The 61,550-nt window shown below is 46.9% G+C and overlaps 1 protein-coding gene and 1 non-coding gene across 2 annotated transcripts; one reads left to right on the top strand and one right to left on the bottom strand.

Annotated features, from left to right (window-relative positions):
• Positions 1-953: 953 nt before the first annotated feature.
• Positions 954-37,937, bottom strand: LOC144152078 (uncharacterized). Its single transcript, XM_077683287.1, has 5 exons — positions 37,785-37,937; positions 18,912-19,063; positions 10,421-10,488; positions 6,221-6,301; positions 954-1,227 (listed from the first exon to the last, which is right to left on the bottom strand). Exons 1-5 carry the CDS (start codon positions 37,902-37,904, stop codon positions 1,091-1,093), a joined length of 558 nt encoding a protein of 185 aa, XP_077539413.1. The 5' UTR covers positions 37,905-37,937; the 3' UTR covers positions 954-1,090.
• On the top strand, positions 27,453-27,524 carry Trnat-ugu (transfer RNA threonine (anticodon UGU)). Its single transcript has one exon. It is a non-coding gene; the product is annotated as a tRNA-Thr (tRNA).
• Positions 37,938-61,550: the final 23,613 nt, after the last annotated feature.

Below are 61,550 nucleotides of genomic sequence, written 5' to 3'. Positions count from 1 at the left end.
TACTGCTACTGCTACCGCTACTGCTGCTACTACTATTATGGCTGCAACTACTATTACAGCTACTCACGGAGCATTGTCTGTGTAGTGCAGTCATGGTGCCGGCCCTTCCTGCACGCCACAAGGAAGAGGGGGCGAACGCAATGAAGAGTGGGAGTTGCGGTGCTGTTCCTGCCCTAACCACTTTCTGTGTGTGTATACCGTGATCATTCTTTCGAGGTGACCTAAGTACTTTGCTCAATTGGCCATGAGCTAGTGATTTCTGATGTCACCGTCACGTGGCAATAGAAATTCCCATTTGCAGCGAGAGCCTCACTATAATTATACAGTGAGGCCGTTGCTGTCAATAACTATCATTATACATGACGAATGTCGCGGCCAGTGGTGTTGACTGTGAGCATACAGTGAGGCTTTCGGTGGAAAGGGTAATTTCGGTTAGGAGTTTTTGGCTACATGCAACAAACAAATATTTTGCAGCGAAAACCCAGAGAGAGGGGCTCGTGACGATGCTTTTTCGCCTGGTGAAGCAGGCTCACAACTTCAATAATGCAATGGCACCTAAGAATTTCCTTTGACTTTCGAATCCGCAATGATTATTGTCCAATAGAACGCCTTTGGTTGCTACTTAAATTTTTTCTATGCGTGAAAGGTTTTGTTTGGTGGCAGGGTATGTTCAGAAATTGTATGAACGAGGTGCATTACATCATAACGAAGATATCTGCTACCGACAGAACACCGGACATCAGCTTTTCTTTGACTCTCCTTCCATGTCCCCAAGAGAATATTTCTCGCGCGAACCTAATGTATGAGCAATCGAAATACTTTATACCATTCAAAAACCACAGTAAACTAACTGAGTATGTGACTGTACCTATACAACTCAATTTCTTTTTTGTCCGAGGCATTGTATTGAAAGCCAAGCAAAACAGCGGCGAAATAACAATGAATGAGCAAAATATTATGCTGAACAATATTTATTTGACTGCCATTTTGTTCACAGCAACGCTTGTTCATATTACCAGAGAGTCATCGCACAGACTCAGATGGCTGGTAGCCTTGCTGTGCTCTAGTTACGGAAGCAATGACTGGTAGTCTAGTAGTCGCCTTCCCCATCTGGGCAAAGGTCGCGGCTGTGCGCAGGAGGCACTACTCCACAAGTGTCGACGAAATGGTCGATGCATTCCTGGGGCACGTTGTCCTTTAATTCTCTCGTAGTCCACATAAGGCAGCCTGATAGAAAAGACGGTTGAAATTACAATTAGGACGACACCTTATCCGTTTTTCTTCAGCGATGGTTGAAAACTCTGGTCTCAATGTTTCAGTTTACCTAGCCAAAAGCTAGTCGTTGCAAAGCGTTCTGCACCGTCATTAACAATTGACTTATTGATTATAGTTCATCCCCCAGATCTTCATCCTCCGTCTGAAAATGTTTTCATTGTAGAGCAGAAACATAAAAGTGCACTAGTTGCCGATTGTCTCGAAAAACATTTACAATTTACAAACAGCTTCATAAAAAAAGGTTTTAAACACGGTTGGGTTGTTCCATCTATGTCGTATTTGTTGTTTTATTTAAAATTAGATATTATTGTGCACGAAAAAATTCATCAAGCTTACTGGGTATTTCCTCCTAGGGGACTAAACCCGACCCATCAGCAAAATTTGACCCATGGTTCAGCCCATTGGTACGTCGAAGTTCCAATTCAATCATTGTCCTTCACATCATATTCTCCGTGAGCGGGCTCCTGTTTCCACCGAATTTCCTCTGCAAATAAATGTAGGCCCTGTCGTGCAAGCACATCAGCGCCTACGACGGCAGCATTGAGTCCCGCTTCAATTTTTCACTAGTGCCCTTCCCAGTCTTCGAGAGACGCTACCCACGACACTGGTTCCTAACAATGGAAGCGCACTTTGTCATTCGTGGCATCGACTCACAGAGTGAGCGCTACCTCATCGACGCTGCACTGCTTCGTGACCTACGCTATCAGCTCCTGAAACACGATAAGCGGCCCTACGACACACTGCAGGCCTACGTGATGACGCGTGTCGGCCCGAGTCCTTCCCGGCAAAATGACAATTTATCGCCCCCTTCCACGGCGCCCTCACACGCCGTACGGCAAGATGGAATAGGAACAGCGCTGACCGGCTTGCAGCCTCCCTCGCGCCTTGACGACGACTCTCCAACCCAAGAGCGAAGAGACGTTCTAGCAGCACCCGGCTTCGTTAAACGTCAACCACCGCCTTCGGCCACTCCAAGCAGACAGCGCTTTCCCACTTGATTCCAAGTGCTTCCAACGCCGCACTTATGACAGCTGCCTTGTCCCCTTGCCCGGCGTTCTACCCCAACAACCCAGAGGTATGGCTTTGCCAGATGGAGTGGTTTTTTAGCGTTACGGCGTCAGATCACAGCAGGATTGTTACAAGCTAATATACCAGCTCCTACCATCAGGCTTAGACTCCACCCTTTCGTAGCCCAAAGCCTACCCCTAGGACGAGCTCAGGCCTGTACTCCTCGTGCACTATGGTCGCTGTCTAACACCACCCGCGCCACCCGCCAAGCCTCGCAACACTGCTGATGAGGTCGCCCTGCCTCGCGCCAGCCTGCTAGCATCGCAGGGGCTGGCCCGTCCCTGCTCCACTACTACTCCGGCCACCCTATGAACCGCGGACCCCAGCCCAACAAAAACTGATGAGCGACTACGCATTACAGCCCAGCAGTCTGTTGCCCACTGTGTATTCACCGCCTCCCCTCTGCACTCAAACACCGGGCTGGCCCCTGAAGCAACCGCGTTTACCATAATTCAAACAAGCGGCTCCTATGGACTCAAACGAAATTTCTGGAATCACCACGCCATGTTCATCCGAACACCTGGAGACACCAGCCCAAGACAGAGCTTCGCCCTGCATTTCGATAATTAATGATGTAGCTGATGCGTCCTCTTCAGCTTTGAAAGTTTGAAAGTTTATTTCCAGTAAAGCACATACAAATCTTTATCAAGGGAAATCGGGAAAAAGTTGCTCAATTGCAACTTGACGGGCCCAAAAACCCTTTCAGCAGCAGGGCAGTGGGCTAACACAATACTCATACATATAGAAGAGGAGAAAAAAAAGAATAAGAAGAATAATAATAAAAAAAAGAATTAAAAAAAAGAAACATTGCAAAATTGAAAGGCATAGAGACAGCAACCGGTATCATGCACGGGGTAAAAAATAAAGATACGAGAATACCTTCAAACTGCAGGTCATCCACAAAAAAAAAAAGAAAAAAAAACGCGACAGACACAACGGCAATACAGTCACCGACATCACTGTAGTGAATGGTAGAGCAAGTAAAAATATTCAAAGCAACGTACTGGCAATACTAATTGGCAATGGCAGAACTACAAGGCACAGGAAGAAAAAGCCGAAAACGAGATAAGAAAAATGTAGAGGGCAAGATTCACAGCGCTCAGACCATTCTAGGAAATAAAGCAATCGTGTAAGCTAGATAAAGATGTGATATCAACCTGCTTGGCAGCAAGGTTGTTCAGAAGAGTAGGCAATGTGTGGCGAAGCATTTGCATACCGTAATTCGTTCGTGAGCGAGGTACTTGCCAGTATTCTGGTGACCTAGTGCTATACAATTGAACGCGTCGATTTAGGAAGGCTATGTTACATAAACGGTTTTGGCCAGATGTTTGATCCTTTCTATATGCTAAAGCTAATCGACAGTGGAATAAGTGATGAATTTTTAGAACATGTAGTTGTCGAAATAACGGTTCTGTGGGGCATGCGAATGGTGCGTTACAGATTAAACGACTTATTTTCTTCTGTAAAAGAAACAACTGATTTAAATTTGAAGCTGATGTCGTGCCCCAAACAAGACAGCAGTAGTTTAAATGACTGAAAAGTAGTTTAAAAGCTTCAATGCAGTCGCCGCGTTACACCAACGAGACGCACACTTTGCCACTCATTACCAATCACGGCGACAGCCTTTCCTCCGACGAGCTACCACCTTTCTATAAGACGTACCGGTACCAGGACACCGGCGGTAAGGACGGTGTCACCAACAACCCTCTGGGCCATGCGACAAATCCCGGTCAGATGACCCTCCGGTGCATTTCTATCCCAGCCAGCATGGCTGAGGGGACGCACAGTTCGTGAGACTTAAGTCCCGCACGTCCTAATAATCAGCTGCAAGGTCAATAGGTCGAAAACAATCCCTCTCCCGAATTGACGCCACCCCCCCACCCCCTAAAAGCAGTCATTTCCGCCGTCGAGCTCAAACGCCGCCGTCTACGTCGCAAGCGCCGACGACGGCGGCGCGCGTCTACGCTTGCACGGCAGCAAGAATTCCACGTTAGCCGCCTGCTCCGACACTGCGAACGCCCGAGGTGAAGACGCTGGATTTGTCGTGGTGTTCGCGTTCACCACCTTCTGTTTGCGCTGACTTTGATACCACGAAAATGCCGCGGTCACCATCAGCGACACCCCGTTTCTAAGTCAAGCTTTCATGCTGCACCCGACTCTACCCTCTCAACCCCAACTTCAACGTTGCAGCCGTGCTGCCTTTACACCAACGCTGCGCTTAAAATGCCCGCCCTTCCAGGCCCATTCTTTCATCTGCATTGATGTGGATAGTGGCGGTAGACTGAGATCCGGCCACCCGATTAGTAGTAAAGCTCGCCCGCTGCTACACTCGTAGCACAGACCACCGGAAGCTACATTGCGCTCTGGAAGCCTTTAAGATGGCAACTTTGATAGTAACCGGAAGATCTTACGAAAGTGACTAGAACCACTTTAATATCTAAGGTTCCCCTTGATATGGACTGTTCAATGACCTTGATCGCGGACACACCTTGTACATATACTAATGTAGCCTTCGTCATGTCCGTGCTGCCGTGTATATAGATTCTCTCGCTAGCTAGTTAATCATGTTCTTGTTTTTTCTTGACGCGCTCCGCGCTAGGGATGGAGCTCTATAGCAGCCACTTTGTCATCAAACGCAAGCGCGCACCATCATCATCATTGACCGCTGGCTCCATCGTAATTAACGCATGGCCTCGGCACGCAGGACGAGCAGGCGGCAGAGAACCCCGAGGATTCTGCGCTGCAGCTCGGCCGCAATCAACAGGCACCCCTCCCCTTGCAGGCTCCTGTTGCCACCGAATCTCCTCTGCAAATCAATGGAGGCCGTGCCGCGCAATCACAACAGCGCCTACAAATTCGTTGCTGTCCGAAAGGCTTAGGCCAAACCTAAGCCTTTCGGATTTTTTTTGACAAAGACTACACGTGAAGCCGTGATATACAAACAGGAATATTCGTTCGTGGTACATAAACATGGATGGCGAAAGCTGCGTCAGTGCACCATCTATGGCCATTTTAGCATAAGAATTCAACATATTTGAGGAAGCGATGTCTCACGATCATGGGTGATAGAAAATTGGCGTGTACTCGTGTCAATAAAGGGCATGTCGTGTAATATCGGTCGCCACTGTGATCGTGATTCAGTGATGAGATCATGATTAGAGCATGGAGATTGCGGCATCTCGTTTACATGAACGAACGTTTCTGTTTACACTTTCTCGTTTTATGCACAGGTAAGCGTGCTTCCATGTTTCTTATGGCATCGACCGAATACCTGCGTGTGCCTTCTCCTTTTTTCTTCACGCAAACTTACGTTCGTTAGCAGTAATGAGCTTATTACTTTTAGGTTGTTTTCGCAGCAACAGAGTGCTTTAAGAAACGAACACTTAAAGCGGTTAGCTAAAACATACTTTATTCTGCTGATTTTTTAAAATTTCCACCGCGGTAGAGATTAGCCCCTACTTAGAAGTTTCTTGCTGTTGCTTTGGCGACTACAGATGTGATCGATATGTTGGTATTCATGGTTGTTATGTGTGTTTATGACTTAGAATCTCTGCGTCTACAAATTTTATCAAGACTCTTGGAAACGCACTATCCAAATCTGAAACCAGCGTCCCTGCAACCAGATTCCCTGCAAGAATATAGAACGTAACGATGAGCGACTATTGCCAAGGGCAGAATTTGCGTATCGGCATTATTGAAAAAACACCTTTCGATCTTTCACCGAGCACTTAGCGAACAGGAAGAAAATTGCGGTATTTTATTTTGTTTAAACCTCCGTGCGGCATTTTGAAATTTTCGGCAAAAACGAAGAAAACTGCCCTGTTGTACAAATTACTTTATGGCTCGGAACTGTTCAGTGCTGCAAGCATTTTCTTACGGTGATTGGGGTACTCGATGTCCATGACAACGCATTGACTGTAGTCCGTGTAGTAGATACGGGCCTCCATCGGTGTGGTATCTGAATGTGCAACAGAGTAAAGTCATAGCATAAATGGATGTTCATGGTTTTGTTGCAGTTAATTTATCCAAGATTTATGCAGCTTAAGGCAGGTAAGCTTTTAACAGAAAATGAGGCTAGTATGCTCTAGAAACTTTTTTGACTGCGCGGTTTTCTAATAACAATTTCAGGCAGCAAGGGAAGTGAAACGATAAACTTTTTTTTACATAATTATGCGCCTCGAACACCTAAAACACTGGATACTGCTTCGGGTACCATCAATAAAAGACCTCCGTTCATTGCCCAAATAGGGGACGCACAATTGAGATACATTGAGGCCTCATTATAAATTTAAGGGTGTTTTGCATTAGTCAAGGAGGGTAATCGGCCCAGTTTAGGAACACTTCACAATGTTTTCCTGCCTATGATATAGTATAATTGATGAATTTCAAGTGTTTCAGAAACACATTATTTCAGCCCTGCATTACCCTCTTCTATAACCATAAACAGTTGTCAGATTTGACCAACATGGAAAAACATTGTGATAGAACAAGAAATATATTCACTGCTTCTACAGTAACAGGCTTAGCATCCCTGTGGAAAGTTTCTAGCGCGAAGCGTTCAACAAGGTGTCCCAAAACAAAATACCTTTATAAATGGCCATAATATATTTTTTCCGCAACAATATGCGCTGCCTCTGTTTCCAAAACCCGCGAACACTAAAATAAATTCATGATTAACCAGCGCAAACTAAACGGGACGAGATAGGAGTACACAACACGAGCGCTATTAACAACTCAGGTTTTTTTGAAAAGAAGGAAAACATGTAAAGAGTTGAGCCTGCGCACTAACCATAGCCGTTACGTACACCATGCGGCAAACACACTCTCCACAACAAAGATAGCTGAAGCATAAGGGCTGTTATGATAAGCAACTTCAATATTCAGCAGTGACACTGATAGTGAGCTAATGCACGTGTCAAAATTCTTATTTATCAAGAAGGCTTTAGAAAATTCCCTCGTGCGCGTGTCATTGTGTCGAACAGAACACTTGTATGGTTAAACTTGGGGTAACAACCATGCTTACAGCAATGCGCCGAAAGGTGGGACGTTGGTATGCCCTTCAAAGCCTTGCGGTACTCCCGCAGGTGCTCGTTAATGCACCACCCCGTGTGTCCAATATATATCTTATCAAACGACAAGGGTATGCAGTACACAACGTTGGTTTTGCATTCAACAAACTGTTACTGGTGTTTTACACCACACTTTTTGTGCGAACACCCTCTTTTGTTGCAATTTTCTAACTTCCTGTCGATCGCGGGGCAAAGCTTTCAAAAAAGGTTGGTTGCAGGCTCAACGTGGACGTGGTTTTTTTACAAGTAATAAGTCAGCAAAGCTTTGTCCCGCGATCGACAGGAGCTTAGACAATAGCAACAAAAGAGGGTCTTCGCACAAAAACGGCTGTCGTGTAAAACACCAGTCACAGTTTGTTGAATGCAAAACCAATGTTGTGTACTGCATAGCCTCGTCGTGTGATAAGATATATATTGGACAGACGGGGCGGTGCATTAATGAGCGCCTGCGGGAACACCCCAACACGTTGAAGGGCACACCCACGTCCCACCTATCGGCACATTGCTCTAAGCATGGTTGTTAACCCAAGTTTAACCTTAAAAGTGTTCTGTTTGCACACAATGACATGCGCACGAGGGAAATATCGGGAGCCTTCTTGATAAAAAATTACACCATCTTCCCGTAGGGGAACCGTGAGTACCATGCGAAGCAGCCATGTGGTCGACTCAAGTTCCCATTAGTTCAGCTCTGCGAGGCCTCGTTTCATCAGTAGCAACTTCTTGGCGGCATTGTCGTTTCTTTTCGGCTTCGCGAACCCGAATTTCGGGATCGGCCTGTCACCCTTGCCGGCCGCGGCGCTGACACTGCGTTGACGCTGACTCATCGCGGCGTTGCGGGAGGAGAATGATGGGAGCGGAATGAGTCATTCATACCGTGGAGCTACAGTGGCGCCCCCAGCAGAGTATGCGGCGGCTACCGCAGGTGTTGCCATTCGTTGCGCAATCCCGCAGAGAAGAGGAGCTTCGGAGAGGAGAGGAGGAATGCCGGAGATGAGAGGAGTGTCAGAGAGGAGAGGAGGAATGCCTCGCATACTACTCAGGGTTTCCCTACGGGAAGATGACGACAATGGTTGAACGCGAAGCTATCTCGTGATGAATTCTTTCGTTGGCCAATCCCTAGGGGCATCCTACCACAATCACCATCATCGGTGCCTGGACAGGCATGCGCAGTGGGGGTGTGGTACTCAGGGTTCCCCTACGGGAAGATGACGACGGTGGTTGAACGCGAAGCTATCTCGTGATGGATTCTGTGGTTGGCCAATCCGTAGCGGCATCCTGCCACAATCATCATCAGCGGTGCCTGGCCAGGCATGCGCAGTAGGGTGTGGACGCCGCATGGCGGAGGGAGGGAATAGCCCCGACCATAAGATGCTCCGCACCAACAAAGAATTCTGACACGTGCATTAGTAGTAGTAGTAGTAGTAGTAAGTATTGCTGAATGAGGCGGACTGAGCCTTGCATAGCTGCCGCCAATTGCTCCGCCTAGTCGTCCCGAATGCAATATCAGAGACTCTCAAAGTCATCACACTTCACTTAATCGTAAAGTGACACACAATGTCACCAAAGCTCACTTAGTCCTGTGGACTGCAAGAATCCGAGTAGGAGATGAGATACCTCTCCCCACACAATCCAGTGGTTCCTAAGAAAAATAATGTCCTCCGATGTAGCATGGGGCACTCCTAACTTCCAGAGATCCCGATAAACGTTCGTCCGCTCAGGGTTGGTTTTGGAGTAGTTCATAATGAAGTGATCAATGTCACCAGTCACGCTGCACGAGGGGCACAAAGGGGATGAAAGAATGTTGGTTTTATGTAGCTCTGAGGTGTACGCTCTGAGTCTGTTCTTAGTCGGTGGATCAGGCAGGCTTTGGCTCTCTTCAGGCCTTTCGTCACGACTGGTTGATGTACTGGTCGCCACAGCTGCCTCAAGTGCAAACGAACAGTCTGCTTCTGTATGCGTTGGAGATCGCACCGCGTTCGCACCGTCCTTGTAGATGGTAAGACGTCCTTGGCTAAGCTGTGAGCATGTTCGTTTACCGCTACACCGACTTGCGACGGGATCCACTGGAATTGCACAGTGAAGCCTTCATGCTTGAGCAGCTTTAGTAGAACTAAGGATCGCTGACGGGTCTTTTTTCAACGGGTATATTCCGCTGCAACATGTGAAAGGCTGACTTTGAATCGCCGAATATTGCGACTTTTTGCTTTTCAAACGATGACAGTTGGCGCAACGCAGCTTCTATGGCAACCAACTCACTCCCTGTAGATGAAACCAAAAGAGTCACCCTGGTAGCCCATGAAATAATCAAACTGGATATGAAAAAAGCCGCCCCGCACATACCACTCTTAGCTCACCCTCAGTGTCACTGCTGGATATTGAAGTTGCTTATCTCAACAGTACTTGAGCTTCAGCTACCTTTGTTGTGGAGAGTGTGTTTGCCGCGTGGTCTATGTCACAGCTGTGGGTAGTGCGCAGGCTCAACTCTTTCTACATTTTCCTTGTTTTCAATAAAAAGTCACTTGTTAGTAGCGGTCGTGTTGTGTACGCCTCTCTCGTCTCGTTTAGTTTGCGCTGGGTAATCATGAATGTATACCAACTAGCCCAGTTTTCGACCTTTGTCCGAAGTAACTGTTTGCGTTCATGATGTTGACATAAAGCAAACGATAAGAACTGGCATCAGAAATGCATTGAATTCGACTTGGGTAATTGCGGCTACAAATCTATATATCAGGAAATTTACTTTGGTCGGTGTTCTTCACCAAGAAGAGCAGCAGAAAAATATCAAAAAATTGTTCGCCCCACCCAAACTAAGCATGAACTTTCTTGCGGTTGTCGCCAAAGGTCGCCCATTTTAAACTGCAGCCCAAGCACGAAACTGCAAATACAGCACGTGCGCTATGACCAACGGTTCTAGAAAATCCTAGAAAACAACAAATAGCTCACGAAGTGCTTCATTTTCTTACCAACACGCTCGAGTACTAACTATCCCAGCTTCAACCTTGACTTACCTTCGTCTACTGTAAAGCTGAGCACATCAGGTTCATCTCCAACTGATAAATGCAATGGGAGCAATTGTCTGAAAAAAAATATTCAAATGAGAATTGGTACATCTGTGTGCACTTCCCGAATCATTTATTCTTGTTGGTGAACTCAGGGCCGATAATGCGCTTTCAGGCTCCTCCCGGACGGATGCCCAAGGTCGCCTTATTAAGAAGTTTTTAACATCATCGGGAGCTTGTCTATTTAAAACTAAACAGCCTAATTATCATAGTATAGCACACAACACTTACTCACATGTCGATATAGCGATTGGATCTGCAGTTCTCCTTCTTTGTCTTCAGTGGAACGTGGCCACAAACCCGTATGGTAGGGACCACTTTCCTATCATATTAACATATGTTGCTAAAGGCCCACATAGCTTTGTTTCCCATCAATTGAATGAAGCAGAACAAAGTGGAACCCATTTACAGATGCTTCTAAACTTCACCACACATCGATAACACATTTAAGTGCAGCTGAAGCAGCTCAACTCCTCACGCGGATTTCCGTCCGCGGCGGCCACTTTTCTAATGGAGGAGAAAGCAAAAACGCCCGTGTGTACCAGATTTCGGTGCACGTTAAAGATTCCCAGGTGGTCAGAATTAATCCGGCGCCCTCCACTACGGCGGGCCTCATCCCCTGCGTTGCGTCGGTGCGTTAAACCGTAATCAGTCAATCGAATGCGTAGCTGTGCTTTCGCCATTAGTATTCTGGGGAGCGGTGACAAGATACCGGCCACGCCCAGATTTATTCGTTTAGCACAGCCAGCGCCACCCTGCCAGCGCTCGCCGCATCGCGTATGCATGGACCGTGGCCTCCGCGATCGGCTACCGGCGGCGCACCGCCGGCAGCAAATCGCGGAGGCCACGGCATGGTAAGTGCAAAGTCCCTCGACAGGTTTCCCGTAGCCAGCCAGGGGGGAGGACTCGGCTTAACGTGCCAGTAGTAATTTGACGGTCGTTTCGCAATGAACGCTTATTACAGTCCTTGGTACACATTTTCATTACATTACGATAGACGTTTTTGTTAGTATAACTTTACTTTGCTATGAGTTTATTCTGGCGCGCAGCGACAACAAGCAGCGAAAGCCAGTACAGCCAGTAGCCTGCGGCGGTTCAGGCGGCTCGCTAGCCGTGCGGGCAGGCACAGGCAGCTTGTGAGCGCATTTTACACGTGCAGAAGGTGATTGATGCTTTTCTGCTGTATCCAAAATAAATGGAAATACGCATGAAGTATGCAAACTTGGCTAAGGAATGGTCGTAATCCACAATGTTGATCGAAAAAAGATTAAAGCAGTTCCACTTAACGTGAAAGCGGTCGGAAGTGCCGATCAGGGATTCGTCAGTGTTTCCCTTGTGTTATTCTTGTACCTTGTGTGTATGTTGCTTTTGGCAATTTTCGTACGTTTAGTTGGCTTGACTGGGACTAGATTTGATTGGATTGTCTACACTGGCTGAGGTTGACCAGTTTCGAGTAGCTCCTGGAGAGACGTGCTGCCTAAGCGCGAGGATCGGATTGGATTGCATTAGATTGGATTGAATTGGATTTGCATTAGATTGGATTGAATTGGATTTGTATTGGATTGGATTGGATTGGATTGGATTGGTTTTGGATTGGATTAGATTGGATTGGATTTGTATTGGATTTTGGTTCAATGATAAGCAGCAGTAAGCATGATAATCAGCTAATCCTCGACAACCAGGAAAGCTAAGAATAACCAGCTGAACCTTAGCTCACGCTACGTATATCCTGGCATAGCCACTTTACTTTCGAAGCCTCTGAGTTACGCCGCGCCGAAGGGACCGTGACAGGCTACACCGTAACGCCATGGCGATATGCTTAGTTCCAGCGAGCGAGCTCGCATGAGGCGGCGAGTTCCTGAAGTGCTCTGCAATTAAAAGAGGTCCAGCCGTCGCTTCAGCCGTTATCACGGGAAGTCTCGCTGACTACGAGACGAACACTATGTCCCTAGCAAAAACTTAAAGCCGTTCCACTCAATATGAAAGGTGTTGGAAGTGCACAGCAGTTATTCGCCATAATGAGCTGTACGCTGTTATCCGCTTACTGCTACCACCCCATACAATACACATTTCATGCCTTCGCAGTGCTAGCGCGCCCCCAGCCTGAAACTGCGCCAGCGAAGTGCTGGATCGCATTGGATTGGATGGAATTGGATTGGCATCTCTTGGATTGGATTGGATTCAATTTGGATTAGATTTGGATTGGATTTGCATTGGGTTTGAATTTGATTTGGATTGGATTTGGATTGAATTTGGATTGGATGATAAGCAGCAGTAAGCATGATAGTCAGCTAATCCTAGACAACCAGGAAAGCTAAGAATGCCCAGCTGTACCTTAGCTCACGCTACGTATATCCTGGCATAGTCGCTTGGCTTTCAAAGCCTCTGGGTTACGCCGTGGCGAAGGGACCGTGACAGGCTACACCTTAACGCCGTGGCGATATGCTTGGTTCCAGCGAGCGAGCTGGGCGACAAGGCGAGTGCCTAAAGTGCTCTGCAGTTAAAACGTATGGACAGTTCTTGAACGCACTTATAAAAAAACACGCGTCCTCAACGCAAATGCAATTAAGGCTTAAGTTCTGCACACACGCGGAATGGCGGCCCCAGCCGCTTGGTGAACCTGTACAACAGCGTTGGGGCAACGTATCTTCAACCTGCCTACCATCAGCTTCCCTAATTTTGCTCTATGACCTTAGAGTGGTAGTCCTGACGACCATACATTTGTAAAAGGTCTTCAATCTTGTGAGCCTTCATTGGCTGAATTTACAAAATTCAAGTTAACCCAAGCTCAGAAATACACGAACGTCACATAGTACTTTTTCTGTCAGAGCATTTCTTGTAAGTCGTAGCTATTTTCGAGGTAATAGTTCGGGACAGACAAAAAACATACTTCTCTTTCATGCTCTTTCACTGTTGCAGTATTAAAGGGACCCTGCAACACTCTTTGAGCAGTGCAAGTAAACCTGCGCGGCGTTTAGATTACACTGCCACGAATACCTGAGCCAAATATTACACGTGCACGTGAAGCGGTGAGCGCGCAAATCGATGTGAAAGACGAGGAAAAACCAACCGCTCTCTCTTCAGTTGTCCTCATTATGCATGGCCTAAGGGACGTCACATAGGCCATGGCTGCCCGATCGGCTGTCACTGGTCAACTTCGCGGCTAGATTCTCCCATTTCCGTCGTCGTCATCGCTGTGTACGAACCTCTTCTATGCCTGAATTCGTAGGCACAGTTTTGCCGTTTCTTTTGTGTTTTGAGTGCGCGCGGAGTTTGAGTGATGAGCTCGACACTTCCCTTTAAGCGGGACCACTCGACTACAAACGTTTATTGCTTCAAAAACGCCCTACCAGACCGAGCGCGCACTTGCGAGCAGGCACCCATGCTTGCTTTTTTGTGGCACCATACCGGAAATAGGCCCCTCCGCGTTGCGGAGAAAAGGAGAAAACTACCCGGCATGTGATATATCGAAGGCCGCCGAAGAAAACGCCGCGAGCCGCCCCCCTCTCCGGGAGAGAGCGCGCAGCTTTCGTCGCGCTGTCCGCGGTCGAGTTGAGAGGGAACGATTATGCGCGATTTCTCATCGCGCGTAGTTTCGTTAATTGTGAACGGATTTTCCTAATTCTTGCGGGAGGAGATTTCTGGGACAATAGACTTTATCCCAAAATACATTACTAGTAGTCGATGGCAAGTGTTGCAGGGTCCCTTTAAAGCTCTATCGCGGTAAGCAACCTCGCCTGACTCCTCTTGTAGTCGCGCTTGGCGTGCTTGTCGTAGAAACTTTGTTATGTCGTTTTCGTCCTTCGAATGCAAACACTCATTTCCGTCTCGGGGCACAAGATATGCATGAGAGGCGTCCTGTGTGTTCAGTTCCTTGCCCCGTCAAGAAATTCTGGTGAGAGTACTACGCATCCCGTCGACTTTCTCCGGGTTGTCTGCTTTAACGTCAAACCTTTTTTGCAGTAAAATAAAACTGATTTTTACATGGTAAAAAGCGCACTAGACGGAGACAGTAAAAAAAACAGTGACACGGGACGAGCGCTAAGCGCTCGTTCCGTGTCACTATTTTTATCTGTCTCCGTCTAGTGCGCTTTTTACCATGTCGAAGTCGTATAACCAACTGGCCCAAATTTCTGCGTTGATTTGTTTAATTTAGGTACATTGCATTGTTAAGTAATATCTTACCGCACCGTACTCCGAGTATGGCAATGTTGTTCTTTTTGCATTATTCTATGGGTAGCACAAGATTTTGTTTCTCCTGCTCTACTGTGCTACCTATTCTTAATGGGGACCTACGAGAGCATGAACGCCGCACTCCGGGAAGCGCAGGCCCCGCGAAATGGCGAGAATCGGATAGACCCTGCACATGTGCAATGCCCGCCTGAGGCGGTAGAAGCCGCCCTGTCGTCGACTACGGTGCTCCGTCGTACCGCTGAGCTTGCGATAGCTGAAGAATTTCGCCATCGAAGGATGCCCAGGGGCACCTGGGAGCGCCGTAGCAGACGACTGGGTGGCTTATTCCGCCTCATGCAGGCAGTGCGCATGTGCCGGCCGCATGCGATTCTCTCCTCTTCTCGGCGCCGGCGGTTCCCGGAGCGCGGCGGCCACGCGTTCGCCTGTTCCCCTTCACCCTGGACCGCACTCCACCTACATTTGTCACTTCTGTTTGTCCCTTGTACCCTTTTTTTTTAGGGTCAAAACGCATTAAAGGTTTGGGCTGTCGGCGTCTCCGGTTGTCTCATGTAATCACGGTACCAAAATACCGGGACACTCGTTTTCCGATGCCTAACGCTAGAACGTTTTATCTCCACGGGCTTTTCGAAAACGTGTAGTTAAAGAACACACGTTTGCCCACGCCTTGTGCTGCGGCGCGTGACACGAAGACAACTTACGGCCATTCTGTTTCTCATATAAGTGCTTAAATCCGGCTCAACGCAAGAGAGGGCGCCACCACCTCAGCAAGCGCGCGACTCTTCCTGACGCCAGCGGTTCTCCGTAGCCCAATCAGCGCGCGTAGAGTGGGAAGAGACAGGCTTACAATCTTTGAATACACTTATACTCTGCATCCTTTGCCCCTCTCCCGGTTGCACGTGAGTCGGGATGGCCCGTATTTTTCGTCTGCGGCCTCCTCGTCATCTGAGCCCGTATGGGATGAGAACTAGGCGCTCCAGATGCCTTTCATATCTTGCGATAGCTAAACTCCGCAGTGCAAATAATGTATGTATGTATGTATGTTTGTGGTTTATTGGCGCAAGGGTTTCTAAGACCAAAGAGCGCCAGAACTATGTTATGTGGTCTTTCAATAGTCATGTTTGTGCTTAAAATATGTATGAAATGAGTATGATACATCTTAAAATACTGTATATATGGGTGTAGAGGGCCCGTCCACTAAAGCATGAAGATGTTCATAATGGTGGCTGAAATGGATTATGGGTGCAACGTGATGCACCTCGAGCCAAAGAGCATGCGACGAGAGTGGGCCTCCCGTGCGGACAAAGGGAGCATGAGGGCCTCACTCACTGCTCGTAGGCTCTGAGGTCACGCACTGTACGAGATGAGTTTTAAAAACTTGATGTCTGCAAGATAACTTAAAAGACTTTTGTTTGTAAACATAGGTTCATCTCCTAAAAACAGTGAAGGATGTAGTGGAATGTTGTAGGTATATATTTTCGGGAAATGCCGTTTTCTGGCTTCATTGCAGAATGTGCACTCAATTAATACATGGAGGACGGTGAGCCGTTCCCCACACTTGTTACAAGCAGGTGGGAGTGTTCCATTCAAAAGATATGCGTGTGTAGCGTAAGTGTGGCCTATTCGCAGTCTGCAAATGGATACTTCAATGAATCTGTTTTGTTTTTCTGTTGTGTATCTTCCTAGGTATGGTTTTACTGAGTGGAGCTTGTTGTCTGTGTGTGTGTCCCACATGTGCTGCCAGCATTTACGGATTCCCCTCCGGATTACTGGTTTCAGATCGAGGTGAGGGACCTGCGCTACATCAACACCACTACGTAGGGCCGCCAAAGTGGCGTTCTGGTCAGCAATTTCATTGCCCAGAATGCCACTGTGTCCAGGGATCCAGCAAACAAGTATTTTTAGCTTTGACTTATAGGCAGTTATAAGAGCTTTAAAAAGGCGGTTTAGAATAACGTTTTTTGTGGGCTTAAAGGAATCCAATGCAGTTACTACGCTTAGGGAGTCTGTGTAGATGACTGATTGTTGTATTTTGTTCTGTGTAATGTGTTCCACTGTGATTAGAATACCATAGGCTTCTGCTGTAAAGATGCTACAATTTCTGTTCAATGTCCTTGTGCTGGCAAAGTCCGGGCCATGTGCAGCACAAGACACAGAAGAAGAAGACTTGGAAGCATCTGTGTAAAAAGAGGCGCATGGATATCTGTGTTGTAAATTTAAGAAATGCTGTAAAATCAATTCGCGGGGTGCACGACGCTTGTCAATTTGTTTAAAGGATGTGTCACAATGAATAGTTGACATGTCCCAAGGTGGGACTATATCGGCGATACAGGTTTTTATGCCATCATCTAAAGACACCCCTATCTCCTCTGCAAGGCCTTTGACACGCAAGGCTACAGGGGCAGGGATCGACGGGCGCGCTAAATACAAATGGGCGGATGAGATGTCATTCACAATAGAATTGCATGGGTGATTCGTCATAGACATTGTCCTAATAGCATAGAGGAGTGCTGTATAAGCACGCTGGTGCTCTAGGCACCAGTGGTCGCATTCTACATAAAGACTCTGGATTGGACTTGTCCTGAAGGCTCCAGAGGCAAGGCGAAGGCCCAAATGTAGTACTGGGTCTAACATTTTTAAGGCAGTTTTAGACGCGGACCCGTATGTTACACTTCCATAGTCTATACGTGACCTAACTAAACTCACAAAGAGACGTAGAAGGCAGTCTTTATCAGCACCATAAGACTGATGTGACAACACTTTTAAAATGTTAATGGTTTTTAGGCATTTTTGTTTGAGTTTCTTTAAGTGCTGTACGTACGTTAGTTTTCCGTCAAGTACAACACCTAAAAACTTGTGTTCTTTCTTGACAGCAATCCGTTCTCCGTTCAGTGTGACATCGGGTTCTCGACGAATTCCACGCTGTCTTGTGAATAACACACATGTACTTTTGTGAGGATTCAATTGAAAACCATTTTCTTCCGTCCATTTTGCAAGCCTGTTCACACCTAACTGTATCTGCCTTTCACATATGGACTGATTGCATGACCTAAAGCTTATTTGGACGTCGTCAACATACATTGAGTAGGAGATTGAGGGTGGCAACGATTTCCCAAGTGAATTCATTTTAATTATAAACAGAGTACAGCTTAATACTCCACCCTGGGGAACCCCATTTTCTTGTATGTATGTTCTTGATACCACTGTCCCTACTCTTACCCTAAATGTCCGCTCCGACAAATAACTTTCAATAGTGTTTAGCATATGTCCAGACACACCGAATGCCTTGAGATCAAGCAGTATGCCGTGACGCCAAGTTGTATCGTATGCTTTTTCTAAGTCAAAGAAAACAGAAAGACAGTGCTGTTTGTGGATAAAAGCATCTTTGACATACGACTCAAAGGCAACTAGCTGGTCAGTTGTGCTTCGACCTGATCGGAAACCAGCCTGACAACTGTCCAGGATGCCGTTATATTCAAGAAAATGGATTAGCCTCTTATTTACCATTTTTTCAAAAACCTTTCCTAAGCAACTTGTCAGAGCTATTGGTCGGTAACTGGCAGGTAGTGAGGCATCTTTCCCCTGTTTTAATACGGCAACTACAACTGCTTCTCTCCAAGCTCTCGGAAAGTATCCCGCCGCCCATATTTTGTTGAACAAGTGCAAGAGTGTTCGGAGAGTTTCTGGGTGCAGATGTTGTATCATTGTGTATGATATACTATCTGCCCCAGGCGCTGAAGCCTTACATGTTCCCAAGGCGACCAAAAGCTCTGTTATGGAAAATTCCGTGTTGTATGGTTCGTCAGATCTTTTGTTATCACGAATCGGTTTCTTCTCCATAGATGTTTTGTGTCGTAAGAAAGCATTCGTGTAATGAGCAGAACTCGATACATATGAAAAGTATTTCGCAAGCGTGTTTGCCTGGTCCTCTAGGGTATCGCCTGTACTGTTGACCAAAGGTAGGGTGTGTGTTTTCCGTCCATTAAACTTTTTAATTCTGTTCCATACTTTGCCTGCATCTGTGTATGAGTTGATAGAAGTCACGAAAGAGCGCCAGCTATCTCTTTTTGCAAGTGCAAATAATGAAAACCGTGGTTGTGAAGGCTCTAAAGAATTGTACGAAAGCGCACATTTGGCGTGATAATATTTGTGTTCTCTCACTGCGAAATCTTATCCCGAATTTAAACCCGTATGCAGTCATATTTCCTAGTAGCTGGGAAATGACCAGTATACTTGGAAGGATGCTTACCCAGGAGAGTCTTCAGTCGGTGGTAATTCCCATACCATGGTAGCGGTACGTGCCTCGCTGTTCATTTCCGTTCGGAAAGCCTTCAAGCATTCAAAGACGGTATCGTTATCCCAATCCGAGATGGCGACAGAGCTAGGAAAGCCTTCGACGGCCTGGAATCCGAAAAAATAAAAAAATTTGCTCACACTCTGCCGAGGCACGTTTGTAAAATACGTCCAGCAGCTACTTAGAAAGATAGGTGTGGAAGTATTCATTATTAACCTTGTAGTGACCGAGGTAGGTGACGTGTTACAACAAACAAAAAAACACACTAACGCGCACGAATTAGTCAACGGCGATTGCTTGAAACCTCCGTGGGCAAGGGTTCATGGTACCACATTGATTGTATTGTCATTCCCTGACACAGACTCTCAGCGCTTTTCGACTCCGCAGTCCGTAATATGTCACCTTTTCCCACTCGTGAGTGGCAACTGATCGATGAAGATGATAGGTCAGCTGAGTCCCAGAGAAGCAGGGGATTGCGATGGTTTACAAAAAAAGCGATTGCTACGGCAGCGTTTGTGGTTATGGCAAAGTGTGTACTTGCACTTACGGAAACAGCTATTAAAATGCGTCCTATTCCTGTGCCAGTAGCCTGGGTAACTGGGTGGGTTAAATTTGACAACCTCGGTATTCAGGCTGGAGAGCTTTTTCTTCTTGTGGGAAAAGTACGTAGCGCCTCTTACGTGCATTCTTTGGAAGTTCGCTTCAAGAAATTCTATCTAGATAAATTTTTGTCAGGATTACTACTGTTGGTGACGTTATACCGGCGTATTAAATCGCTCAGCTAACTGGTAGGCTTGGACAGAATGGACAACAAACACCAGCAGATAAACAAAAATTTGCAACTTTTCTGAATAAAATTGATGCCGGATTACTTTGGCCAAACTTTATAAAACAACTAGGAATAGTTTTTGACGTAAAAGCAGCGTCTTAAAGAAGTGACATAAAAGCTCGGGTAGAAAATGGTATTTTCACTTCTTCCTGTGAGCGTACCTCTCGTTTTTCGTAAGATGAAATGGCAGAAAACCCCGACCAAGTCTATAAACAGTGCCGTTTCCCACCCTCCTCGCAATTGGGTGAAGGAAGATGTACTATTCTTGAGTAGTTCCCACAAATTTGATTTTGCGTAGAATATTGCCGCGAACCATACATTGGGTTTGTTTATTTGTGTTTTGCTTTTACCGCCCGGCTGCGCCGGTCTGTGTTATCTCTGCGCCAAGGGAAGCGCGTGTTCCATTCTTTCTTTCTGTGCCGCATGTGTTATCTGTTGTGATAGGGAGAGCATTCCCATCTAACGTGAACAGCCCAGAATAATATTCTTGGATCTACTATGTTCTCGATGCGAATAGACGTTTCGAGAACCACGCGCGCCAAAAGATAAAAAGCCTGCAGTGCGGACGCCGGGGCATTCCATTCGACGACACTCGCCTGTGCAAGTCACTTTGTTGACCGCTGCTTCGCCGCCTCTGTACTCTTTTGAGTTGTTAGGGAAGCACAAGTTCGCTCCAATAAACGTGTTTCTCATTCAAGACAACTGCATCGTCCTTGTCTTCGCGACAATATCCTACGCAATCTCCTTTTCGTGTGCTTTTAAGTGCGAATGCACTTTATAAGCGACCCCAAACCATCCACCGGCGGCGGCGGCGGCGGCGGCGGCGTCCGCAGTGCTCCTCTATATTTAAAAAAGAAACAGCATCCGGTGCCAGGTTTTGATCCGAGGACTTTGCGGCCGCAGCGCGACGCTCTACCGACCAAGCCACGGACGCGACGCTGATATCAGTGTTAGTGACGCGCCTTATATCTTTAACGCATTCAAACTACGTCGTCAGCGGCGTGCGTTGGCGACTCAGCGGCGTTATAGCGGCTTGATAACTGCGTGGTGTACACGTGATACTACAAACCCGATGGAAGAGATGGAAGAGAAGGCGGCGAGGCGGTGGGCTGCGGGGGCCGAGCGCAAGCGCCGCAAGCGGGCCGACAACCGTGCATTCGCACTTTCACATTCTCCCCCTCGGGGAAATGCGGGGGAATTTTTTGTCACCGTGAATACTATTTCGTCCGGCCTTAATACATATTGCATATGTATCATTTTCATCCGTGAAGGTCTTTCGGAATATACTTTAAATAGATAAATAAATATAAATAGGTGAAAAATACGCAGTGTGCGGAGTCTGTTGTGTTTGTATTGTGTTCATTTTTTAGCCGTACAAGATGTTCGACATACTAGAATCCATCGTGTGTCGTTACTCGCTTTATCAGGGGATGCCACCATGAGGGCAGCACACTTAGGGCAGCAAATAAACGGCACCGGCTACGTTCTTTACTATGTTATCAAACAAGACTATCACCCTCTGTGAGTATGTTTACCCGACTGAGTAAAAAGAGATGCCCTCCTAAGGACAAGGCACGGATTGCTCGTGGCACCGATTGCTTCTAACTTTTACGAAGAGATTTTGATTTGCTTCCTCCAAGGCCAAGGTCACATGGCTAAGTATTCCGGACGCAAACTTGATGTATCAGCCGTAAAATAAAAGAAGAGGACTTAAAGTGCACGCAAAACATAAGACGGTTATTTGCACTTTAAACTATGACTATGGCTCTCGCGCAAGTTTCTTACCTCTCTTCGTGATCGTTAATTTACGTTGCAGCCACCTAAGATCCCACTCATATTTCTTGTTTATTCATCAAGAAAGCGGCTGTACAAGGAATTGTCTTCAATAGCAGAAACTGAGCAGACATTGACAATCATCACGAAAACGAAAGTGTACGTCACAATAACAGGGGCACGAAATAGTCGTCCAGTGCTGACAACGTGCGCGTTTCCTGCTTTTCATGAATTTGAATGGTACAACTTACTTTCGCCTCCTCGTTTATACCGCCAAACGACATTTCCTAGTAGTAGTGATCTTTAACACCTAAACAATGCTCAGGAGATAGGGTATGACAGAAAAATGAAAGCTGGGGTGAGGAGAAAATCTTTGGGACAAAAATGGAATACCACAATGCAAGATAAGAGCGCTTGAACATCCATAAAGGGGGCCTTTTTGCTACAGAGAGTATAATCACGTGAGTAATGGTGACGGAATGAACAGCTTGAATTCCTTAAATTGAACCTCGTAATGGTAAAAAAATTTTTATAGACAAGTTTACACATTCCATGTATGCGCCTGCCTGCACCGCTCGCATGGTGGCTGCGTCACCAGCATCACATCAATTTTACCAATTGTGTGAGCAACAGACGGGGCATTTCAGCAAAAAATTACACCATCTTCCCGTAGGGGAACCCTGAGTAGTATGCGAAGCAGCCATGGGGTTGACTGAAGTTCCCATTAGTTTTCAGTTCGTCGTTTCCGTTGACATTCAGCTTCGCGTGCGTTCGTTGTATCAGTACCTTCTTGACGTAGTTTGAATGAGTGAAGGACATCAGGTGCGTCCGTAGCACATGCTCCCGTCTCGGTTTCTAGCGCAGTAGCAAGAGCCCCACGTACCTCCCGTTGCGGCCAGAGAATCGTGGGATCGAAACCAGGCGCCGCCTAACCATTTCTCTTTATAGTGGACTGCGCTGAAGTCAGCCTAAAGGCTGACGGGGCTCAAGAGACGCGCATCCGCAGTAGAGTGCGGATGGCGGGCAACGACAACGACAACGAGGGAGGGACACAGCCCCGAGCATGAGATGCTTTACATATGAAAGTTTCGCCGTCGATTTACGCACCGAGAGTGACAGGAGAACCAAGATGGTTAAGGTCCTGTAGAGAAGTGTGACGCACGCCACCCTTCTGTGCTTCTCTGCGGTTGACACAGCCGAATGGCCAGTGGCATTGGCTGCGGTGGCTCTGCGTTTGCTGCGCTAGCCGCTTCCACCTTCTAAAGGAATGTCCAGTGGAAATGGAGCCGGTTCTCCCGCTCCGTTTACCCGGGGCGCCCCTCTCACGGCTTCTCCTTGCGTCCCGTCTCCGCTTGGACTCGTAAAATAGTTGGTAACGAGTGCAGTGCAGAATGTAGGATGCAAAGCGAGGACTGCATGAGAATAACGGCGGCGATGCGCCCATACTCTCAGAGAACGAAAGTGGCGACACGCAGCCACTACCGCAGCTAAAGCGAAGACACCTTACTACTGAGACTGTTTGAATGCAAAGCTGGGTTTGCCGGTTTCGCGAGGGATATGCGATAAATGTCGTGTGGCGGTCTGCTGAAGTCGCGCCAAGGCGTGTGCGCTGGACGGCGCCCAGGAACGTGAGGGAGTGGATTGGGGCTCTCACTCCTTCCGCGAGATACTCCACTATATATTCCATCGTTTTGTTCTTCACTTTGTGTGTGTTCTCACCCTGCCACTTCAAGCTAAATTTCGCTTGCCTGAATTTATCTTTAAGTGGCAGGGTGACAAATGCACTAATTTCGCTTGCCTGGAGACGACGACGAAGCGCCTCTTCTGTAGGACGCTGCTTGTTTTGCCGGCGAATATTTGTGGTCTTTTTTTGCTTTCATTCCGGTAGACACCGCTTTTTGCTGAGCTGTGATGTACGCGGATCCCCCAGAGGAGCCGTGCGACGTCGATCCACCAGCGGGCGCCGCCTCCAGAAAGCGCGCCAGCCTCCCAACTCACACAGACGCCGAGGACATCGAGTTGTACTCAGTGCCCAGTGACTGTGATTCAGACGATGACTTTCAAGTGTGCCTTGGAAAAAAGGCGAAAAGAATGCTCCACACGGCATCTTCGCGATCTAGCACCTCGACAGTAAATCCCGTGCCTAGACACCCTGTGCACACGATACCGTTCGTGTCGGAGGCCAAGACATACAATTTGAGGATGCGCAACAAGCAGGTAGTCTCCGTGTTCCTGGAGGCCACTGTGCCTGGAGAAGTCAAGGACGTCAGGAATAATTACCGACGAAATATCTTGGCTACCAACGTGGAGCATCAGATTGCGCTGGAAGTTTTGCGAAAGATTACTTCCCTGCGAGACATGAAAGTGCGAGCTCATGATACTCCGTATGGAGAATCGACGGTAAGCGTCATTTGTGACGTGGATGCGTCTATCCCCAAATAGGGCCTGCCCATACTAATGAAACCTGCACATGAAGGTATTGTAATCAGACAAGTGAGCCGCATTGGTATGTCCAGGTGCCTGAAGGGCGACAGCCTTCCTTCCCATGTTAAGGTGGGTCATTTCCGTCAGCCTGTCCTACCCAATGGGCCAAAACCCCGCCAGTGCAACAAGTGCATGAAAATTGGCCATGTCGTTGCAGTCTGTGGGAGCGCCACTGTATGTCCCAAATGTGCTTGGCCGCACATGGCTAGCGACTGCAGTGAATGAAGGTACCCCCCCGTGCGCCACCTTTGAGGGACATCATGGTGCCTTATCGAAGAAGTGGCCACGTAGGAAGAAGGAGGTGGCTGCCTTGAAACAGATGGTGAGGGATCACTCCACGTGGAAGGACGCTGCTGCGACGGTGCGACAGCGGCGGCGCACCGATCTCGACGCCAGAGGTCATCGAAAAAGCCTCACCGTTTTCCCACTAACGCCTCTACGCAAGCGGATCCTCCACCAGTGCAACAACTACATCCCCAACCGCTACCTCCGCGGCCGCTGCTTCCGCCGCCTCCGCCACCCCCGGCGCAGCAGCAGTCGCCGAGCACACATCCGAAGGAGTTACAACCCTCGTCGGTTGACGTGTGACCCCCACTGCCATCGATTGTACCTCCAACGCTCAGTGCAGAAGACAGTTACGCGATCTCCCGCCCGGGCTGAAGGCCCAGATCTGCAAGTCGTAGCGGTCTTGAGGTCACTAACAAAAACTCTTCATCTGCGTTGAGTGCAGTACAAGTACAGGAGGCCCTGTAGCCAGTACTCGCAAGCCTCGGGTGAGAAAGCTCAATGGCCAACGGGCGCCCTTCGTTCAGTGTTGACGTAAACGGCGCTTCCATTTTTCAATGGAACACCAGACGTCTGTTGTCACACAACTCTGACCTCCGGCAATTTGTGTTCATGAAGTTGATCCCATCCCCGTCATCTGTGACCCGAAACTTTATAAACCTATTAGGCTATCTACTATGAGCTTTTCCAATCAGCCACATGCGGGGAGCACAGCAAAATCGCGGTTTTCATCAGACGTGAGCTCACCTTGACCATATCGAACAGGGTGAAATGTGGGTCTCTGACGCGAGAAACTGTTGGTACTGGGCATCCCACCGCAGTCACCAATGTTGCGACACAGAATCCAACCGCTGCGACCAATGTTGCGACTGGGCATCCCAACGCAGTCGCCAATGTCGTGACTCGCATCCCAGCTTGTCACCGATGTTGGGAATCAGCCATCCCGACGCTGTCACGACTGTTGCAACAGGCCACCCGAGCACAGTCACCAGTGTAGCGACGCTGCCTTGCTCCGTCCGCTATCGACGCGGCGCAGAGCAGAGCGATGAAGTTCTCGAGCCAGCAAAAAGTAGAAGCAACATTTATATTCAGTATGTACAAGGGTAAGAATCGTTTAATATCTCGCACGAAGGCGACAGCACCTCTCCACTCGGTGCCTCCGATAAGTGCCGCCGAAGAACGCCGCGAAGAATGCCGACGATAAGTGCCTTCGGGTGGGTCTTATACCCCCGAAGTCCGTTGTCACCCCGAGAAGTTTGAATCGCTCAAATCACGACTCTCACTGGCTGAAGTTTGAAATCCGACGAATGGAAGCGAAGCGGTTGCGTCAGCCGAGCCGCCCAATGGGGGGAAGGGAGGGCGACGCCGTCGCCATCTCCGCGAAGCCACCACCAGGCAAGCGGCCGCATGTCGGTTGCCCGTAGTTCACCCGACGCATGATTCGGCTAAGCCGCCGCAAAGCAAAAAAATTCCCCCGCATTTCCCGAGGGGGAGAATGTGAAAGTGCGAATGCACGGTTGTCGGCCCGCTTGCGGCGCTTGCGCTCGGCCCCCGCAGCCCACCGCCTCGCCGCCTTCTCTTCCATCTCTTCCATCGGGTTTGTAGTATCACGTGTACACCACGCAGTTATCAAGCCGCTATAACGCCGCTGAGTCGCCAACGCATGCCGCTGACGACGTAGTTTGAATGCGTTAAAGATATAACTAACACTGATATCACCGTCGCGTCCGTGGCTTGGTCGGTAGAGCGTCGCGCTGCGGCCGCAAAGTCCTCGGATCGAAACCTGGCGCCGGATGCTGTTTCTTTTTTAAATATAGAGGAGCACTGCGGACGCCGCCGCCGCCGCCGCCGGCGGTGGATGGTTTGGGGTCGCTTATAAAGTGCATTCGCACTTAAAAGAAATGGGACTCTGCAGCGATGCAAGTTTGGGCCCGTCGGCCCCGGGCGGTTTGGTCCGGTTTGGATGAGGCGTGAATCGGCCCCGCGGTCGGTGCGTCGCCCCGTGCAACGAATTTGGGACGGGCGCTTTGGCACAACAAAACCAGTCAGCTTGAATCCAAAGAACAAACTTCTCTGTCATGCCCTATATACACAGATTGTCACATGGATTAAAAAATGTAGCTGGTAGTTACGAAGTAAACATATTGTTCTGTGCACCAAACAAATGAAGCCGAGTGTGCAACACAGTTGACAAGAAGACATCAGGAGCCGCCAAGCATACATGATGCGAAGTCAAAACACGTGTCGCTATTCTTTCCTTGTAACGTGGCAGTGAGGTATTTGATACCGTTTTCGTGCTACCAATAAGTGTATGTCGGTCAAATGGGGCGTTGCCTGAACCTGAGAGCCTTGGACCACGAGCGCACGTTGCACGGCGACAAATATTCCCATGTTGCTCGGCATTCTGCGAAGTGTGGCTGCGTGCCTGTCTTTTAAGACACTGTAGTAATTGCTCAATACAAGGACCAACGTGTACGGGAAAATGGAGACAAGTGCGTCAACGTTCCTTCAGTGTCGTTAGCTAAAAGTTAATTTGTGTCCTTGACTGGTCGCGGTGCGCATTATTGTGGTCCTTGGCACGTGGATTTTGTCAATTTTGTAATCGCGTTTGCCAAGGTGACAGAGTGATTTTGTATTACTGTCTGGGCCAGGGCGCATTGGGTGGTATTTGGCATGTGCAGCCTCACAAAGTTTGACGTGCGCTGTAATCGCGGATGACAAGATATGAAGCCACGTGGCCCTTCAGAGTGGAGTATATATATATATATATATATATATATATATATATATATATATATATATATATATATATATATATATATATATATATATATATATATATATATAGTAAGGAAATGAGGGGGTCGTTGAGGAAATACAGAAAGATAGGTCAGCAGTCTACAACGCCTAAGGAGGCATAGGGGTGTGGTTAGGCTCTTTTCTTTTTCACTACGGTTAATGAAGTACACATTTTTTTTTAATATACAGAACAAACAAAGAAAGAAAAACACGCGCCCAGAGTGGGGACCGAACCCACGCCTTTCGATTACATGTCGAATGCCTTACCAATTCAGATACAATTCTAGTAAATATAAATAGCCCAGAAAGTGAAGGAGAACGCAGTCGCCCAGATAGCCGAATTGGTAAGGCATTCGACATGTAATCGAAAGGCGTGGGTTCGGTCCCCACTCTGGGCGCGTGTTTTTCTTTCTTTGTTTGTTCTGTATATTAAAAAAAATGTGTACTTCATTAACCGTAGTGAAAAAGAAAAGAGCCTAACCACACCCCTATGCCTCCTTAGGCGTTGTAGACTGCTGACCTATCTTTCTGTATATATATATATATATATATATATATATATATATATATATATATATATATATATATATATATATATATATATATATGTATATATATAAATATATATATATATATATATATATATATATATATATATATATATATATATATATATATATATATATATATATATATAGCAGAACAGAGAGATACGGGACGAGGACTCGGTAAAGATACATATCAAGGTTGCAGTCGTCATTGCCTTTTTTCGGCTTTTTCGAAAATATTTAATAGGGCCGAAGGACGTGTGCTTGTCACGTTTCTTTGATTCATTGATAAATAAGCGAAAATATAAGTCGAGAAAAAATCCGCCGTTTTTCCGGGAGCGGGACTCGAACCCACATCTCCGCATAACCGGTGCGGTGCGTTCGCCATTACGCTATCCCCACAGCGGCTTCTCTCTCGACTTTAAAGCGGAGGTTTATATTTACAAGAGCTCTGAGGCCGGTCAACTAGCGCCGCCCCTCGACTACCGCGGGAGACGTAGAACGTCTTCTTTCCAGCGGCCGCCACGTAGAACGTGGTCGGAGGTCGGAGTTAGCAATTGGCATATCCGAACTGCTGGAGCCAGTGCCTCGTAATGCAAGTAGCAGAACAGAGAGATGCGGGACGAGGGACTCGGTAAAGATACATATCAAGGTTGCAGTCGTCATTGCCAGTGCTATTCGGCTTTTTTTCGAAAATATTTAATAGGGCCGAATGACGTGTGCTTGTCACGTTTCTTTGATTCATTGATAAATAAGCGAAAATATAAGTCGAGAAAAAATCCGCCGTTTTTCCGGGAGCGGGACTCGAACCCACATCTCCGCATAACCGGTGCGGTGCGTTCGCCATTACGCTATCCCCACAGCGGCTTCTCTCTCGACTTTAAAGCGGGGGTTTATATTTACAAGAGCTCTGAGGCCGGTCAACTAGCGCCGCCCCTCGACTACCGCGGGAGACGTAGAACGTCTTCTTTCCCAGCGGCCGCCACGTAGAACGTGGTCGGAGGTCGGAGTTAGCAATTGGCATATCCGAACTGCTGGAGCCAGTGCCTCGTAATGCATGTAGCAGAACAGAGAGATACGGGACGAGGGACTCGGTAAAGATACATATCAACAGGGCCGTAGCCAGTAATTTTTTTCCGAGGGGGTTATGGGTTCTGGCAAGGTGGTAGTTTTGCCGAAACCAACATTAAGTATTGCTTACGCGCTGCCTGGAAAAGATTTCGGGAGGGGTTCGAACCCCCAAACCCCCCCCTCTGGGTACGGCCCTGCATATCAAGGTTGCAGTCGTCATTGCCAGTGCTATTCGGCTTTTTTCGAAAATATCTAATAGGGCCGAATGACGTGTGCTTGTCACGTTTCTTTGATTCATTGATAAATAAGCGAAAATATAAGTCCAGAAAAAATCCGCCGTTTTTCCGGGAGCGGGACTCGAACCCACATCTCCGCATAACCAGTGCGGTGCGTTCGCCATTACGCTATCCTCACAGCGGCTTCTACGAGGCACTGGCTCCAGCAGTTCGGATATGCCAATTGCTAACTCCGACCTCCGACCACGTTCTACGTGGTGGCCGCTGGGAAAGAAGACGTTCTACGTCTCCCGCGGTAGTCGAGGGGCGGCGCTAGTTGACCGGCCTCAGAGCTCTTGTAAATATAAACCCCCGCTTTAAAGTCGAGAGAGAAGCCGCTGTGGGGATAGCGTAATGGCGAACGCACCGCACCGGTTATGCGGAGATGTGGGTTCGAGTCCCGCTCCCGGAAAAACGGCGGATTTTTTCTCGACTTATATTTTCGCTTATTTATCAATGAATCAAAGAAACGTGACAAGCACACGTCATTCGGCCCTATTAAATATTTTCGAAAAAAGCCGAATAGCACTGGCAATGACGACTGCGACCTTGATATGTATCTTTACCGAGTCCCTCGTCCCGTATCTCTCTGTTCTGCTACATGCATTACGAGGCACTGGCTCCAGCAGTTCGGATATGCCAATTGCTAACTCCGACCTCCGACCACGTTCTACGTGGCGGCCGCTGGGAAAGAAGACGTTCTACGTCTCCCGCGGTAGTCGAGGGGCGGCGCTAGTTGACCGACCTCAGAGCTCTTGTAAATATAAACCCCCGCTTTAAAGTCGAGAGAGAAGCCGCTGTGGGGATAGCGTAATGGCGAACGCACCGCACCGGTTATGCGGAGATGTGGGTTCGAGTCCCGCTCCCGGAAAAACGGCGGAATTTTCCTCGACTTATATTTTCGCTTATTTATCAATGAATCAAAGAAACGTGACAAGCACACGTCATTCGGCCCTATTAAATATTTTCGAAAAAAGCCGAATAGCACTGGCAATGACGACTGCGACCTTGATATGTATCTTTACCGAGTCCCTCGTCCCGTATCTCTCTGTTCTGCTACATGCATTACGAGGCACTGGCTCTAGCAGTTCGGATATGCCAATTGCTAACTCCGACCTCCGACCACGTTCTACGTGGCGGCCGCTGGGAAAGAAGACGTTCTACGTCTCCCGCGGTAGTCGAGGGGCGGCGCTAGTTGACCGGCCTCAGAGCTCTTGTAAATATAAACCCCCGCTTTAAAGTCGAGAGAGAAGCCGCTGTGGGGATAGCGTAATGGCGAACGCACCGCACCGGTTATGCGGAGATGTGGGTTCGAGTCCCGCTCCCGGAAAAACGGCGGATTTTTTCTCGACTTATATTTTCGCTTATTTATCAATGAATCAAAGAAACGTGACAAGCACACGTCATTCGGTCCTATTAAATATTTTCGAAAAAAGCCGAAAAAACGCAATGACGACTGCAACCTTGATATATATATATATATATATATATATATATATATATATATATATATATATATATATATATATATATATATATATATATATATATATATATATATATATATATATATATATATATATATATATATATATATATATATATATATATATATATATGTATATAAATATATGTATATGCATATATATATATATATGTGTGTGTGTGTGTGTGTGTGTGTTTCTAATACAATTCATTTGACAGTTCAGCGCTGTGTCGTTGTTAATTCTTTTGTCCCGTCCTTTTCGCGCTGCCTGTTCGATATGGTCACTATGAACCAACTAGCCCAACTTGCCATCCTTCTGTGAGCTCACCAACGTGCACCATCCTGTGCAACCTCACAGCGGTAACCAGTACGTCAGCCTCACCATCAGGAAACGCAAGCTCACCTTCACACTTGTGGGTGCGTACATACACCCAACGTCTAGTTTTGGTCGCGTGAAGCTGGAGGGAATACTAAGCACAACGACTGGTTCATGGGTCATTACGGGTGATTTTAATGCCCACAACTTGCTTTGGAGAAGCTCAGGCATTAACAGCAAAGGCCGAAGCCTGGTTTCCTTTGCCTTGGCCTGTGCTTAGTGAACGATGGAAGTCATTCTTTTTACGTGTCACGAACCACGGCTGTTGATTGAACGTAACGTTTGTGTCGCGGTGGTCATCCGGCCGAACACAATGGTTTCCAGACATAGAAACCCATGGAAGCGGCCGTAGTCCGACCTATTTAAACATTCTTGGACAACAAAGTCACTTCGCCCTCACGTTATTCGGGGGAACGATTGGCCACCATTTCAATCCATGATGGAAAATTTTTGCAGGAGTGACGAGCCGGGACATAGTCTGCCATTGGAAGCAGGTTAGTTTCTTGCATACGTTCCGCCCGGCTGTCTCCTAAAATTACAGAGTTCGATATTGAGCTGGAACACTTTAGAACAGTCCGTCGGCGCGCCGAACGGAAATGCAGACGTAAGAAGTCTTTTAAAGATTTAAGAGATGCGAGGAGTTGGCAGAACAAGATCCATGTGCAAGCACGGCATTGGAATTCTGTCTGTGAATCACTCGACCCTCGGAAGTTTTGGCTAGAATATCGACAAATGTGCGAGGGCTAATGACCCACGTGCAACAGCGCCCCCCATTCAAGGCTCTGGTTCTTCACCAGAAACCCGGGGGGCTCGAAGTAGCCCAGGACTTCTGCGTTCGGTTCGCCAGTGAAACAGGCCCTACTGGTTCATCACTTGCAATGACTTCCCGCATGACATGATCCCTTTTTTTATGGAAGAGCTTGAGGCGGCATTGGCTTTCTGCACCCGATCGTCATCGTCTGGGCAGGATTGAGCCACATATGCTGCTCTCTGTCACCTTGGCAACGGCGCCCGGCACGCCCTTTTCAGATATTTCAACGAACTATGGCGTAGTGGCATACTCCCTGAAAAATAAAGGTCTAGCCGCCTTGTTCCGCCCCTGAAACCTGGAAAATCTCTGCTGGACCCTGCGGCATACCAACCCATAGCACTTGCCAGTAGCGTTGGAAAGCTTATGGAACGAGTTATCCTTACACGTCTTGAGTGGTTCCTTGGACACTACAATGTCTACCATGAAGTCATGGCTCGTTTTCGTCGTGGCCGTTCTTCTATCGATGCGCTATCGACCTGGTAACATTCGTGCAGCAGCAGAGACGCGTCAAGCGCATATGCGCTGCACTGTTACTGGACTTGAAAGGAGCGTATCACAACGTGGAGCGTGATGCCATTGTTAAAGCACTGCAGGCAGTGGGGCTTTGCGGGCGAGCCTACCAGTGGGTGCGGAGTTACCTCTCAGGGAGGTCATTCTTTGTAATTACTCAAGATGGCCCAACGTCAATACACTATACCGACCGCGGTGTCCCCCAGGGAGCCGTGTTGAGGCCTACGTTGTTCAACTTCACAATCATCGGCCTTGCAAGATCGGTTCCAAGAATGGTTGATCTGTCGATTTACGCAGATGGTATTTGCATCTGGGCAGATGGAGTGACTCGACGGCACGTGCACGTGCGCCTGAAAGTGCGGCAGACTTGACCAACACCTATCTGCATAAGCAAGAATTGTTAGTGTCTTCCATCAATTGCGCAGCGCTTGCATTCTCACGGAAGACTATCTATGCATACCCTTTGAGAGTTCATAGCGAAAGGGTTTCAAACGGCGTGGGTGCCGACAGGGATCTTTCTTGGCGCTTCTACGTTCATTGCTTAAAAAAGCGGCTGTGTACAGTGGCCCATATTCTCCAGTTTATTGGCAGAAATACGCGGGGAACGCCCATTAAGTCAATGTTGCAGCTGTACAACGCAATATGATTGGGCTCCCTACGGTACAGACTACCTGCACTTTCATGTACATGCCGCACAAATATTCAGCAACTATAAGGCATACAAGTACAGACCCTCCTAACTTTCGTTGGCCTACGACGGTGAACGTCAACAGCTGCCACCATTTCTGTTGCTTGTGATCACCCCTTGCCCACTTACGTGGCAATTGATACACTCAGGGCTCACATTAGGCACTTAACCAGGCTGCCTGATAATCCCCTTGCTAGTATGCCATCTAAACGCGTCCATGCGTCTTTCGCAAAAGTTGTAGCTTCCCACATCACCAGCATGCCATCCAACTATACGCCTGTGAAGAGGCCGCCGCTCCCGCTTTGGTGTACGCCGCAGCCTCGAGCATGCCTTAATATCCCAGACTTAACGAAAAAGCAGCATTTTCCAACGCTGGCACTACAGCAGCTAACTCTAATTTATTTGCACGAGAGATACAGTTACCGCACCCATATTTACACCGATGGCTCGGTAACAACATATGGTTCTGCCGGCGCCGTTGATATACCACAAATGTCCATTTGCACAGAATTCAAAATAGCCCATCTTACTACTTCCACGGCTACAGAACTTACCGCCCTCCGTTGTGTCCTTAATACCACTGAAGAAACTTCATGCCGAAGATGGGCGAGCTTCTGCGACTCAAAGCATGTGCTTCAATCGCCTAGTCAGCCCTGAACCGTGGACCCCATGAACACCTGCTTGCCGAAATAAGACTATTGTACGACCATGCAGCCTAAGCGGGTCAGGACATTGCCTTCCAGTGGCTTCCCAGTCATTGCGGCATTGTCAGAAACGAAAGTGCGAACGCTGCCGCACGCTTGGCACACAAAAAACCGAGACCATATTCATGCCATTATCCAGGACGAACGCAGATAGGACTATCCGCAAACGTACCCGGTAGACAACGCTATCCAATTGGTCTACCCAAGAGTTCACGAGCGTTCGTATTTTAACCCTGGACCCGCATCACAAGCGTCCCCTTCCATTAGACCTCCCACGGTCTGATGCAATCATTCTTTGTCGTCACTGGCTTTGAGTCGCATCCACAAATATTTACTCCTTACTCCTATTTGAATGTAATTGCAGCCAGTGAGGCGTGCCAAGTTTGGGACACACCAGAGACCTTACGGACATGTGCTATGCGAATGCCCACGTTTTCCATCGGAAAGGAGACACCTCTCATCAACTCTACGGAAACTAGACTCGGCACCCGTTCTCTAAGGCGAAAATCCTGGGCCACTGGCCCTCTCTGACATCTACACACAAAGCGACAAAAGCGCTCCTGTGTTTTCTAAAAACGACTGACTTGCACAGAAGACTGTAGCACAAAAGACTACCGTCTATGATTGAATTCACTGAACGTTTTTGTCTATAGTGTCCAACCGCTGGGCACACCACTTTACGCTCTGTCTCTACCTTTCCCCTTCAATTCCTGTTTTCCTCTTTTTCCGTAATGCGTTTTTGGCTGTCTACAGTGGCGACGGCATAAGTTGATCGGTTTGGATATTGGGTTGCGTTCACGTACAGCGTGTCCGGAAGATGCTGGTAGTGGGTGCGGATGTAGTTGGTGCGGGCGCTTCGACGACCATCGTGGATGCCCGGATGGCCAACCGGAGCCAGGGCCTCCTGGACTAAGGAGTCCCCCCACTGCTCTGCCTCCACGCACGGAGTCGGATTGGGAGTCAATAAAAGTTTATTCCTCCTCCTTTATTCCTTTTTTTTCGTATTGTTCTCCTTTCCAACGTATAGGATAGCATACTAGGCCGTAGCCTGGCTAACACTCCTGCCTTTGCTTTGCCCTTTCTCTCTCTCTCTCTCTCTCTCTCACTTGCCTCAATGTGTAACAGACGCTTTTTGTGCAATCCCCAAACTGTAGACAAATTACCTTCAGTAAAAAAATCTGTGAACTTCAATGTCCGAACCCTTTTCTGACGCAATATTGAGCGAATTAACGCAAGTCAATGCAGCGAGCAGAGAGGGAGAGAGAGAACGATCTTTACTGAAGTCTGGCGATGTTAGGCGGCGCAAATTTCCTAACTTGCTACGCCAGTTAATGACGTGATGAAGATGATGGCGATGATGTTCAAGAACTTGATGCGCACAGAAACGGCAAGTTATTCACAGCGACTGGTCTAGACCTGTGTGTTGCAGGTGCTCTATCAGAGCTTTTGTAGCCCATAAAGCACGTTAGGGACAAGTACATGGTCCTAAGACGTCATTTAGCTGAACGTCCCCAGAAAGCGGAAGTCACAAAGACACAGCTAGGGACACTCTTTGAGCACTGAATCGAGCACAATCACAGAGTAGGTGCTGAAGGGTTTCTCGCACATCACATTGTGGGCAGAGTGGCGACGTAACTTGTTTAATATTAAAGAGGAAGTCGCGCGTATATGCGACATTCAACCTCATGCAATGTAGAATTGAGTGTTTAATTGCGTGCCTCAAAAGTCAATGGTGATATGTTCCTTTTGAAAAACAATAAAGTAGTACGAATAGTTAGAGAATGATCGGGTGTGTACAAAAGGCGTATTCGTTTATTCCTGTACAACTGTGTTTTATGGTCGAAGTGGTAACATTTTAAATGCATTTTTCTGGAACGAACTATTTCGGTAGCATAATGACTATGAAATACGTTGCGCTGCATTCGGGACACTGCTTTGCTCCAATAAACTAACGTCATATTTCTGACAATCAGAAAAACTACAAATGAACTGTTTCCTTTCAGAAGAAAAATTGCCCGGGTTATTAGCAACCGCATCTTAGCTGTTCGCTTGCACCCGTAGAAGACCATCGTGAAGCATATATGCCTCCGCTCGCCGTCTTAAAGGGACACTGAAGTGAATTTGTCAAGCTCACGTTTTTGCTTGCACTGCGTAGACTGGCTCAAATTAGCACACTTTTCATCGTTTATCCGGTTGACAAATCGGTAATTATTTTACAAAGCGCGAAAGAAGAAAAACTACCATGCGCGGTTTGCGGCGGCCGCACCAACTAAGGCTGTGACGTTGAGAGGAGGGGCGCCGTGATTGGACGATGCCCAAGGTTAGCAATCACACAAGTTTCGGTTTCGGTTTCGGTTCTGTAAAACATAACCAATGGCTTTGTTGGATGGGCATTCTCAATATCTCAGTAATCATCGTACCGCGCTTCTGCCATGTTGTCGGCTGTAAAATGCACAAGATAAGCCTCCCAGGGCGGCTTGTAGTCGTAGCATTCACTAGCCGAGACCTACGCAGTGCATGAACGCCCTCCGCGTACCCGCAGACGCCCAAATGTCATGCGCTTTTCCCCCATATTTGGAGCTTGCCTCCCTCATGCCTGTATCGTAAAAAGCGTGTTCGCACCACGCCAACGGTCTGTTCATTCTGGCCTGTGCCCACTGCCTGCAAGCAGTCGGTGCTTATGGCAACAGCACGCCAACGAGAAGTCGCTAGCGCGCCAGTGCCAGCCTGCGCGCGTTTTGTGAACTAGTTCGTGTAGCCATGAACGTTGCGGCCCAAAAAAAGGTGAACTCAATATAGAAAACATTGGCGGGAAAGAAAAAAGTTAACTTACAAAAAAAAAAAGCACTCACCCGCGTGGATTCGAACCCGTGACTCGCAAATCATTTGCGGTGAAATCCCAGCGCCCCAGACCGCTAGGCCACGGAGGGGGACGCGAATGTCTTGGTAATATAGGGTATATATTGTACAACCGGTTTACACTTTTATTTAATTTTGGCATTTCAAGCCGCTTAGGTGACTATTTGTTGTACTGCGATCGTGCAGTAAGCGTCGCCCGAGTTTCCACAGTAGCTCACGTCTAGCAATTGCATTTCGTAGACGGAAAAGCGTTCGCAGACGCGTAGTCGTGCTGCTGACCGCTGTGCTTGTTCGCCCAGCGCAAAAAAGTGCTTCCCGCGCCCTAGTTTTACGCTGTACGGTAAAAATATCAGTTGATTTTATTTGCTTAGTACCTATATTGACTTCGCTGACTCTTCTCCCGCCTTCAAGAGGCCTTATATTTTCCTACTGGCGTACCAGTCAGCGAAGCGTCGCATGTGCAGCGCTTGTGTGAAGCGACCTTGACTTGGAGCTAGATACAGTGTACAAACAAACCAAGTAAAGAAAGGCACATTCTTCCATTCACAAACGTGTCCTGGCTTCGTTTCTAATTAGCGAACGAATTGCGACCAAGCAATTTTTTTTAACCTCCTTGATTGCGACGACCCGCCGGCGGCCGGCGGACGAAACGCTGGGCCGACTGACTCTGTCGGCCGGGGAGCCGTGCAGTAGCGCAGCCGTGGCGCAGCCAATTGCCAGCTCATCCCCTCCTGACGTCACACGAAAACGCCACAGAAAATGGGCGAGCGTAAAGAGAGGAGGACAGCGTTTTCGAATTAGTTTTTCTACTAAATAAAATCGCGTAAACGCGCCTAGAGTGGTCGAAACATGGCCTGGGGACTCCGGACTACAATTTGCGCTAGTAATCCCGCAATGTTTACATATCACTTCAGTGTCCCTTTAAGAAGTACTTAGTGAAGGAAGATATTACTTCTAAACACAAACGCTTCCTCCCGTGATTTTTTTTGTTCGGTGCCTCTATGTAAAGATAAGGGTAAATATCTCTAATTGAGATATCATGATTTCAGGTGCATGTAAGATTTTTACAATAGGTTTCGCGGACATTCGCTTTAGTGAAAGCCTGCCGCTTCAAGTGATAAATTTGAACAATAGGATAGCATCTGGGCAACGCACCATTTTCCGAGAGAGCTGTTTCATCCCGGATTTTTCATATTAAGTATGAGGTGCACGCACTGCATCCTACAATACAAAATGCTTGGTTATCACTATTGGCAATGCGGTGGAACCTAAACATCGGTAAACACACACACATCCGGGCTCTCTGAGCGGTGGTTAAACCATATACTACCTTGAAAGCATCGACGTCTTGTTGAGGAAACTGCAGCGGTCCTCCTGGAGCGCCCAACTTGCCTAGAACCACAATGGTTGACCAAGCTGATAGAACAGCTATTACTCCCAAAGAACGCATTGTGTAGTTACCGACACCCTAAAACGATAATGCTTCTGCGTGAAAAGAACTGGGTGTTCTTATATTAGGGCTCGCTTCTTTTGTGTGTGCTTTATTGTCAACCACAACTCGTACAATCTCCGTTCTTGTGTCACAGCAAATTTGAAGCATTGTAAACTATTTCATTGACCTTTTTATTTCTTCTATTTTGTGCCTGGAAACACAAGAGCGCTCAAATTTTATGGGTTTGAAACTGACAGACATTTCATTCTGCTTCTTCCAAATACCTCTAAACATCAGTACTTATCCTTTATGGCTGGCCCCGTATCCTTCATTTATTCATTGCCCGTGATTGAAAACAGCACAGGAGGTAGTCGGGCTTTAGATACGCGGCTATCTGTATGACAGGCAGCATAATTGGCGGCTGGTTCCTCAAAGAATTTACGGCGTTTTGTGCTTTTGAAAAGTGGTCAGAGATGACGGTTGATTCGCGCTCCCTCCAGCTGTTTTCCTGTAGAAAATAAAAACAACAACAAAAAGGCACGTCGAGATATCAGACCACCTGAGAGTTGCTCATGCGGAGTTATTTCACGGCACTCTGAACCCTAAAAGCTCATTTTTTACAAGAAATCACACTCAATTTGGTGTAACTTTTACTGAAAATTTATGCCTGTGCGTCGGAATGTGTTTTATGTGGGTACATTGGACAGGCCGCAAATCGACATCACTCGCCGCCAGGCCTTGCAACAAAAGAGCAGCACAATTTTGTGAAGAGCAATTGTACTGCAGTCTTTGTATTTTGAACAAATATAAAACAACCAACAAAAGATTCCGGTTTGCAAGCATGTCGCCAAGCTGCGTAGCCCGCCACCCAAAAGTAGACATCATCATCATCATCATTGTTAGCCCACTGAGGTTCATTGCAGGGCGAAGGCCTTTCCCATCCGTCTCCAACTACTACTGTCCCGCGCTGCTCGAGTCACAGTTTACCCCAAAGTTCCATGTTTCATCCCTCCATCATATAATTGGCCTACCCCTCCTTCTAGATCCACCTCTTGGTATCCACTATGTCACCCTAATTATCCACCGGTTGTCGGTTCGTATCACCACATGTCCAAACCAAGTCCATTTTTTTTTTCTTTGTGGGAAGTATGATATCGCCAACTCTAGTTCGTGCCCTGATTCAGGCAGCTCGTTCCGCGTACCCGAATGTTGCTCCTAACATTATTTGTTGTATGGCCCGTTTAACTCACCAAAGTTTGCTTTCTAATTATGTAGTAAGGCGTCACGTTTTTAGATCCGTACGTCATCACAGGCAGTAGGCACTGGTTGGGGATTTTTTTTTTTTTGGGGGGGGGGCTGAAAGAGGTAGCTTACTTTTCATTATCTGGGAGTGCCTGTCGAGTGCTCCTCAACCCACACCTATTCTGATACGGATTTCTCTCATGGTTGGGCTCAGCCCTAACCCTCTGTCCGAGATAGTTACATTCTTTTACTTCTTATAGCGTTTCGCTTCCTAAGCTAAACAGGTCGTTTTTTGGCATGTTTATTCGTCATTACTTTAGATTGATTCATATTTATTTTTAACCCTACGGCCGTGACTTCTGATTATAGTTCCTCAACGATTGTTTGCATGCGTTCTGCAGTCTCACTCAGCATGACCATGTCGTCCGGAAATCTCAAATGGCTCAAGTATTCCCCATTTATATTTAATACTGTGCTTTCCAGTCAAACTTTTTAAATACCCCCCAGACATACCGTGAATAGTTTGGGAGAGATCGTGTCTCCCTGTCTTGCTCCCTTTTGGATCGGAACTTTGTCGCTTTGCTTGTAGAGGGTTATCCTGCCTGCGCATTCCTATACATGTCGTCTCGAACTCTTATGTAGGTTTCCTCTATTCCCTCTTCTTTTAGAACATTAAAATGGCTGCAGTGAGTACGGAATTAAACATTTTCTGGTAACCTCTAAATTCCATGTAAAGGAGTTAATTTCATTCTGGGTATTTTCTATCTCTTGATTGACGGCACGGATGTAATCCATGGTTCAGTACCTCATTCTAAACGCAGCCTGCGCTCTTGGTTGAGGGAACACCAGGCTGTCACCTATGCGGCTAACTTTTGTAAAAAGCCTGTAAACAGCTGCGAGTAGGCTGATGGGCCTGTAATTGTTGAGGTCCTTAGGATCTCCCTTCTTATCATTCATAACTTTGGCGTTTTTAGAGGCTATGGGCAATTTTAGAGTCTCCAAGCATTCCGAAAATAGTGCAACAACTGTTCCAGTACGATACCTCCTCCCTCCTCCCTCCTTCAAACGATCTGCGGTTAAGCCGTCCTCACTTACAGCGTTTCCTATTTTCATGCCTTTCACAGCTTTCCATCTTCCTTTTTATTACTAGCTGTGCACAGACATATGAGTTTGTACTCTCTGTAGTTTCCCGTGGTCTAACGTTGATGACATACAACCTGGTGTAGAATCGTTCTGACAACTTTATTATTTTGTCCAACTTGTGCTTAATGTTAACCTCCTCAACTCTAAGTGCGTACACTGTGTCTCTGCGGATGACTAGCTCTCTTAGTTGCTTTCAAGCTTTGCCAATTTACAGTGTTTCCTCGATCACTCCCATATTATATCCACGAATTTCGTTTGTTTTACTTCTCTTAATCAGTTTCAACAGCTCTATGAATTCAATTCAATCCACTGTACTGGACATCATCCTGTTGTTGCATGAGGCCATTACTTCCATTGTTTTGTCCATTTTTCTGTTTGGTCCCTACATGTTGTCTCTCCCACAGCTACTGCTGATTCCCTGAGTGCCGATTCTTGGTTGCCTTTTAGGCAGTCTACGCTGACCTCGTTCTGCTCATTCATAAGCGAGAATTGGTTTTGAAGAGTTATTATAAACTCGCGCGATGTGGCTCTGACTGACTCCATGCGGGGCCTCTTATGAGTTTTCTTCTTTCTCTTCGGAGATCCAGCCGTAGATTGCATGGAACCATGATCGCTGCGGCCAATATTGCTTCATACCTCTACGCCTTACACGATACCCGAGTTGTCACTTAAAATCAATTCAATTTCGTTTTTGGTTGTACCAACAGAACTTTTCCATGTTCATTTCGGGTTGTTTCGTTTGTAGAAGAATTTGTTTTTAAAACTCAGGTTATTTCTCTCTGAAAATCCCACCAGTGCATCTCCTCAACTGTTGCGATTGCCTATTCCGGAGTTTCCCACTGACCTTTCTCCCATTTGCTTCTTACCAAATTTGCGTTAAAGGCTCCCATCACAATCGTGAACTGCTTTGTGGCTTTCTTGTTTGCTGATTCGACGTTCTTGTAGAAGCTATCTGCTGCTTCATGATCATAGCTGGTTGTTGGCGCGTTGGCCTGCAGTCTCTTTAACCTGTATCGCTGGTTTAGCTTGATCACAACAGCCTTGACTCTCTCGCTAATGCTGAATAACGCTTCCACGTTTCCTGCTTTTCCACTGTCGATTGAAAATCACACCTTGATTTTGTTCGTATGTGGTCCACTGTACAATAGAATATGCCCGCTAGTGAGCTTCACGAAGCCTTCCCCTGTCCTTGGAACTTCGCTTAACCATAGAGAATCCCACTTAATGTCTGGGAGCTTCTCTAGTAGTAGAGCTAAGCTTCCCTCACTAGACGCGGTGCCTGCGTTGAACGTTGCCAGGGTCAATTTCCAAAGGGGGCCTGTCCTGAGCCAGAGATTCGTAGCACCCTCTGCTGTATGGCTTTTCTGACCACCGCCGTGGACATTTTTTTTTCCAGCTACTGAGGTCTGACGTCCGAGAGTTGAGCTGGTAGTCATGGGAGGCGGACTACTATACCAGGGTGGCCCGGTCCTTGTTTGGTGAGGGAGCGCTGTTTATGTCCCTAAGAACCTTCCTAACATGGTTGAACCTAGCGTCACTAAGTGAAGGCTTTTAGAGTATCGGCACTCTTTTCTCTCATTGCTGTGGGCCTCCAGGATTTTCATTTGGTGGTTGGCACCACGTGATAGTTGTTTACATATAGGCGCAGACATTTTGTTTCTAGGCGCCTTTCTCTCTCTCTCTCTCTCTCTCTCTCTCTCTCTCTCTCTCTCTCTCTCTCTCTCTCTCTCTCTCTCTCTCTCTCTTTCTGCTGCGCGGACGCAAGAACGGCCGGTCACACTCTGCCTGTGACCACCGCCGGCGGTTTCGTTGGGAGAGTTGGCAACACTGCAAGCCAGAAACAAAATCGCCCGCAGGCGCTTCCCGGTGCACGCAGTGGTTGTAGTCTTACGCGTCGCTTATTTAGTGACGATAGTTAAACCTTTGTAGTGTAGCCTCTTAGGTTTCTGGGATAATGTTTACTTCCAGAGCATGCAGCACTCCATACCTGCATGAATTGCAGGTATGGAGTGGTGCAAAAAGTAATCCTGGCATTATTACACATCCTCGTAAAAATTACAAATTGCCATGTATTGAACAGGTAATATCGGTTCCAAGCCGATGCACAAGTACAGTAAATTTGCTGCATTACTTATTTCACCCAAGCAATTTTGTGGCAGTGGTGAGTACTGACTTTATTAACGTATGAGACGGAAAATTGGGATATTTTTAGGCACACAGAAAGAAATCTCAACCGGCTGAAAGAACCGTGAAAAAAAAGGTTTTAGGTTATGCTTTAAAATTGAAAAGGAAAGCCATCGATTGAGAGAACGGTTGGCGTGCAGGACACGCTGTTTGAAACTACGGAAAAGAACTCCTCCTACACAGGTCATGCATTTAGGAGTCCGACGGCACCAGGATATCCCTACGAAGGCTATGGTGGCCTTGTGCGGAGTGGGAATACGGTGAAAATCGAAAGCTTACTGCTGGATTGACAGATTGCGAACCAATGCACCAAAGGCGGGATTGTAATGGCTGGATAGCTGCACAAGAGGCCCCCAACCTACAGCGAAAATCAGTATCGTTTGCCAACTTAATACATTCGAGGTTATTAAAGATGCACTCGGACAATTATTTATAATATTAATAAATACGTGGTTGCTCGCGTACACAGAAATTAGTACCAGCTGAGGGCGGAAGGCAACTAAAGAAAAAGGAAAAGGTGCAAATAACACGTACAAAAAAAACGAGCAAAAAATGAAGACAGAATGTGAATACCAGCCGTACAAAAATGTGCTGATATAAAATTTCACTTCTTTTTCCCCGTGGCTTTAAATGTGGTTTCTGCGCGCGGCAGGTACCTGCGTCGAGATATCAAACTTGACACACCACTGGCGGGATAAAATTAGCTGGCGGTCTCTAATTCATGTTGGACAGGGTTAGGGGTCTCTCGAACTTTGTCCTCTCTTCCATCAACCATGCAGGTGCCTTTGGAACAAAGCTGTCGTGGACCTTTTTTTATGAGACACGAAGGATAGACTGAAGCTCCGTCAATAATGCGGACGTAAAGTTTGTTTTCTTTTTTTGCTTTTCTGATGGAGGCGAAAAGCAAAAACGCCCGTGTGTACGAGATTTCGGCGCACGTTAAAGATCCCCAGGTGGTCAAAATTAATCCGGAGCCCTCCACTACGGCGCGCCTCATCGTCTGCGTTGCGTCGGCGCGTTAAACCCTACAATCAATCGAAGTTTGTTTTTACGACATTTTTTTCCTTTCAGCTGCGAGAGGCATCACTGTAGCACGAAGTTGTTACCTTAAAGTCTGGAGTTCTTTTTATTCGTGCGAGTGTTTTTACTGGCGGGACCTCAGGGATCGTAAGTAATTTTGAATGAAGCACTTTAACGAGATAACGATTGCGCCCATATGAGTTGGCGTGCTAAAAGAGAGTGAAGCATGCACGCAGTTGAATAATTGCGAAAAACACATGTGATAGTTGCGCAATGTAAGAGAGGCACCGCAAGCCGTACTGAGAATGCTTTAAAAAATAAAGAGTGACAAGGTTGCAATGATGGCAAAGTATCGTGCGTTAAGGAACTGTATACACTTTACACGTCCCAGAAGCTTCTGATAAATTGCCTTGCGCTTCAAAGACATTGCATTCCACAAGATATAGCGGCGTGAAAAATGTTATTATTTTGTGTGGTTATTTGTGTGGTAACTTGTTGCCCCGATAACCCAAAATTTGGCATTTGCAAATGGCAATCCTAACAACCTTGCTGAAATTTTGGCGACACATCGCTGACATTTGCTCTGGCTTAAGGAACGAGCATTACTCATGCTCCTTCCGCTTCACTACCACCCATGCGTGTTACAAGCCTTAGCATGTGCGCTGCTTTCCTTAGGCTTCACTTCGGAACCCTAACAGTTCTCCGCATTCTTGACTGTTTCTGAAGCAATGCGGATATCTCGGAAGGATTATCCCCTAAATCTGAACTAGGTTCTGCTCCCGCAAGCTATAACATCTTCAGATACGAAAGGAAAACACATTGAATTGCTGCAGCCACTTCGGGAAGGTTCCTGGCCAGGGCACAAGCAGAATTTTCTCTCCAGGACAAGTTTGGCTGTTTTAAAGTGGTGCTCCGCGGGATCCCCGCATTTTTCGGATTAGGCTTCCTCCAGCAGAGAACGCAAATATGTCGTAATGATGATGGTGATGATGATGATGACAACTTACAGACACATGCTTTGCTGGGAAGACGTTCTTTAGGCGCCTGATAGGCAGCCTGTTATCGAACTACTAAGAAGTTGGGGGCGTCTATTAGGTAAGTAGTTAATAAAAGTACTTCGATGACAATCTATACATTGCAATGAAGAGCTGTATACAAAGACCCTTTGATTACGGCTTCAGTACTAGCCTAAGAACAACCATTTTAGAGAAGATATTTTCCAGGCACAGCAGAAGCTGCCTGATACAAAAGTCGCAAAGATCTGAGACTTTCTAAAAAAACTCAGGCAGCGTTATTCCTGTGAAGCACCAGTGCAGAACCAACCTGAAGTTGTCTTCATTACTAGACTCGTGCTTTGCTAGAAAGGTTTGCTTAAAGACAGTTTAGCAGGTTTTATAATGATATATAAAATTTCTAGAACTTTTTAAAAAAAACTCCTAAACATAGCCCCATGTATTACTAAAAAGTACAATACTCACTCTCGAGATAAAAAATGTACAAATACATTGTTAAGGAGGCAATTTTAGAGCAATACAAGGTTTCTCATATCGAGATAAGAAGGACCTGCAACCTCTTATTTGTTGCAGTTTTGTTTTTTGTTGCAGATTTGTTGCAAGGTGACACTTAAAGCGTTACATGCGGATAGAATTGTGTCTTCATTAAAACAAGGGAAAAATGCGGAATCATTGAAAACGTAGAACTTTCATATGCATAGTATTACGTAGAGCGCAAATTCAGGGCAATTTTTACCATTTCCGGCGGTATAGAAATTTCCCAAAGCATCAAACGTCTTTGGGGAAAAGCGATGAGTTCCCCATTGCGCGAAAAACCGTCATAGTCGTAGTAGTTATTTTCGGCCGAAACAGAATGCGGCTGCCGCTGCAAGCTGTAAAGAGAAAGCACTATCCGAGTTTGTACGTGATTTGGAGCCGGTTCTTTAGAGTAGAGGTCCTGTGCGTTACGAACGGAAGAAGAACTGCACCAGTACGTGTAGTAACAAGTGAACGTGGCCGTACGTGAGTAGCACAGGTGTACGCCAGCCACGCAGGAGAAGCTGTGGCTTGGAAGCAGTGGCTTGTTTCGACTGTGAGCTTGTAGAAATCATCATCATCATCTGCTTGTCAACGCTCACCGCAGCGCAAAGGCCTTTCCCATCAATCTCCAATTATCCTATTCGTGTGCTAACTGCGACCAATTTATCCCCGCAAACTTCTTAATCTCATCTAGCCATCTAACTTTCTGCCGCGCCCTGCAACGCTTACCTTCTCTAGGGATCCACTCGGTTACCCTTGATGACCAACGGTTATCTTGCCTTCGCATTACATGCCCTGCCCACGTCCATTTTTTCTTCTTAATTTCTACTAATATGTCCTTAACACGCGTTTGCTCCCTGACCCACTCCGCTCTCTTCTTCTTCCTTAACGTTAAACCTACCATGTTCCGTTTCACTGATCGCTGAATCGTCCGCAATTTAAGTTGATCCTTTTAGTGACCTTAGTGACCCTTCAAGATTCTGCCACGTCGTTGAATGCCAGTAAGATGCAGCTGTTATACACTTTACTCATCAGGTAAAATGTTAGGCTGCCATTCATTATCCGAGAATGCCTGCCGAATGCTCTGCACCCCATTCTCATCCATCTAATTATCTCTGCCTCATGGTTGGGATCCGGGGTCACAAACTGGCCTAAGTAGATATATTTGCGTTCCACTTGCACTGCCTCAGAACCTATCTCAAACCGCTGTTCTCTCCCGAGGCTTTTGAGCATATTAATTTCAAGGCCCATGAATCTACTCTGCTTCTCCAGTGCGGTAATCATGCTTTGCAGTTCGTCCTCCTTGTTTCTAAGCAAGGCAGCGTCATCAGCAAATCTGAGGTTGCTGCGGTATTTCCATAAGCCCAAAGCTCCCATAGTACTTCATACGAAGAGGAGTACATTACATATACGGAAGGGCGTCACACAAGCAAACACTATCTTTACAATGTTATTCACTACATGTTTACAAGATGTATACAGACCACTGGATTGGAAACACGTTGTAGAAGTAACTCACACCAAAAGACAAAAAAGTGAAAGTGAAGAAAGAGACCCAACCACGGTGCTGCAAGAAGTTTGCCAAGGTAATTCGCTATCAGAGACGGAGGAGCAGAAACAAAAAAAAAAAGACAACTGGAGGAACATGAAACCCCTTGAAGTAATTAAGCAATCGTGGTGAAACAGTAAGAAAAAGCCACAAAAGGGACTCGTATTGTATGTAGCCTTAAAGAAGGAGTTGATAATTATAGCCAAAATTAGTGACATTCGGCGCTGTTGCTCCGAATGTGAGTTCCAATGGACGCTTAGAGATTAAATGAAGGTTCTTTATTTGCTAAACATCCGAGTAATGGTGTGCAGGACGGAAAACCGAAATCATTTGATACAGATGATATCAGCATCCTGCCGTGACTAAAGTGAACACGCTCTGTACGTACATTTTATTTCAATTGCATTACTTTACTTGGGAGATCCAAAATTTCCATTGTTATGTCAAACTATGAAACAGAAAACGGCCTGGGAATAGGTGTCGAATATTGCTGAAGGACTGAACAGAAAAGGTCCATTGGCTTAATGAATAAACTACTGGTCTAAGCATGTATTTTTTGGCCAGACCTTTTTAATTAGGGGGTCCGATGACGTCCTGCCAAAAAAGCGAATGCATTTCTCCATAGACGAGTTGGTCTACCGAAAAGTTCGATAAGATCTCCCGGCACGGGGCGTGTGCATGGAACCGGTCTTCCATTGTGTCCAAACCATTACTTGAAAAGCGCGGAAAAGAACGTACGATAATACCTGCATTGATCATAAAGAAGGAGTACAATAGTATATCTTTATCTCCTAAATCCCCTATTGTTATGCATTTCAATTGCTCCTAGATGCGCTTACTCAATGCGCGAAAAATGGTATCATCTTTTCTCTTCGAGACATAAGCAATTCAAGCAATAAGCAGAGATACATAAGCAATTGAACACTACTATAAGGTAATATAAGGTACATAATGTAAGGTACTGTGAGGTAATTCTCAGTTTGTCTAATTCGGCAATTGGAAAAAGTGATAAAGGAAATCACGCCAAGGAACAGTTACGATAATAATGGCGAGACACGCACTCCACAATTGGAAAGTTCCGCATAATAGCAAGAGTGGACGTTTGGCAAGTTGATGCGAATGCTTGGAAACAAAAACTTGGTTTTTGATTCTGGTTTGATACGTACATCAGGGAAAAAACGTTACTCGAAGATGACTTCTCAGAAGAGTGTTAGAAATCTGAGCTGCAATGGCGGGGAAGGAAATTTCACGTGTATGGTCACGCACTACACGTTTAAATACGTAATATTCTTTCGTAATAGCTTGCGCCACGAGGTCAGTTAAAAGATTGAAGGCGGCGAAACAAATCCTATTGGCATAAAATCCAATGAATGACTCCAGGTTCGAAGGAATACTACATTTGTTCTTATAAAAGGAAAGAAATGCGAAATACAGCGTATAACAGGGAAGTAAAAGTGAGCATTTATTTTTTCTTGGGCCGAAAAGATGTTTAAATTTTCTGCTGCAAGCCGGTGGCGTGGTGTTTGTGGGTTGAGATGTGAAACGAAGCCGCAATGCGGGGGTTTGTTCCAGCTGTTTCTATCAAGCGGCATAAAATCAATAGAATGCTCAAAGTATGTTATTCTCCTTTGCATAAATTTTAAAAATGTTGAACATGTTACACTTCTGGCTCACTTTGAGCCAACAATCTTAATAACTGTGACGTGCAATTGTTCCTACATTTGATTGAATTTTTTCCAGTACCCTTTTACTGCTTAATAGGTGCATTGACTTGGTAGTGCATAAACTAACTTCCGAACAGAAATTACTTTCGAAATGTGTAAGCCCCCGCAAACAACATTTCTGACAGTTTTGACATGACCCACATAGTTTGTACAGGGGGGATTAAAAGAAATACGAACAACGGAGCACACAGCCTACGAAGCATGCCGCACCGCCTGGCTGCACTGTCAGTAAACTGCGCGCATGCGTAGCTCTTTCGGAGCGTTTGAGACTGTGGCCTACTGTTTGGGGAAACGCTTGATCAAGAAGGGACGCGGGTCATTTATTTTGAGGCATCTTTTTATGATCTGTCGCCACTGGGCATACTGTTATCTGCTACATTCGCTAGCCAAGCCCGCAGCAAGCTGTTGCAGATAGCACATGCCATTAAACGATCATCCTGCTCAGTGGCGACACAGCGGGAAAAGGCCCCTCAAAATATGTGACCGGCGTCGCTTTTTGATCAAGTATTCCCCATAAGTGTAGGCCACATTTCAAACGCTCCGAAACAACTACGCATGCGCGCAATTTACTGACGGTGCAGCCAGACGGTGCGGCATGCGTCGGAGGCTGGGCGCTCCGTTGTTCGCATTTCTTTTAATCCCCCCTGTACCTCCTGACACATAAAACAATATCTATTTCTCGTTAGGCGATCCATCAGATCGAATATCTGACAGCACCGTGTCTGAGAATTCGTTTTGTTCCCAGTGGTTTGTTCAACCGCCTTTCCGGCGCCAGACAATTAATTACTTTCTGAACAAACTAAACACAAACTTCTTGATTATATCATTTTACCGGAGCTACTTGCGAAACGTGCCCACACCCATGCGCCCGTCGGAAACTGTAAAGACGTAGTCAGGCCACGCTACTTCAAGTGACAACTCTTATGAATTCACAGGTTATATGGTTTTTTCTGTCCCAGACGTACTGCGGAAATTTAATGCATAGAAAACAGCTCCCCCAAAATCAGACAGCATCAGATAATGAACGAAGCAAGGCTTGTGTGAAAAAATTCAAGCAGTTCCACTCAATGAGGAAGGTGTCATGTGCGGAACAGTGATTCGTCAAAGGGGTATGTTGCCCTCTCTTGACCAGTTTCAGCATCAGCATGGCGTTGATACTGAAAACATTCAAAAGAGGGCTCCGGCGTTCCTGAAAAGGGCCTATAATGAGACACGGGATTGAGTTTTCATTCATTTGATGCAATTAGTGCGTTTATTTATGATTTTTCGCTACCCGAAGGACGACGGAGAAGACGTCGCCGGCCTAATCACCCCAGCTGTGGCCAAATAAAGTTGTTCTGTTTGTCCGTCTGTCGCTTTTATATTATTGTGCACTTCTTTGAGGCCTAGCAACAGCAGCTTCCGTGGCAACGGCGCTGCGCAATGATCACCCCGAATACTGTGCATATCAGAAATATGTGCCGGTGTGGCGATATGGCCTTGCAGCCAACTTCGCAACGTGAGGGACACCGGTTCGATCCCGAGCAGGGGAAGCGGTGTTCATTTCGAAGTCTGTGTTTGGGCGCCTGACGCTGCTTGACTGGAGCGGCTAGATATCGTCACTCGGACGAGGTACAACGACAAGCCCGGACCATGAAGTGGCTCCGCACTTCAAAATACTCAAGCTGCGTGACGCTGCGTGACTACGGTGGCTAGATACCGTGACCACGCACGACCTCCGGCGACAAACCCAGCTCCTGAATGCTCCGCGCTTACAACATGGCAGCGCTAACTGCTCGTGGATGAGCTGGGAGCAGAATTCCACAAAACGTCAGTCTTCTCTGCATAACAAATGCCGTGTTATAAGATTGTTCCGATCTAAAGATTATTGTTAATTTTTGTCTGATGCTTTAGGATTCAAACACCAGAACTAGCCTCAAACTATTCACCATGCTTCCCCTTAATCCACTTCCAAAAAAATCGCCAAATCTTTCGTGCACGCAGGCTAGTATCGGCAGCCATGCTGCCTCCCATAAGATTCTCTGGTGTTTTCTGTGGTTATTTTCTGGTAATGTGGCTTGCCTGAACTAAATGAGTAAACCTAGAAATGACCTAAGCCTGCGTGCTCCAACATCTAGAGATCTACATGGGTACCTTTTGCTTGCTATCGATGTTCAAACTAATTCAAGCGCTCAATTTTGCTTTTTCTTCATTCAACGAAAGTAGACGTTTCTATTTTGGCAAATGCCCTCACTTTTACGCTATCAGTTTCTATGTCATCAAAGTAGCTCCAGAAAAGAGTTTCACATATTGAACTATCGTTGGCGTCAGCATCTCTTTAAGCTTGCATAGTACGTAAACCAAACATTTAATGGGAATTTGAGTTGGCATCTGGCACAGCGATGGTGAGAGGCATCATGATACCTTATTTTGTGGTAGCCACATTGTTCTAACTATTTTTGCAAAGTAAATGTCCGACAAAAAATTGAACAGTGCCGGAGGGAAAATGAGTTTTACAAGCCAAGATAATTAAGCCACATCAGAAATTTTCCTTCGCTGAGAAATGTTTAACCACGGATTAGAAAACGATGAAAGCAATATTGTGAACTTTGCTATCTAGCTTTTCTAGCTGCCATGTCCTGTCTCAAGCAACTCACCGGATCTCCTGCAAATTGTGGGATTTCAAGGCAAGGTAAGTAAGGTATTTTCCTTTATAATACGAGAACCAGATACGAGAGACATTCTCAAGCAGCCATTGTCTGCGCGTATCCCATGGCTTCATACCAAGCTATCTCCCATCCCTCGACTGTGCGCTTTAGGGCGTCAGCCGCGGCGGGCTGCGGCTCGTCGAAACAATGTCGGTTCTAGGTTATTGAAGCGACAAAATGGTTTTAGAAGCGACATTTGTTGCTCCTGAACCAGTTTGTTCGGGATTTTGCCGCTGGCGCCGGGATGCATAATCACCAACGAGGGTCTCTGCGACAGACACACTTTGGCTTGTCGTACCTTGTTTTAGCAATGCGGGGGCGACCACCACATGCGAAAACTTCCCCTCACTGCACCAAATTTGTGGCACGCGCGCATAGGGTAGCCGCGCGCTGAGGCGTAACACCATCACACTTCAATATATGTTTTAGGAAGCTCAATTTCCTCGTCTGTATTCAGAAAAAATATCATTACGAAATCTTTGTACGACTGTGCTTTTACTGGGATAAACACAATAAACTAAAAGATGTTGCATCAAGTACTGCCGCTAAGCCAGCATTTGTTTTTTTTTTCGATTTTAAATGTTCTTGCGAAAGAAGCGTATCACAGCTCAGATGGAAAAGAGTTCGTTGTATTAAATATTTTCAGAAATATGCTCAAAATGAAAGGAATGAGGCAAGGAAAGACAATTACCGTAAAATGTTTGGTTTTTAAGGCAGAAAAGGCCATACCTTGAAAATACTTAACCGGAGCTTTTCGGAAAATGAACATTACACCTTGTCTGTAATGTTATTGTTTTCGGGATTTGGGAATTGTTTCAGGATTGGGTATCGTTTCGGGATTTAGAGGTACAATAAGTACCCTCGAGCGGCATCAATCCCGAGGACGAGAAGGAACAACCTCCACGTGTGTTACCGTGGCGAACTGATGAAGGTTCCCATCCTTTTTTACAAGCTGGGTAGCTCGTATGTGTCACAGCCCCTTGCCCACTTTCCCGTACTTCCCGTACAACAGGTGCCACAAAAGTGTTTTAATATCCTTGCAAGGTGTGCACATGCACCGCAGTCGCTTGAGGTGGATAGGTTACACGTAATCAAATTTCGAATGAGCAAACACAGAGTTTAATACTCTTGCATGCGACAAAAACCTGCAGACGGGCCGGAATAACAGAAATCATTACGCCAACATAGGCACTCGTGCGAGCTTGCACTTAATCTGGGAAGCAAGACAAAATGTAAAGGGTGCGGGTGAGGCGGCTAACACACAAGCATACGTGCACACGTAAAAAAGTACTCAAATGCACAAGGGCGCGCGGAGGGGGGCCTACAAAATTCTTAGAAGAAAATACAACCAACCAGTACTGACTCTCGGGCACGGCCTGCTTGGACCGAGGGCTACTACTATCGAATAATTCTAACGCTAACCCTCCCATGGTCTTCCCAACACTCTAACCTTAGGCATGAATGGCCTTAACAACACAGCCCTATGACAACAACATATCTCGGCGAAGACGAGACGGCTTGATTCGCTGGGCACCTTCTTTACGCTTTCGGAGACGGGGTATGCAGTCTGGACGGCCTCACTACGACGGTCGGGAACACCTCCGAACGGTGGAGCGCTGGTCGTGCCTACGGAACTCCAGCCGACGGACATCCGCTAAAGAAGCTTCGTGCCCGGGTTTCCCATCGGCGTCCACAGTGTGCGAATTAGAAGAAACTGCCACGAGACTGCCTCGAGGCTTGAGCTGCCCGCCTCGCTTCTCTAAACACAACCATCCAGCCTACCGGACTGCAGCCTAGCCGCTACGCTGAGACGATTGGCCCCTTTTCCCTGGTTTCCTGACATCACCCCCAAAACACACTACATCCGCGTGCAGAACAGTCGTCTACTCGCATTAGCGCTTGTTCCTTGGAGGGGGAGAAGGGACCGAAGTAAACAAGAAAAAAAGAAGCAGTGACTCAGATGTGAAAGGCGAGGAAAGAGCGAAAAAAAATAGCCTCCCGCCGAGGACGCCCTATGGCGGATGCCCGAACAAAAAAAAATCAACTACTCTTCTGTCCAAACAACAAGGATATAGGGGAACTAGAAGCTTTCATAAATGAAGTTCAACGCAACACAAACCAGCCCAAAACCGTTTGGACCGTTTTTATTCAGGGTTTACTGCACTGCGATAGCGTTCTCTAGTGCTTTACTGATACGGGCCTTGCATGGCATTCCCTGGAGTTCAACCCTCGTCGTTGTTAGTCATTAATTTTCTTTTTGTTATTGCACGTACATGCACCCCTCTCCAAATCCAAACTGCTTCCAGAGGGCCGGAATGGCGCAATCGGATAGAGTTGGCTTGATAACGCGAGAGACCCAGGCTTTATCACGGTCACGGAAGGCGTATTCCTCTCTCTTCACTTCACCCACGATAATCATCGTAGTCAGAGAAAGTTGGCTTTCCTGCAGTGAGGTTTGTGTGCAGTATACAGACGACACCCCTGAGGAACTGAAAGCTTCGCTTTAATTAACAGAATGCCTGGCCGCTTGTTTAGGTCATGCTACACACACTTCGAGGAGCTTAGTTCCAGGTTTGGGCTTAGTTTGGGAACCACAAAACAGGGACGCAGAGAAGAATTTTCGAAATTTTTAACCTTAATTTCTGTCTCCATTTCCATGAAGTTCTTACGAACTACAGCAGTGAGGCTAGAAGACACCGTCCCCGTCGCATAGCAAAGATCTTCGCTCTTATCAGGCACAGTTACGCCACAAATGTCCACACAATTTGTAATGCAGTCACGTAGCACGGAGTCTTTCAGAGCTCTTTAAGTGGAGATAACGCAGTCTCAAGGAAGTACGAAAGAAACAGTACCTGGTAAGACCACACTCAATATATATTAAGATAAAAATGTAGAGGAGTCCATTAATAAAAAAAATAGCGCAAAGGATGGGACACGAGGGAAAACAGACAGGGACTCGTGTCCCGTCCTTTGCGCAGTTTTTAATAATGGATTCCTACTGACTCACCCAGCTTCGCACTCTCGTTCATGTAGTGGAGACATCACTACAACACATGCAGTGTGCGTCCTAAGCATCGGACATCTCAGTAGGTTCTAATGTCTACCTCAACAAAAATGAAGGGGAAAAAGTGTAGGTAAATGCGGCTAGATGTGCAAGAGATAACGCGTTTATATATTTGTATATATCTGGACGATGGCTTTACATACGGGTAAATTGACGCCCTAGCACCCCGAGGTATGGGAAAGTAGCTGTATCCGATCATTTTCACGCAATACAGACGTCTTCGCGCCGCGCTCTCGACCGTATTTGTGACATGTCCCCATAAATCATAGAAAGTTCTCATTTGCTCTGCGCCCAAACGTGACATTATCTGGCACGTGCCTTTGTCCTTGCGTTATTCTAGGACGTTGCTGCATATGTTGTATAGTTTCCCAGTACTGTAAAAACATTACCCGCACTCGGAACTTGTTACTCACCAGATTAGTTGCGAATAAGTTTTGTGTCCATTGCACAACAAAACGCACCCAGTTTGTTACAGATTTACCCGAAAGCTTTGTAGGGTGAAAAAATCCTTTAGGTACAAAAATAATTATCTACCAATTGTTTAAGTCACTTTGATGCAAACCATTATATACAAAGGGAAGCCGTTTGTTCCAAGATTTTATCTGTGACACAGTGTATCAGAAAAATTTAGGACATTCTCATCTGAAGAAACATAAAAGCACGGTTTGCAAGGGATATTAAGCCAAAAGGATATTAGACCAAATCAAATGTTGACGACTGTCGGGCGGAGGTTTAAAAAATGCGAACTATCTATTACAGCAAATCGCAATAGCTTCACACGAGTTAGACCAAATTTAACGAAAGCTTTGCGAAATAGTTTGAAATTCGTGCTTCCTTGCTTTCAGGCGTATTCAGCCGTCCATCAGGCAAGCCGTTCCCATGTCCCCGCCCTATATCCCACAAAAGCTCAGCCGGAGTTAGTTTACTCTGTCGCACAAATTTAAATGAGCAAAGAATGCTTACACCGGCAGACCACCAGTGTGTAGGTTCAAGCATCCAGACGAAGATGGCAGTCTTAGTTTCAGGATCAATCACACATCGGTGGGTCTCAGGCAATCTTGAATTCTGTCGTTCTTTGCGTCCATTTTTGATGCGAAAAGCTCAAATATTTCCAGCATCTGGATATAAATACATGCCCGTCAGGTACACTTAGAGCAAAATAGGTGTAGCTTGTATTGTTCTGACATGCACAAAAATGCTACTGCAAATATTGACTTTTTTCAAGTACTCAGGACAAGCCTTTTTGGGAAGAACGAGCGATCTTCTTTGGTGACGGTTGAGCAAAGCCCGGATGGGAAGGAAACACCGACCCGCCCGGCATGGTCCGACGGTAATTCGCGAGGCTCACAATTGCAAAAAAACTGTGGTTGATTCCGCTGTTATAGGAATCGGTAAAACACGAAAGTGAAATGTGCAGCGAAATGTGCAGCTGAGCATGACTCGTGGGTTGACGGCTGTGTTGTGCATGTGCTTGGTGAGCGACGTCCTGGTGGCGGGTCACTTCGGCAAAGGTGTACTGGTGTCATTTCCTTGACGTATATGACGTCAGTGAAATCTTCTTCTATTCCGGCATAAAACACTTTCGTGTTAAAATATAAAACCCGAAAACAAACAACTTTGAGTATAACGTAGTCTTCACTTCTAAAGGTTGCTTCCCCGCAAGAAGCCTGAGTGCAGGGGTGCACCCTTTACAGGCTATTGCTTCGCTGAACTGGCGTCATTTTCGTGACGGATATGGCGCATTGAAATCTTTGTGTATCCTGGAATAAAGCGCTTTCGTGTTAAAATAGAATTCGTGCATACGAAACAGACCAGCTCGTTTGCAGTAGCCCGAATTTCTGTACCCAGGGTCAACCAGAGAGCGACTAAATTAGTAAAAGTTCCGACTCGTGTTCGCGAGGTTGCTACTTTTACCTTTAATGGCTGCAAATTCTTGAAGATCATTTTCGCTGGCTACTGGTTATCACGACTCTGAGCCCCGCCCGAAATGTGTAAAGAATGCGCCGCGATAAACCGTCGCCAATTGCACATTGCCTGTAATGTGTGGTCGTTTTTCCTTGTTGGTATTTGTTGTAGGCTCCTCAGCAAGTGGATAGGACTTGTTTAAGATTTCAAACTGTGCTAAAGTGTGAAGACGGGCTAGTTGGTGCATACTCAAGGCAAAAAACAGCGCAAAAAAACTACACGTAAGACAAGAAAAAGACAAACACGGGCGCTGACTGACAACTGAATAAATTTTATTGCGTGCATGCAATATAGGAAAAACCAGGAATAATACTAAAACGAGATAAAGTTAGGATTGTAGATATGCAATCGACATGCAGTCGACAGACGGTTTGCTGACGCATGCACTCGTACGTTCGTGCATAGAAAAAGCTTCAAAGATCTCGCGTGTTCTTTGGTCATCATAGCGTTTAAGAACATGACAATGCTCAAACAAGGGCTCACATAAGGGCTTGTTCGCGCGCGAAGCAACATGTGTGGCAAGGTTACTACCGGTACCGGATTTGTTGTTGTTAGCGTGTTCACGAAGACGGTCAGTCACACATCGTCTCGTTTGTCCAATCTACGAGACACCGCAGGACAGAGGAATCTCGTACACAGCTTTGGTCGCACACTCAATAAAACGCCTTGCGTCCCTTGTTGCAGACGTTGCGCCTAGGTTCTTCCGAGTTCACCACCTTGCAAAGGCCGCCCAACTTCTTGGGAGCAGAAAACAAGACTCTCACCCCCGAGCGTTCCACAATTCTTTTTAGTTTTTGCGAGACGCCGTGAACGTATGGGATGACCGTCGTGGTCCTGTGTTCCTTGTGCGCCTTGGGACGTATTCCTACCCGCTCTTCTGTCAGCAACTTGGTTGACAGGCTGCGGATGAGGTGCTCAGGGTCGATCGGAGGTACTGGCGTTCTACCTCCGATCGACCTTCGTCCACTTCAATGGTGAATGCTTCATCCAGAAGCAGGGAGTGTGCATCGGCTCCTGCCTTGCTCCGCAGCTTAGTGACCTACTATTGGCCAGCCTCTACCGAAGTCTGAAGGAAGCGTTGGAGGACGGCCATGTGGTGAGGACCTTCCGGTACGTGGACGACTTCTTGGTGATCTACAGGGACAGGAATGACGGCGTAGCATTGTCGGAAAGTTTGTTCAAAACCTTCGCCTCTGTACTTCACGAATTCGTCCTCACCAGGGAGCTCCCAGCTGATGGGCATCTGAGATTCCTCGAACTGAGGCTGTGGATCAGCGAGGAAGATGTGTGTTGGGGATACGCGCCTAGAGCACAGAAGGCGCTGCTGCCACACTCCTCAGCCCACTCCAGGCTCGTGAAACGCGGAGTGGCCACAGCCGTTTTGAAGAACGGCCTATACAAATCGTGCCATCACCAAATAGAGGCGATGTTCTTGGACCAGGTCAAGCGTTTACAAGCATCCGGATACCCTGAGGACCTCATCCGCAGCCTGTCAAACAAGTTGCTGACAGAAGAGTGGGTAGGAATACGTCCCAAGGCGCTCAAGGAACACAGGACCATGACGGTCATCCCATACGGTTACAGCGTCTCGCACAAACTAAAAAAATGTAGGTACTCTCCGTGTCCTAGAAATGAGTCTGCTACGCAAACATCCCCCTCGCGAGGGGCACGGTCAAATGCAGAGCGTTTTCGGGGGGCGCACATACCCGATTTTATCTGGTTCGAAAGAAATTGACAGCGAGAGCGAACGCCGAGAACCGCCCCATCACGGCACGACCGCGCCACGACCACGTCACGATCACGCCACAACTGTTGTTGCTCCCGCGCCAAACTACGACGCATGCGCGCCCCACCTGTTGCTGAACGCGATCCGAGCACGCAGAGAACACGCGAGGAGCAGTGGAGAGCAGGCGAGGAGGAGTGGGGGAGAGGGCGCGCCTGGAACGGCTGTTGCGGACAACGAGGCACGCCAACGCCGGGTGACATCGTGAGTTAAAGAAATGCTCTGCATTTAAAAGAATTGTGGAAGGCTCTGGGGTGAGAGTCTTGTTTTCTGCTGCCAAGAAGTTGGGCTGCCTTTGCAAGGCGGTTAACTCGGAAGAACCTAGGCGCAACGTCTCAAACAAGGGACACACAAGGCGGTTTATTGAGTGTGCGACCAAAGCTGTGTACGAGATTCCTCTGTCCTGCGGTGGCTCGTATATTGGACAAACGGGACGATGTGTGAATGACCGTCTTCGTGAACACGCTAACAACATCAAATCCTGTACCGGTAGTAACCTTGCCACACACGTTGCTTCGTGCGCGAACAAGCCCTCATGTGAGCCCTTGTTTGAGCATTGTCATGTTCTTAAGCGCTATGATGACCGAAGAACACGCGAGATCTTTGAGGCTTTTTCTGTGCACGAACGTGCGGGTGCATGCGTCAGCAAACCGTGTGTCGACTTGTTACCAAAGAAGATTGCATATCTACAATCCGAACTTTATCTTGTTTTGGTATTCTTCCTGGTTTTTCTTATATTGCATGCGCGCAATAAAATTCATTCAGTTGTCAGTCAGCGCCCGTGTTTGTCTTTTTCTCGTCTTACGTGTCGTTTCGTTGCGCTGTTTTTTGCCATTAAGATTTCATGTACTTTGGGGCCACTAAGCATTCCTTTGTTGTGTGCGAGCTGTGCTATCATGGGCAACGTACACACTGGTGCACCTGATCCTAAAGCAGCAGCAGCAGTAACTGCAGCCATTCGTAAAACCGAAGAAATGGCGATAAAAAGCTTCGCTTAAAACGTGAAATGGGTGTAAATCATATCGCGTTATTAAATCCGGTAATGGCGGTCCAACTATCAAGGAGAAGTCGCACAAAGCACGTGTGAAGTTACCTCACGCGGTACGCGGTACGAATGACGGCCTAGGCTTGCGCAGCCTAGTGCGCCAGTATTCTGAAGCCTTGGCCACTGGTGGTCAATAACAACGTAGACGCTGATAAAAAAAAGACATTGGCTTGCGCGTTCATACATACAAATGTTTTCACTGTATTGTAAGGCAAATTCTTCGGCGTAAATTTGAAAATGATAAAATATTTCTACCATTTGCAATAGGAGATTTTTTTGCATGTTTACACGCAGAAGTGTCTTTCTACACGCGAGCACTTGTAATGCGCCGAAACACACTAATCTTAAAACATCCATTACAAGTCTCTGCATTCGCGTTTGATTTATAAAACGCTTGGTCCAGCGTTTCCGGACCGCTTTGGCGCCTGGGAATACAGAACATACTCCGGCCAGAAAATTATGGGGCCGAAAAAAGCGCACAGCTGCGATGCCTCATTTCTTCATCGGATCTTGTGCGGCAATATTCTACTGCTATGATAACAAGTGTTATGTTTATCTTAACGGAAATGATTTCTTTCAATATCGCTCACTTGGTTCGCACTCAAAGTTCCGTGCAATAACCACCATATTTGGGTTTGTTCTTGAAATTCCAGAGAGAATATTTTACTCGCTTTTCTGAGGTAACAAAATTCACCCCGATTTCGGAACACCGCCGTGGTTTTCAGGCTGATCTGGCTAGAAATGACACAGTTGTAAATGCCCAAAATTTCTCAGAGATCAGTTACATTTAATACTTTATTTTAATTTATTAGCCAGGCTTATCTTAGGGTTCCTACTCGCTTTTTTAAATTACCGCAGACGGGCGCATGGAGAGAAATAACATGTCCGCTATGACGGGCGTTCCCATTATGGTCAACGGTACAAAACTTAGGTGGTAAGGTTGTCAGATGAAAACCAAGGGTATCTTTGGTTGCCTTAAGCTTACATTAAAACAGTCGATTTTTTTCTGGTGATAGGCTTTGTAAGGTCCGAATACCATGCGTAAACGCGCTGCCAGACGCATCTTGATCGAATTTTCATGTTGCTTCATAGAAATCAGCCTCCAATCCAAAGGTGTAGCTCAAAACGCTCGACTGTAGCTGTCTCATTGTCTCATAAAAGCGACGGATAAAAATTCCGGAGCAGATATGGCTGACACATAACGGACCTCCTACCGAGTTTTATTTGTCAAGCGTTTGTGGTCTGGCAAACGTCATTGTCACAGCAAACAGCAATGAGTATTTGATATCTGGTATTAGCTCTTCAAAAAGGCACTTAGAAAAACAAATGTCACGGAAATCATAATGGTATGTTGCAACAAATACGAGTGTAGTCGGCGGTTGTGTGCCTGACGTACGGGCAGAAGGAATAAAAATGAACAAGATCCCAGCCCTGCCGCTTTTTATCGCATTTTCCCGCTCCAACTGAACAAAAAGCAAAAAGCGCGAATGACACATTGACAATTGCGAAGCTATACGCCGCAAGCTCCGCGATGGCTGCGCCGCCTGCCGCCATTTCTAGACGACGTCCACGGGAGCGGCGCTGCGCGGTTAATAGGGGCTCATGCAGTGTGTTGGTTCTTTTTCGCTTCTTTTCGTTTCTCCGCGCCCTCAACAATGTGTTATGGTAATGTCTGCAAGCAAACAGCACGTTTACGGCTCTTCAAAAAAACCGGTTGATTCCTCTGTCATTGGAACCTGTAAAGCACGAAAGTGAAACGTGCAGCGAAATCTGCAGAGACGTCCTGCTAGTGGGTCGCTTCAGGAAAGGTCCGGCCACTTCGGTCCTGCTGCGCGCCGTATACGGCAGACGGTTGCGTTGCGACGAGCTCAGCTTATGGAACGCGAGAGGTATACTTTGTAGCTTGAACCGTGCACACGCGAAAGCGTTCCGCTGCCCGCCGGCGTTTCTCTTCGCATCAAATCAGCGGGCGTTCACGCCATTCGCGAATCCGCGTCGCTACGACGCAGCTTACGCCAACTTTCGGGGCTTGTTAGCATCATGATGCACTACTTCGCTTCACCTCTCCTAGACGGCAGCACCGTCCGCGTCAATGAACCTTTTTCTGTTGTTTCTCCTGTGGTCGTTGTTCTGGCGTCATTTCCGTGGCCGATATGGCGTCATCAAAATCTAGTTGTATCCGGTAATACAACACTTTCGTGTGGAAACAGCCGCGTCTTGGTAGAGTGCTGGAATTCCAAAAAATGTATCCGCGGACGCGGTTATGTTCGCTTTTTGGGCGCTCTTACGGGCGTCGGCGACGGCAGCAGCATATCTTCACTGTCACCTCTGAACACGTCAGGCACAAGTGAATTATTTAAGTGCGAATGCACTTTATAAGCGACCCCAAACCATCCACCGCCGGCGGCGGCGGCGGCGGCGGCGTCGGCGTCCGCAGTGCTCCTCTATATTTAAAAAAGAAACAGCATCCGGCGCCAGGTTTCGATCCGAGGACTTTGCGGCCGCAGCGCGACGCTCTACCGACTAAGCCACGGACGCCACGCTGATATCAGTGTGAGTAACGCGCCTTATATCTTTAACGCATTCAAACTACGTCGTCAGCGGCGTGCGTTGGCGACTCAGCGGCGTTATAGCGGCTTGATAACTGCGTGGTGTACACGTGATACTACAAACCCGATGGAAGAGATGGAAGAGAAGGCGACGAGGCGGTGGGCTGCGGGGGCCGA

This window comes from Haemaphysalis longicornis, unplaced genomic scaffold (genome assembly GCF_048455015.1).
Source record: "Haemaphysalis longicornis isolate Haplotype H1 unplaced genomic scaffold, Haemaphysalis longicornis Haplotype H1 scaffold_9, whole genome shotgun sequence".
Taxonomy (NCBI): domain Eukaryota; kingdom Metazoa; phylum Arthropoda; class Arachnida; order Ixodida; family Ixodidae; genus Haemaphysalis; species Haemaphysalis longicornis.
The sequence above is the reverse complement of the archived record's forward strand: the minus strand, read 5'-3'. Positions and strand labels throughout refer to the sequence as shown.

Coding starts and splice junctions, on each gene's coding strand:
- LOC144152078 (XM_077683287.1), bottom strand. CDS start 37,904: ATGCGTTCTTTGGGAGTAATAGCTGTTCTATCAGCTTGGTCAACCATT. Junction 19,064..37,784: donor AAGACGTCGATGCTTTCAAG/GTAGTATATGGT, acceptor TTCGGATTCCAG/GCCGTCGAAGGCTTTCCTAG. Junction 1,228..6,220: donor CATCGAGTACCCCAATCACC/GTAAGAAAATGC, acceptor CTTTTCTATCAG/GCTGCCTTATGTGGACTACG.